The 72,089-nt window shown below is 37.8% G+C and overlaps 2 non-coding genes across 2 annotated transcripts; both read right to left on the bottom strand.

Moving 5' to 3' along the window:
• Positions 1-45,685: 45,685 nt before the first annotated feature.
• Positions 45,686-45,793, bottom strand: LOC148553011 (small nucleolar RNA R71). Its single transcript, XR_015893859.1, has one exon. It is a non-coding gene; the product is annotated as a small nucleolar RNA R71 (small nucleolar RNA).
• Positions 45,794-62,505: 16,712 nt separating this feature from the next.
• Positions 62,506-62,613, bottom strand: LOC148553010 (small nucleolar RNA R71). Its single transcript, XR_015892888.1, has one exon. It is a non-coding gene; the product is annotated as a small nucleolar RNA R71 (small nucleolar RNA).
• Positions 62,614-72,089: the final 9,476 nt, after the last annotated feature.

Below are 72,089 nucleotides of genomic sequence, written 5' to 3'. Positions count from 1 at the left end.
TTTGTGGGTTTTATAGGTTTTATCACTTGCTATAAGAAATAATTTTCTATTGGAATATGTTTTATAGAGTGTTAAGTCTTTTCATTTCACTAAAAATCTATATCAATTATATGTCTTGTTAATCATGATCTAAATTTTATTTTTATCTCTTAAAAATATCTAAATGCAAACATGGATGTCATAACCCTCTTAATTCTTTTACAGTTGCACAAATAAAAATGACCACTATTTTGACTACATACCTCAACAAGTAAGTTCAATAATCGATTTATAAGGTACTTAGTTCTGCCCCTGAATTCCTAGAAAGGATGCATTCTAAACTTGACTACATTGTCTTATGTTGCAATCTTTTTCGTTATATTGAATTTTATTTGGGGTTACAGATCACCTACTATTATATTCCCAAAAACACACATTTTTACCCTTTTTTTGGCTAGTGATTTAATCCAAGCCTGGGAACATATCAAGACAAGTGTCTAAGAAAAAGTAAAAAAGAAGCTCAGTTTTTGACTCTTTGTACAGTTTTGAAATTGTGCCATTGTTAGTAGCTTTTTTAACTTTTATGACAAACAAAATTTGAAAATTGAAATTAGTTGAGCGAAAAATCTTTACAAAAATTTTTTGAATCTATTATTTGAATCTCACTTGTTTTTATTCCTTTATTTTGTTTCTCTCATTCTCTGGGTACTTCTACTCGATGAAAGTGTTGGACACACATGCAGCGCGATGAAACTAAAATATATGTTCTAAGTATATGAGCTTGGGTCTGGTTGTTGCTACGTTGTGTTGGACAATGCATCCTCCTGGCTCTAAGAGGAAGCCAAGTCATCCTCTGAAGGCTGCTTCTACTGCTGGTCCAGTTGCTGCTGTTACTGCCGTGGCAACTCCTGTTATGTTCATTGATGTTTCTGATCTTGTCACTGCTGTGACCGCATTACGGCCGGCACCCGTGGTTGTGCCTGCCATTCATCGTAACCAGGTCAGTCATATAAGCTATGAAGTTTTTAATCTAACTTTGAGTTGATTTTGTTTTCCATTTTCGCCCCTTTTTTCTTTGTTAATCGAACAAACTGATCCGAAAATACCATTTAAGTGCCACCACTTTTTTTTTTTTTTGGATAAAGTGTGTTACTTTCATACCTCTTCTCTCCAAATTTTGTTTTTAAGGTACCATTATTAGAAAATACAGTGTGGCTTGCACATTAAAGGACAAGAGAAATCCTGAACCATTTGAAACAGAGTTGAAGATAACTGATTTCTTTTTCAAATGTGCTTTTGATTTGGAAGGCGTACAATATTTGATAACTTTTTAGATGTTATAGATAGAATTAAAGGTTAGTTATTTGCTTGCATATGTTGGATTTTTTACTTCATATATTTATGTGCATATATCATATACAAAAACTAGAAACTATTTGGCTTATTAATATGAAACAATTATTAAATTAACACTCACATTTACATTATTTCATTGTGTTACTATCTTACAGTTAGAAGATTTTTTAAACAGAAAAGGCAAAAGTAATTCAAGTACACCTCTCCTTGCTAGGACAAATACAAGACCTAGTTTTATTATGCCCACTTTGTAGACACCGGTCATCGAATCGTTCTAGCTATTGGTTCACTGGTTTATTGGTTCAACCGGTTCGACCATGGTTCAATTGAAAAAATTGTTTTATAATTAAATAATAAATAAAATATAAATAAACACACTAAAACATAATTATAGTTTAATATGAGCTTTAAAATATCATTTAAATTAAAAGTATTACATAAACTATAATGTTATAATCTCAATCAAATATAAACTCAAAAGTCAAATAACAAAAAAATTATTGACAATATGTCCCACCTGTGTTTAATATCTAATTTCTTGAGTGGATCATGTCAGTAGTGTGATTCAAATAGAAGCATTCTGAAAACAAGAATTAAATGCACCAAAATGAGCAGCATTTAAGATTCTCATTACCATTGTATACAATTATTCTTTCTTAAGTTTGAATAGTAAACACACCTACTTTTCAACAAGCTAAGATTTACATAATAACATTTCCTATATAATATATTTTCATATGGCAGTAGTAAGAAGATTACCATCAAATCCCATCTACTACTACTCTAAAATATAGAGTGTGAAAGTCTTGAAAACAATGTAGGTACTAAGTTTAATAACAAGCATAGGTTCATAAAAATTGAACAACAATCAAATGAGCAAATAAGTAGTCTTGTGTTCTCACAAAAACTGTGCTATAAACTGACCAAATAAAATACAATAGTGTAGCACTATTAGAACAATAATGAACTAAAAGGAGGTTCAGAAGTTTCCCTTTCCCACATAAGCTTGTTTCTTCCTCTTCTTTGAGCTCTCATATGTTATCATCATCTCTGCAGAGAAAAACAAAATTCAAGAAAGAAACATATATAATATATTAGTGGAGCCATGTGACCTTGCATTTTTTGTTTAATCATAAAACAAATTCAACTCAATTGAAGAGAAAATACATGTAAAGAAAAAGAATACCACAACTTAGCTATAATATAAAAATCAAACTGTTCAAGAAAAATAGTAATGTCATCAAATATAAATAAAAGCATACTTTACATAAATGGACAACTTACTAATAATCTTTGGAGCCATTTGAAAAAAATATAAAGCAAAGCAATATACTAAAAATTTTCGGAGCCATTTGACAATACTTAAGGCCCAACAATATGCATTCACCTTTCTCAAGTTCTCTGCCACAAGAATATAATTTTTCATGATTCAATTGTCTTACAAATTTGATACATTTTTACAACTTTTCTCCATAAATCAAATAAGAATTCAAAAATTAATCAATTATTCAACAGCAAGGTAAACTAACAAGTAACAACAATTGATCAATTATTCAACAATTAATCAATGCTTCAAGTCTTCAACAATTAATCAATGCTTCAACAATAAGATTAACTAACAAGTAACAACAATTAATCAATTATTCAATAATTATTATTACAAAAAAATAATACCTACAGCTAAAAACTGAATCCTAGAAGGCTGGAACAGAGCAGACCTGGCGGTGGTGTGGGAGTGGCTGGGAAGACAGTGGCCGCTGCGGTGGTGTGGAACAGAGCTGGCGCCGGTGGAAAATGGCTGCGCGACGGAGACAAGAGGCAAGACCGGTGACGGTGGTTTCAATTTTCGAAGCTCAAACGGCGGTGGCTGGACAGATGTTTCCTAGTGCCTTAGAAGCTCGAAGTTAGGACAGTGGTGATGATTGGACTTTTGACGGTTTAGAAATTCACAATTGAAATCTCGTTGTAATATAGTTTCTAAACCAACAATAGTCCTTTCATACAAAAATTTCATTTGTCACAAGTAACAAACCCCTAAATTTATAAACCGAAGTATTGAACCTCGGGTTGTTCTCCCTAGAAATTGTAATAAAGTGTCCTTGTTATTGGTTATGAAGTATCTTTGGGGGTTTTTGAGATATTAGACATGAAAGGTAAATGGCAATGAAAATAAACTAACAACTAGAAAGCTCTTGGCAAGGTTGTGAGAATTAGAAGTCCTATCCTAGTTATTCTCCTCAATTGTGACCACAATTGTCCATTGCTACCACTTAGTTAACCTCTAACCATGGAGGAAAGTCAAGTGGATGAATCAACTTGATTCCACTAGTCCTAGCCAACTCCCAAAGGCAAGACTAGCTTTAGTGGTATCCAAATCAATTAGCAACTTCTAATTATCAATCAACAAGGGATTTAGATAACTCAAGCATCACTAATTACTCTACCATAGCCAAGAGGAATAAAATCTACACTAAAATCCAACCAAGCATTTCATCAAACACTTGGAAGGTAATAAAGGAAAGCAAAGTAATTTGATAACAACAATGAAATCTAACAACTACTTATTGCAAGGAATTAATAACAACAATCAAAGAAAACAAGATCTACATGAATTACCTCAAATTGCATTAAAAGAAAAATAGAATGAACAAGAGTAGATCTACAAACAAAATAGAAGAAAGAAATAACAACAATAGAAGAATGATGAATGTAACAACATAAAATTGAAAGGTAGAAGAAGAGGAAAGCATGAATTGAAACCTAGATCTAAATTATTGAACTAAACCTAATCCTAATTCTAATCCTAGAGAGAAGTTAGAGCTTCTCTCTCTAAAAACTAAAACTAAACTAGCCTCAAGTGTCCCAGTATGAATGCCTCCCCCCTCCCCTTCAATCCTTGGTCCTTTTGAGTGTTTTCCCGCCAAAATTCCAGCTCCAAATGAGTCCAGAAACCCTTCAAAATCACCAGGCACGAGTTGCATTAAAGGAATCACGTGCGGACTGCGACGCGTATGCGCACAGCACGCGTACGCATCCCTGGCCTATTTCGCGAGGTGCGCGGACGGGCTTGGTGCACGTGCGCGTCCTTTGCTGGGATTAATTCTTTTGCTTTTTATGCTTCTCTCCACTTGCATGCTTCCTTCCTCACTTCTTGGATTCATTTCTAGCTTTTTCAACCTGAGATCACTAGCAAACACATCAAAGCATCTTATGGAATCACGGAGGAATTAATATTGTAAAATTAAAGGCTTCGAAAGCATGTTTTTACACTTAGGAACAAGTAAGGGAGAGATCACAAAACCATGCTAATTCATTGGCTAAATGTAAGAGAAGGTTAGCAAAATGCTATAAATCCAACACAAGATAAACCCTAAATATGGGGTTTATCAACCTCCCCACACTTAAACCAAGCATGTCCTCATGCTTGACCAAGAATGAAGCGAAGGGGTATGACATTTATTTAATGCAACTAAACTACCTATATGTAACTATCTAAATGAATGCAACTAACTATATGAATGCTAATTCTTGGTCAAAATAATTCAACTTCCAAGAGAATATATATATGAGCATAAGAGCTAGTGTAATAGGGATCAAGTCCAAACCACAATTGTATTGAATTATCAAAAGAATCTCAAACTTGCAAGAATATAGATAGTAGGGTGAATGCATGTATTTGAGCTATTGAACCCTCACCATATGTGTATCCGCTCTATTCACTCGGTGTTTAGGGGTTGGTCCACTGAATCCTCTCCTAATCATGCTTTTTCAAAATTTATTCTTCATCTAACCATCAACAATCATTCAACGTATGCATTCATTCATCATGAGGTCTTTCCCATAGGTTATAATGGGGTTAGGGCCAAGGTAGGATCATATATGGTTAAGTGGACTAGAGATTTGAATCTTTGATTAACCTAGACTTTTCCACCTAACCTATACAATTAAATACCACCCTAACTAACCATCCTTCACTTTTGACATACTCATGCATTTTCTTTTGATTTTTCCCAACACTTATGCATTGATCCTTATTGAGCCTTGCTTTGGGGCATTTTGTCCCCTTTTTATTCCTTTTTTTTCTTTGTTTCTTTCTTTTCCTATTTATTTTATTTTCTTTTCTTTTCTCTTCTTTTTTTTTCCAATGCATAAGGTCTATACATTTAATCAATACATGAATATGCACCCAATTTTCCAAATACAAATGCAAAACACTCTTTTATCCCAACCAATGCTCCTAATCTCCCCAAACTCGAATATAGGACATTCTCACTAGCCTAAGCCAATCAAAGATCCAAACAAGGGACTTTATTATTTTCCGCTTTAGGCTTGTAATGTGCTAAAATAGGAACAATTGGGTTAAGCGTAGGCTCAAAATCGGTTAACAATAGAGGATAGAAGGTAGGCTGTTTGGGTGAGTGAGCTAATTGAAATAATGGCCTCAATCATATAAATGCATGAATACAAGGAATAAATGGATATATAGAATTAAACAAATTAAGGATCACAATTATAGGGAGAGAACAATCATACACAAGGATGGAAAATAGGTGGTTATAAAATGTAACCACGTCAATAGGCTCAAATCTCACATGCTTGTGTTCTTGGCTCAATACATACTTCACAAAGTATGAATTCAAGCAAGTTACAAAAAAAATTTCAATCAATTGGGGTGTGCTCTATGGATGGATTCTTTTGAAAATTTCATCATTTTGACTAAGCTTATTAATGCAATGTTGTGATTGAGAGTTTATGAAAATTCCTTAGTTCACCCTTTTCTTTTCAATCAAAACAGGTTTCATATGCAAAAGGGTTAACTAGGTCTTAACAATTCCAAAACAATTTCTAATCATAACCATAAGCTAAAAGATAACTATATAAGAAAAATCCAACTAAAGCATGAAATCTAGCATCCAAAATACCTAACATCCAAAATGACAAAGTATGCAACAACTAAGGCAAAAGTATCCAAAGTAATCCAAAACAACCAATATATACAATGATGTGCAAAACAAGATAACTAGGAGAATATAAATAGGAAATATGCCAAAATGTTCACCGATCCACCAATGGTGCCAACGGCAACCTCCCGACACTTAAGATCAAGCATCGTCCCCGATGCTAATCCTTAGGCTCAGGGAGAGGTACACCGGTCGGCTCTGGCTGGGGCTGTGACGGAGGTGTCTCCTGAGTAGCCTGGGTCTGGGATGGTGCCTCCACATGAACTGGCTCCTCCTCGTGAGTATCCTCATCATATAAATTCGCATGCCCCTCCTCGTAGGCCTCCTCATCCGAACCGGAAGACTCTGGCAGAGGGGGCAGCTCAAGGCCTTGGGCTACAAACATCTGGTCAATCTGATCCAGGCGACGCATGATCTGACACTGGTCGCGCTCCATGAACCGCAAAAGATGCTAAACCATCAAGTAGGTCAGCTGAGGTGCTAGTGGTGGTGGTAAAGGAAGTGCTGCTGCAGCTGCTGATGTAGAGGATCCTGCTGGGGCTGATGATGAAGAAGGTCCAGCTCCTTCCTCTGCTGCTCTGGCCTGAGATCGGCATCGGGAAGGAGGCTTCTCATTCACCCAAGACCCCTATAGAATGGTCACTGGCTCCTTCTCAGAGAGCGGTAGGGGTGGTGATACGTCCTCTGGGAGCCACTGGACACCGGCCCGCTAAATCATCTGGGTGACAAGGACGGGAAATAGAAAGATACCTCTGATGTGGGCCCGCCACATGAACCGCCTGATCAGCCGGGGGTAATAGACCTCCCTCCCCTCTAGCACACAGCTGATCAGGATCAACATAGCCACAGGGATCTCTGAGAAGTGGGTAGTCAGCATGAGGTAGTGGGCAAAAATCTGCTGCCATATTCTGGCCTCCTTTCTCAGATAGATAAAATGCATACCCTTGGGTGCCTTGTTTTCTGCATCCATGACCCAGGGAGCCTCCAGGGTAGCCACCACTGCTCTCAAAGCATCAAAGTCAAAAGTCATGCAGTGGAGCTCCACCTCGATCTGCTCAAAGGCATCAGTATCACCTGTCTTTGGCCTACAAGTAAGGGCATCCTCAAGGGTCTGCTCAGTGATGGGCACCTGAATACCTCTAACTAATACCGAGTCAAGGGTGTGGCGAAAGAAGTTACAATAAAATTCCTACACCCAAGACCGGTTCACCCGGCTGAGTTCTCGGTCCACAAAGTCTAAACCCATCCTCTCAATGCAGTTGTTGATTGTTTGTCTCAAATAAGATAGAAGGACCAACTTCTTTTCAACATTCAAGTTCTTTGAGTTATAGCTTGGGAACCGAAGTTCACAGTAGAGATTCGGGAACTTGACTGAATCCTGGGCAGGGAGGGATTGGTTCGCCCTCTCCACCTCATCAATAGGATTTTTTGAATAATCCACATAAGGGGAGAAAGGGGAATCCGAGGCCCTTTTCCTCTTTCTGGAGGTGGCCTTGCCTTTCTCTTTAGCCGACATCCTAAAAATTAGAATAGAACAGAGTATAAGCAATTAAACAAGTAGTAGGAAGCAAGGAAGAGCAAGTGCAGGATGTAAGATGAAAGATAAGTAACATGATGTGAACCAAAATTGAAAACTTGGAATGTAAGTAAGCACAGAAAAACATAACTATTGACCAAGAATTCAAACAATTTAACAATGTACCATAAAGCTCATGCATTAGGCATATTCATCATCATACCTCAAAAGAATGGTTAAAGAGTTAGATGGACTGAAAGGTGAGGCTAGTAGGTTAGACAAGTTAGAGAGTCAGAAAAAAAATGAAAAACGAAATTGAAAGTTAGTGGTATGATGGAGAATAGCCTAAGTAGTAGAGAAATGTAGAATGGGTACAACTAGCATATTCACATACATGAGAGGAGTGTAGTCATTGATGATAAAATATGAAATTGCAAGAAAAGCAATTAATTGAAAACAAGTCATCAGTCAATTCTTTGCAAAAATTGATGTTGCTAGTTTGAATTGCATGTTGTGTAACGCGAAGCAAGATAGAAGCAAATTTGAGTGAAAGCGAGTTACACAAGATAGGATCCATCAATCATTTGCAATACAAGAACCATATGCACAAAATCACAAGTTAGATTGAATGGAGAGTGAAGCATAAGACTAAGACATTCAACTAACTTGAAAAGTGTAAGCAAGGAATGGTTCAAAATAGTCATAGAAAACGTATGAAATATGGAAACACTGACCCAAGGATACTTAAGAATTGAACTTGGTGTGGCTTGGTGAATAAGCAATTTCAAAGCCAACAAGTTCAATCATAAGTAATATGTTTGAAAGCAGAGCGATTCTAGAAAATTGGGCAGCCTTCCGGCAGTAATTCGGACGTTTTCGGACAACAACTAATCAGCAGGAGAGTCTTATGAATCAAAGAAGCAAGAAGCATAACCGAATAGCAGCAAAAAGTAATATTCATGATGCCCAATGGAATTCACAAAACCAGGCACCAGCAAAAGAATTACAGAATGATAAATACAACAGGCGCAATTATCACTCAACAAAGCAATCAATATCACTCAGCAACCAATCAGAGTAAGCTCAGATAGGTAAACAAATACGGCGCAAATATCAGGCCTAGAATCCTCTAACCACATCCTAGCTACCTAACAGCAGATATCTCTATCTAACCTAGCAATCAAAATCAAATCCTAACTAACTAACTAGAGCTAACAGCATTAATATCAGAGGCAAACTAAGAAAATAAAACAGAGTGGGAGCAGAAGCTGGTAACCTGGAATGTAGGGCAGAGATGGAAATTGGGACTGGATAGGTAGTAGGGATGAGGTGGGTTAGAAGTGGAGTGGCTGCCTCAGATGGTGGTAGCAGCAGAGACCCACGGTAGTGGAGCAGTGGTCAGGCAGAGGAGGAATTGAGGGAACGAGACAGAGACAGTAAAGAGCTGGGGTTAAGGGGTGGTATATGGGAGAGAAGAATGAAAGAGATGAAGAGAGCTAGGTTCGCCGGTGGCGGTGGCTCACGGCGAAGGCCGCGGTAGTGGAGACAGAGAGAGCGAGAGAGTGGAAGGGGGGACGAGCAAGAGAGAGAGTGAAAAAGTGGGGGTGAGTGGAAAAAGAAAGGAGAAAGGTGGGTTGGGGGGGTGGTGCGTCTGCGCGAATGCTCGTCGCGCCTTAAAGTTATCCCTCTTTTAGGACCGACGCGGGCGTGCACAGTGTGCGTTCGTGTGTATTGAAGATTTTTGGGATGGACGCAGGAGCTTCATATGCGCTCATGCGTGACTGGAAGAATTAGCACGGACGCGCACGCGTACTGTATGCATGCGTGTGCGAAGAGTTGGGTTGAGGGCTCAGTGCTGGCCCAGCACCAGCACAACTCTCTGGACGAAGTATGGGCTGGGGCCAGCCGCGTAGGGACGCGTATGCACAATGTGTGCGTCCGTGTGCTTGGCCATCTGGTCTAGGTGCGCGCAAGGATGACGTGCGCGCTCGCGTGTTGTCCTTCATCGTTGCAGGGACGCGCACGCGTACCGTGTGCGTCCGTGTGGGTCGAGTTGGGCTAAAGGCTCAACGTTTGCACAAGAGGGGCCCAACTCTCTGGAGAATCTATGGGGTTGCATCCGCTCATGGACGCGTGCACGTACAGCGTGCGCACATGTCCTCCCTCTTTTTTTTTTTTTTTAAAGGCTAGAGATTCAAAATGCCCAAAAACTCCCTAACAACATCTACAACTCCTAATCAACCAAAAAGGGACACACCATTTACAAAGATTTTTCCTTCAATTACTAACATACATGTGAGAATGCCAACAATCAATTTATTAAAACAACTAAAAATCAGATGGGAAACTACCTACAATGGTAACTCGAATCACTTATTGGTAAAACTTTCAAGAGAGTGGAAAGAGTATACCATGGTGGGGTGTCTCCCACCTAGCACTTTTGGTTTAAGTCCTTAAGTTGGACTTTTGGGAAGCTCTTGTCATGGTGGCTTATGCTTGTACTCATCCTTGATTTTCCAAGGATCCATGCGCCTCAAACGGTTGACAGAAATTCCAACCTTCTTCACCAAGTTTGGATGGAGTTCCACCCAAGATATGAGCTTCCTTAGTTGGTCTTCATGCTTCGATCCGGGATCTCATATCTTATTTTCGCACCCGTCTTCAAGTTGACTTCCATGTATTTCCCATTCGGTTGGTTGACAGGTATGACAAGTAGAATTCTCTTTAGCGCAAAAAATCTTTTTCTTAGACCCATGTAAAGTAGCATTCATCCAATCATAGTCCCTATACTTTGAAGTTTTGACGTTGATGAGCCTAATTCCAAACCTCCAACCACTACACAACTCCCTTTTACTTTTAATTCCATAAAGAGCTCTAAGTTGACCATCATTTTCAATTAACCCATATTCAAGTGAGAAAGCAAAGCTTAGGGATGAGAATTTTACCCACTTGAATGTTGTATTGGATGGTAACTTGGGGGGGAGACCTCCCCACACTTAGACAATGTGAGGTCTACTTCTTTAGGCTCTTCTTTAGTTGTTTCCACTTCTTCGCAAGCTTCCTCAATTTCAACCTTTCCCTTTTTATCACTTGGCTTGGTGTTGTCTTCAAGAACTTCATCTTGCCCAATGGGAGGTGATTCAATTTTGGATAGGAATTCATTGATGAATGAATCCACCTCTTGATCAACCTCTTCATATTCTTCAGTTTCGATATGCACCAATTCAATTTTTTTTCCTTGGTAGCTTTCTTCCGATTCACTCTCTTTCTCATTAATCACCAAGGGTATGGAAGGTTGTGCACGTTCTTCTCTAATTTCAACTTCATGTCCAATGGGAGAGGATTCCATTGTAGAGAGAAATTCATCCATGATTGAATCCATCTCTTGATAAGCCTCTTCTAAGTCTCCAACGATGACATGCCTTGGAGGTTACGCACCCTCATCAACATCAATATCAAGCTTCTTGGAAGAGTGCTCCATGATGCTACATTCCCATGGACTTTCAACATCTCCTAAATCTTCAACCATTTCTTCCTTTTCTTCAACAATCATTGGCTCCTCCAATTGTTCTAACACAAAGTGGCATCCCTCATTTCCCACCGGGGTTTCCAATCTCTCCTTCATGCTATGCTCTTCAATTGATTCTTCACATGTGGCTATGGAAGCACCTTGAGTGTTCAAGCATTGGTAGGCTAAGGTATGCACTACCTTGGTCAAGTTAGTCACAAACTCTAGGGTGTTCCTTTGCATATCCACTTGTCCTTGAAGTAGCAAGGTGAGAGAGTCATCTATTGGGGCTTTGGATAGATAGGAGGGTTCATTATTTTGGAGAGAGGGTTCATAGTAGGAAGGTGGTTCTCCTTGGTAAGGGTATGGAGATGGTGTGCATTGAGGTGGTTCTTGGTAGCAATCTTGATAGAGTTGTGGTGGTTCTAAAGGTTCTTGCTCATAATTGTCATAGGAATATGGCATGGGTGATTGGTCATATGGTGGATATGGATCATAGGAAGGTGTTTGGTAATGAGAGGCTTGTGAGAATGGTTGAGGTTCATGTTGAGGATAAGAGTCATAGGCATATGATGGTGTTGATTGATTATCCAAAAAAGATTCACCATAGCCATTGAATTGACATGCGTTAGGATGTGAATTATACCTATACGTATCCGGAGGTTGTTGCCAATAGGAGTGATCATTTCCTTGAGGCTCCTCCCATCTTTGTTGGTTCCATCCTTGATGCATGTTGTCATTAAAGTCCACATTTCCTACAACACAATTAGAACAAAACTCATAGCCAAAGTGAGAATTCATAGTGGAAGAACAAAATAAAACTAACAAAATCTAGTAAACAAGCAAAAGACAAACCTATTCACACTATTCACATATATACAATAACCAATAACACAACACCATTGCAATTCCCCGGCAACGGCGCCATTTTGATGATTGGACTTTTGACGGTTTAGAAATTTACAATTGAAATCTCGTTGTAATATAGTTTCTAAACCAACAATAGTCCTTTCATACAAAAATTTTGTTTGTCACAAGTAACAAATCCCTAAATTTATAAACCGAAGTATTGAACCTCGGGTCGTTCTCCCTAGGAATTGCAATAAAGTGTCGTTGTTATTGGTTATGAAGTATCTTTGGGGGTTTATGAGATATTAAACATGAAAGGTAAATGGCAATGAAAATAAACTAACAACTAGAAAGCTCTTGGCAAGGTTGTGAGAATTAGAAGTCCTATCCTAGTTATCCTCCTCAATTGTGACCACAATTGTCCATTGCTACCACTTAGTTAACCTCTAACCATGGAGGAAAGTCAAGTGGATGAATCAACTTGATTCCACAAGTCCTAGCCAACTCCCAAGGGAAAGACTATCTTTAGTGGTATCCAAATCAATTAGCAACTTCTAATTATCAATCAACAAGGGAATTAGATAACTCAAGCATTACTAATTACTCTACCATAGCCAAGAGGAATAAAATCTACACTAAAATCCAACCAAGCATTTCATCAAACACTTGGAAGGTAATAAAGGAAAGCAAAGTAATTTGATAACAACAATGAAATCTAACAACTACTTATTGCAAGGAATTAATAACAATAATCAAAGGAAACACGATCTACATGAATTACCTCAAATTGTATTAAAAGAAAATAGAATGAATAAGAGTAGATCTACAAACAAAATAGAAGAAAGAAATAACAACAATAGAAGAATGATGAATGTAACAACATAAAATTGAAAGGTAGAAGAAGAGGAAAGTATGAATTGAAACCTAGATCTAAATTATTGAACTAAACCTAATCCTAATTCTAATCCTAGAGAGAAGTGAGAGCTTCTCTCTCTAAAAACTAAAACTAAACTAGCCTCAAGTGTCCCAGTATGAATACCTCCCCCCTCCCCTTCAATCCTTGGTTTTTTTGAGTGTTTTCCTGCCAAAATTCCAGCTCCAAATGGGTCTAGAAACCCTCCAAAATCGCCAGGCCCGAGTTGCATTAAAGGAATCAGGTGCGGACTGCAACGCGTATGCGCACAGCACGCGTACGCGTCCCTAGCCTATATCGAGAGGTGCGCGGACGCGCCTGGTGCGCGTGCGCATCCTTGGCTGGGATTAATTCTTTGGCTTTTTATGCTTCTCTCCACTTGCATGCTTCCTTCCTCACTTCTTGTATCCATTTCTAGCCTTTTTCAACCTGAGATCACTAGCAAACACATCAAGGCATCTTATGGAATCAAGTTTTACCTTCTGTCCGAACCGTATTTGATACGATTCACAGTTCGACCTTCCAGTTTGAACCGATTTTTAGAACCTTGGTTACTACTGTTTCATTCTTTTGTCTTGGAACTATTGGGGTACTAGTGGTAGTACAGCCAGCCGTCACGTTGTAATTCCGCCTTTGGTTCCTCTCAATTCGGCTAATTGAGGTAGGGGATTTATTTGTAAAGTTTAATGATTTTAATTTTAAAATGCCCACAAAGTTAATTGGATAATTGTAAATAGTTAATAATGGTTAAGAATTGATTAATTAATGTGAACGACATGAAATGTGTTTGAGAATAGTTAGCGGTTTTGATTACTCTGAATTATTATTGAAATTGGATGCGATTGTAAATGTGATTAATTTGGTGTTACTTATTAAATTGAAATATGAGGAGTTAATTATTGAAAATCTACCGATTTGATAATTGATGAATTGAGTTTGGTTATGGCTGTGATAGTGACTGGTTGCATTGTTGTGAATGATTAACTAATAAGATTGATTTTGGTTTGAGGCTGTGATTGTTACTGATTTTCAGATGGTTTTGGAATTGCTGAAAATTCTTATTTTAGTTGATTATGTCAAGTTGGTTGCTATTGAATTGTTCTTTTGATGACACTATGGTGGTTGTTAATATTGGTTTATAATGAACTAGATTTGGGTTTGAGAACTGTTAAAGGATTTGAGGTTTGATTACTAAATCAATTTTCTTGAAACCTAAATTTTAGGACAAAATAGTAACTTTGAAAATGAATTAGTAACTCAATAGTGAACAAAACTGTACGAGGTTAAATGCTGGATAAACTAGAGTAAATTTAGTTGTTAGAGTTTAAGTTTGAATGGTTCGTATTACTTAGGGAATTAGTTATGAATTTTAAAAGTTGGATTGCGAAATCTGTTTTTCTGCATTACTTTTTAAAGAGGCCAGCAACTTTGAAAGGCTATCACTAATTTTTCAATGATCAGAATCACGTAGGACACAGTTGGGGGTGAATATTGAGATGTTTAGGATTTGGCTGAAAAGTTGCAGAGTTATTTATTAAATATATAATTTATGATGAATTTCTGAAGTTTGGTTGTCAAATCCATTTTCTGCAGAATTTCCAAGTTAGGTTGCGATTTGTGAATTTCTGATTAATTGAGAATCTTTTGTTTGATAATTATTGAGAAAAAGTTGATGAGTTGTTGAGATGAAGGGAACCCGTAAGGGTGGTTTAAGTCCATTTTTAGAGGATGTTATATTCGAATTTTTATAAAATATAAGGATTTAAATTAAAAAGAATTTTGTGAACTGCACCTTAGATATTTAATTGATGAATTTGAAACTTGATAACTAGAAATGAATTGTTGAGATTTATAAAGGATAATGAAAAAAATAATAAAATCCAAAAAAACCCACGAATTGATAATTATTGATTACTGGAATAATCCACGAACTATTGTGTGTTGATCTCGGGGATAGCTCACGAACTGAGGATCGCTGTTTTGTTGTGTGTTGATCTCGAGAAAAACCCATAAATTGAGGATTGTTGTTTTATTTATGTGTTGGTCTCAAGGACGCCCACGAATCGAGGATCGTTGTTTTCCCTTATGCGTATATTACGACATCGAGCTTTGCGCTGACTACCGGTAGTCATGAAGGAGTGGCATTCTTAACCACTAACACTTATGCACAAAAGAAACAATGGAAAACCATATCTGGGACTTGTTCCTAGGTAATGTTGGGCTGCAGGATGTAAATCGACACGTGAGCTCATGGCCTACTTAGGACAGACTGGTGCAGATTTTGAAAACCACAACTAACCGGTAAGTACACCGGGTCATACCAAGTAATACCTCAGGTGAGTAATGGTCGATCCCACGAGGATTGATGGATCAAGCAACAATGGTTGAGTGATTTACTTAGTCAGACAAGCAAAAAGGAGTGTTTTGAGTTCAAATTGCATTAAACAGTAATCAGAGAAATTAAGAATGCAAACAGTGATTGGTGTGAGAATTATATGAGAAAATAGTTAAGGCTTCGGAGATGTTCAAACTTCCGGATTAACAATTCTTATTAGCTACCTTGATTATGCAAAGATTCAATTCACATCAAATTTTAAATGATTAGACTCTAATTTCTTGGTAATTTAATCCTCCTCTAACTCAATTAACCACCAATTCCTTGGCCACTTAATCTAATTAGAGGGTTTAGGTTTAAATTCTAGTTTATAAGCCACACAAAACCCTAGAAATCCAAAGATGATATAATTATATGTCACGTATCACATTGAATCCAGATAGTTAGAGAGTTATAAGAATTCAATTCCAAGGTGTTATTAAGGTGATATAACTTTTTCAAGATTCAATAAGAATTCAATTTAGAAAAGAGTTATTTTCCAATATACTCTAATCCGTAGGATGAAAAACAAAACTAATTCTTGAATATAAACCAATGCATAGATCAGAAGTAGAAAACAATAGTTATTAATCCATCCAAATAAACAAAACTCCTAACCTTAACCATGTAGGTTTAGTTGCTCATAGTGCGAAAAAACCTTAGCAGAGAAAAAGTGTAAAGTGTGGAAGAGGAGAACAAGCTCTAGGTCAAAATATCTTCTCCTTTTATATCTAATTCTAATAAATGTAAAATATAATTTCTAAAACCTTAAAATATCTTTTCTTAATTCAAAACCAATTTTAAAAACTAAATTAAATCAAAAGATTTGGTGAAGATCAAGCGGAAGCCTATCAATATCAGCATTATAGCGCCAAACTTGAGCTAGGTGAAGTTTGGCACCACATTCATGTAAGATTGCATGCATTTCCACGTTCTTGAAGCCAAACACCGGGATGTGGCATTTGGTGCCACTATGGCTGAACTGAATTGGAGTTTTGTTGTGATCTTGGTGCCAAACTTGAGCTAGATGAAGTTTGGTGCCACCTCCTGCATGCAATTGACTCCTTTTCTTCTTTTTGAACTCTACCAAATTCGCTAGAATGTTACCTAAAATTAATTAAATTGCAAAACAACTTAAAGTAGCATTCATGGTGGCTTAAAACACCTAAATCTTGATTTAATTCAACAAATTTAAATGTAAATTCACTGATAAAAGATAAAAAAGATGCTCATGTATCACAGACATGTATCATATTCTTTACGCTTTTGCATTTGATTGTGTTTGCTTATTTTATTTCTTTGTGATTATGTTGTTTGTCTCATTGTTACTTGTTTGTGTTTTGATTTTGGTCTCTCACTTATGTTATTAGTTTGTGGATGTATTGAGGTGATTAAGAACTGATGTTATGATTGAGAATTAATTATGTGGCCGAGAGATAGTTAATATGATAAATTTTGTGATTGAAATCTGTTTTGGGTTTAGAACTTTAAAGAAAGTAATTAATTATCTAAAGTAAAACTAAAAATATTTTTCAAGGATTTGATAAAAATATTTTTATTGAGTAAAGTTAATTATTTGCATTTTATTCATTACTTTTACGGCTTTCTCATTCCCTACTGAGAATGTGTGGTTTGTTCTCACCCCAAAAGTTTTCACCCTTTCAGTGACACAAGTTTGAAGACTCAGTATGAAGCCGTAGACGAAGAGTGAAAACTGTTTATGAGTTAAGTTGCTTTCAATCAATTTCCTCACCTTTATTGTTTAAGATTTTATTTTATACAGAGGGATAGGTGTTGTGTAACACCCTTACTATCAGAATGTCATGCTTCTGCTGCGCCACTCTGATAGCGAGAATATTACGATGACTTCTATGTACTTAATAATAGAATAGGAGCCTTTAACTCAAAATCATATTGCTATTTTCATTAAAAACCGGAAAATACTTTTTCTTAATTTAACATGCATATATAACCAAATTCAAACACAATATATGTATATATATATATACCAGACTTCGTATACAAGCAACTTACAAATATTATAAACATGCATATCATTACCACTTTTATCCCTCTTACAAGGATATAATAATAAAGGCGACGAAAAAACTACAATATATAAAATAATATACAACAATCAGATACGCAAAAGGAACTCCTTAAACTCTTTGTCTGTCCTGAAAAGAAAAATATGTAGGGGGTGGAAACATTGTCCTTGCTGGTTCTCAGTAGAGGGTTTTTAAGAATTGTCATAAAAGGATATGTAAGAACCAGCTTAACTGTTTTAATAAAATAATAATTTTTAACTTCCCGGAATAGATTTGAAAATATAGAAATGATATTTTGAAAAAAAAGGTGAAATTCGAATTCAATGGATTTTTCTGAGTGAGAAAATGTATCTTTTGCGAAAGTTTTTTGTAAAAATGCGTACCGGTGCTTAAGCCGGCAGTACCAGCTCTAGTCTATCTGGTATAGTGTATTTTGAGAAAAATAAGATTTTGAAGATTGAATTTATTGTTTTGAAAGGACAAAAATAATTTAGAATAAAAAATCGGGCGTTAATATTAAAGGTTTTGGCCCAAAGTGGGTTAAACGGGCTAAAAACGTTAACGGGTTGGACCGAGCCCAAACCGGGTCCAAGGTCCAACATATATATACTCTATTAATGAGCTTTAAGCTCATTTTGATAGGAAGAGAGAGAGAGAGAGAGAGAGAGAGAGAGAGAGAGAGAGCTCGGATAGATGAGAGTGAGGGGTGAAACCCTATTGTCACTATTCATTGTCACCTTCCGGGAGCCATATCTTGAGCTACGGAGTTCTGATTGACGAGCCATTTTTGGGTTTGGTTTTTGAGTAAGTTTTGTGATTTTGTTTGTTTAGGGGTGATCTAGCATTGGAATATTGTTGGGTTTTGTCCCTAATCTCGTTGGGTAAGGTAAGGTCTCACTAAACCCTTGTGTTTAGTTATTTTTGTAAACCCTAGGTTTGATGTTGGTATGTTGTATGATGTTAGATTGAGTTTTGGTGTTTGTTAGAGTTGGTTTGAGGCTTTTGGATCGAGCTTGGTGGCTTCGTTTTGGTGTTTGGTGCAGTTTGGGAATCGGCCAAGGTATGATTTTGGTTTTTTTTTATGTAATATGTAATGTTTTTGGACACTTAGGCTAGTAGACCATATGATAGGTTTGAATTATTGATGGTGAATTATGATTATTGATGTTTATGATGATTTGATGAGTTTTGATAATTATGATGAATTATGCGGTTGTTGTTGGTAAATGATGTTAGAATATTGAGATTGAGGTTGGATGATGCTAATTATGATGATTGGTAAATTATAGAATGAATTTTGATGAGTGTGTTGGTTGAGAAATGGTTTTAGTATGAGGAATTTTATGATTGGGGTTGAGAATTATGAGGATAGTGTATTGTAAGTGGAAATTTGGTAAGAATGGTGAATTAAGACAAAAATGGTAAGTTCTGGTGTGAATTAATGGGTGTTGTGGTTCGGAGTTGTTTTGGTTCAAAGTTTTGAAAATTAGAGAACCTTGTTGGATTTTGTAAAACTTGACTTTTACCGAATTTTGGCGGATCATAACTTGAGCCTCAGTTCTTGAAATTGGTTGAAATTTGGCTTAAATTAAAGTTCATTTATAGATCTTTAAATTGATATAAAGTTTGATAAAAATGGATTTTTGTATAGGAGGAAGTTATGAACGTTTAAAGTTTGGTGTTTAAAACTTATTTCTGCAACTTTACAGAATTTTGCAATTCTGGGATGGCATGCATACGCGAACCCCCCATACGCGAGCGTGCCATTCTGTTTGGCACCTATGCATACACGAACTCTTGTATGCGTACGCGAGATGGGCAAAATTTTAGGTATGTGTACGCATACATTTGGCATGCGTACGCATACACCCTGTTTTGCTAAAAAAATGACTTTTCTTCATTTTTCAAGGGTTCTCTAGCTTTCCAAACTTCTTTATCTACTGTTTAAGATTGCTAACTAGTAATTAGGCCTTAATACTATTAGAGATAGGTTAGTGGACTAAATTGATAATGTATGCATGAGTTTAGAGCCGATGACTTAGGTTCTGGAATGTTGTGGATGAAATTAGTGTATGTTGAGTTGTAAAGTATGTCTTTGAGGAAATTTTGACAAAGGAGAATGATTATAATGAAAATGGAAAGTTGATGATGGTCATGATTAGATTGGAACTTGAAGATGAATGATTATGGTTAATGGAATTAGTATGAGCGGAAGTGTTCTATGAGTAGTGGTCTCTGAGATGGGTTACGTGATTATGATATGATTTGTTCTCCGTCGTAGGGGCTGTGGCGGTCTCCCGTCTACATTCGGATGTGAAGGTTGAAGCTAGGCTTCCCACTCACTTTTCTCGCTCATGGAGAAGGTGGTAGGGCACTTATCCCTCGGAATTATTCCTCCTGAGTATGTGTTTTCTCTCTGGTGGCAAGGTGATAGGGCACTATCCCTCGGAATCATGTGGCATCCAAAGGAAGGTGGTAGGGTACTCTCCCTCAGAACGTGTCCCTCTGAAAGGAGAAAGTAGTAGGGCACTCATCCCTCGGAATTATTTCTCTTGAGTATGCGCAACAGAGAGACTAATCCGGGAGTTGTCGACCGGATTTTGTGTCGGGCTTGGCACTATAACTGACATGTGATATCGCAGCCAATAGGACAGGCATTCATCATATGCATCTCTTATGTGCTTGTTTGCTTTGATTACTTGTAGTTTTTCTAAATGTATAATATGCCAACTTGCTTCTTGAATTACTTGTTATACATGAACATGACCTGTGTATTACTTGTTTACATATACTTGTGATTGTCTGGTGCTGAGGAGGTTAGGTAGGCAGCGGCGAATGGATCGCACGGAGGTTAGGTTGGTAAAGGCTGTGGGATACAGCTATGTGATTATTATTAGTTAGAAATTCCCTAAGTTTAGATAACCCTGTTAATGGTTTATGGTTTATGGTTTAAGTTATTTATTTTGTTAAGCTTGAATATTGGTATCGATGTGAAGTTCTAGGATTGCCTTTAGCATTCCGGAACCTTACATCTTACATATTGGGCACTGTTACCATACTGAGAACCTCCGGTTCTCATACCATATGTTGTTATTATTTTTCAGATGCAGGTCGTAACCCACTGATGATGACCAAAAGCATAGGTTTAGATTTTCACATTAAAAATAGAATTTGTCCGTTGCAAGTATAGTCCAAACCCAACAATTAATCATCAATCAAATTATCATTCTAAAGATTATCACAATGCAAAGCAAATATATAAACCGAGAGTATTTAGCTCCCGGGTCGTTCGTCCCTAGGAGTTGCAATGAAGTGTCAAATCATTGGCTATGAGAGAGAGCATGGGGAATTGGGAATGAAAGCAAGAGAGCAAGCATTGTAAATAGCAAGGAATTGAAACAAGCATGCAAGGAATTGAAAAGAAAGAAATTAAAGGACTCTTGGCAAGAAGTGGGTAATCTAGGTTTCCTATCCTAGTTGTGGACCACTAACATGGCAATTGTGTGGAAGCAATCCAAACTAGTCAATCCTCCTTGAGAATTAGTCAAAGGGTGTAATTGATCTCAATCCATAAGTCCTAGTCAACTCACTAATTACTTAGTGAAGGACTAGCGTCAATGGAAACCAAATCAATTAACCATTCTCACACAATGCGGAATGGACATCCACAACTCAATTCCACCCAAACATCCAATTTCTCAACCAAGAATGTGAAAATTAAACATGCAAGAATTTAAACATCAAAGCAATAAAAGTTAAAGCAATTAAATGCAAGGAAAAGAAATGGCAAGAAAGTAACTTAACATGCAAGAAAGTAAATGAAAGCAAGTAAAAGTCAAAGCAATAAAACTTCAAAAGCAAGAAACCTCTTGGCAAGTAATTGAGGACTAAGGCTACCTATCTTAGCCATTGACCACAAACATATGATGATTATAAAGAGTTAATCCTACTTAGTCAACCTTACATCGAAGATAAGTCAAATAGGCATAGTTGATTTCAATCCCTAAGTCCTATGTCAACACTAAGGGGTCACATAGAGTTAAGGGAGACCAAATCAACTAACTACTCTAATATATCAAATAAGAATGGACATCAATGACTCAAGGATCACCAAAGTCATTAATTTCAAGCCAAGAGTGAAGAAAAACTAAGTAAAAACTAAGCCAAGTATTTTATTAAACACTTGGTGTTCATGAAAATAAAATAATATTAAATTGCAATAAAACAAATTCTATAACTACCAAAGCAAGAAAATAGCAATAACAACTAAAGAAAGCAATAAATGAACATGAAACATAAATTTGCATTAATTAGAATTAAAATAACAAAAGTATTCATAACATAAAAATTAACATAAAAGAGAAAATAATAAAAGAGATTAAGAAGATAAAGATAATAAAGCATAGAAACATAAATGAAACTACATTAAAGCAAGAATTAAAGTGCTGAAATTAAAGAGAAATTAACTAAACCTAACCTAATTCTAGAGAGAGGGGGGAGCTTCTCTCTCTAGAAACTAAGAGAAAAGCATGTAAAAGCTAACCCTAATTGCCCCCTTCATTCAGCTTCACTTTGGCCTCATATAGCTTCAGAAATGAGTTGGACTGGGTTTTGGAGGCCCAAAAATCGCCCCCAGCTATTTGCAATTAATGACCTGACGTAATTCGGGTCACGCGTACGCGTCCCTGGGCGAAAATCCATCCACGTGTATGCATGAGTCACGCATACGCGTCGCTAGCAAATCCTTCTTGTGCGTACGCACGCATACTTGTGCGTACGCACGGGTGCTGGAACTTTCAAACTCCATTTCTTCATGCTTTCTCCCTTTATGCATGCTTTTCCATAACTTCTTCCATCCATATTAGCCTTGTAAACCTGAAATTACTCATCAAACATATCAAGGCACCAAATAGAATGGAAGTGGAATAATATCGGTTAAATTAAGCAGAAAATAGCATGTTTTCACAATTAAGCTCAATTTAGGGAGAAAACACAAAAGCATGCTATTTAGATGAATAAATGTGCATTTATGTGATGAAATCCACTCAAATCAAACCAAAGTATATCGTAAAATATGGACTCATCAATTCCCCCACACTTAAATAATAGCATGTTCTCATGCTAAACACAACCAAAGGAGATGAATGAAGGGGTGAATGATTTATTCAATGCAACTACTTATATGTATGCAACTATACTAAATGCTTTCTATCTATATATATATACACACTATGATTCCTATTGAGTTTGGAAAAAACAAACAAAAGAACCTCAATCAATCCAAAATAAAGCTTAGGGCTAAGACAAGAAAATATAGCAATATACTCAATGTCCAAAGATTTGATTTGAAATTTCCAAAATTAAGTTCAACAACTTGCAAGAAGATACAAGATAAATAATGGAAACATAGAACTGAGCAATTGAAACCCTCACCGGATGTGTTTACACTCTAATCGCTCAGTGTGTAGCGTTTAATCACTCAATCCTCCTTTAATCATGTTTCTCAAAGATTTGCAAGTCATCTAACAATCAACTAATATTTGATGAATGAATGCAAATATCATGAGGTCTTTTGAGGGTTGTAATGGGGCTTAGGTAAGGGTAGGATTAATATGGTTAAGTGGGCTAACAGATTGGATTTTTGATTAGCTCAAGTATCCCACCTAATCCTATATCATCCTATATACATAACAAAACAACCTAACTACCCGTTTTTCCCTTTTTCATGTTCACTCATGCATCTTTCTTTTTTGATTCACACACATATGCATCATTTATTTATATTCTTATTATCATTTCTTTTTCTTTTCTTTTATTTCTTTCTTCTCTTTTTTTTATCACAAAGTAGATGCATATGTTTTAAATGATGAATGCATGAGTGATTACCCATTTTTTTCCAAATTTTTAATATGAGAACCCAAAATACTTACTACCAAAGTTTTCCTACAAATTCCCCCTTCACTTGATTAACACACACACTCAAACCCAAGCTAATTAAAGATACAATCAATGGACACAATGGTTTTTCACTTAGGGCAAATGATGTGTTTAAAATTAGAACAAAGGGGAATTACCAAGGCTCAAAAGTGGTTGCAAAGGTAGATGTAAGGGTTGGCCATTTGGGTTAGTGAGTTTAATCAAAGATGGTCTCAATCATACTAAATGCATTCAAAACAACAAATATAGGACATAAATATTAAAGCAAATCAAAGATCACAATCATAAAAGGAGTTTATAACACACAAGAACAAAATTTTGTAGTTGAAAATGTGCAACCACACAATTAAGGCTCAAAACTCAGTTGGTATTTGTTCAAGCTTTTTCTATGTTCCATAAAAACATACTTCAAGTAAGTTCAAAAACATGTTTTCAAATCTAATCAATAGAATGCCCAAAAAGAGATTTCTTGAAAATTTTTTTTGTTGTTTTACCAAACTTATTCAATTTAACATGCAACATACAAGTATTTACTATCATATAACTATAAACATTAAAGAGATATATACAAACAAACCAAACAAAATGCAAACAAGAACAAAAATTGCAAAAATTGAAGAAAAAGGACAAAAAGAGTATTGCAAAGTGTCTAAGAAAAGAAATTTTACCCCCCTTGAAGTTAGCGATTGACGAACGGATCTTTGCTAGTAAACAATTCACAAAAGTAATCACGTTGTAAGTATAGTTTCTAAACCAACAAAGAATCCTTTCGTACAAAAACTTGCTTGTCACTAAGGCAAACCCAATAAAATTAAACTGATGTATTTAAACCTCGGGTCGTCTCTCAAGAAATTGCAGGGAGGTGTATTTATTATTGGTTATGGAAAAGTATCTTTTTGGGTTTTTAAAATGAGGAACAAGGAAAGTAAATTGCAAAAAAGTAAATTAATAATTAAGAAAACTCTTGGCAAGGTATGAGAATTAGACGTCCTATCCTAGTTACCCTTATCAATTGTGATGAGAATTGTTCGTTGCTCCCACTTAGTTAACCCTTACTAAATAAAGGAAAGTCAAGTGGACAAAACAATTTGATTCCACAAGTCCTAGTCAACTCCTAAGGAAAGACTAGCTCTAGAGGGATCCAAATCAACCAGCAACCTTCAATTAACAATCAACAAAGGAGTTTGATAACTCAAGAGTCTCCAATTACTCAACCAAAGCCAAGAATATAAAAACCTAACTTAAAACTCTCCCAAGCATTTTATCAAACACTTGGAAGGCATAACATAAAAACATAGAGAACTAATAAGAGATAATAAAATCTAAATAACCAATTGAAAGCATCAATAACATAATTTGAAGAGAGCAATCATAAATATGGAATACCTCAAATTGCATTAATAAGAAAATCAAATCTAACATTAGAATTCATAAACTAAATTGGGAGAATAAATAAACCAACAAGAGACATAGATAAACTAAAGTGCTAGAACAATTAAAAGTAGAGGAGAAACTAAATTAAAGGAACATTGAACCTGGAATTGAGAAGAAATAAACCTAAAACTAAGAGAAATCCTAAAACCTAGAGAGAGGAGATAGCCTCTCTCTCTAGAAACTACATCTAAAACCTAAATTGTGAATAATGAGAAGTGTCTGAATTACTGAATGATTGATTTATTCCTTTACTCTGCAGCTTTTAATCTGTATTTTTTGGGCTGAAAACTGGGTCAAAAATAGCCCAGAAATCGCTTGGCGCGAATTCTGATACGATGAATTTTCACAGATGCACGCGTGCCCGTGATGCACGCATGCGCGTCCCTAAACGCCAGAGAAACTATGGCAAAATTTCGAAGCCCCGGATGTTATCTTTCCAACGCAACTGGAACCGCTTCATTTGGACCTCTGTAGCTCAAGTTATGATTGATTTAGTACGAAGAGGTCAGGCTTGACAACTCAGCAATTCCTTCAATTTCTTGTATTCCTTCCACTTTTGCATGCTTCCTTTCCATCCTCTAAGCCATTCCTGTCCTATAAACCCTGAAAACATTTAACACCCATATCAAGGCATCGAATGGTAATATGAGGGGATTAAACATAGCAAATTTAAGGCCAAAGAAGCATGTTTTCAATCATAGCGCAAAATTAGGAAGGAAAATGTAAAACATGCGAATTATATGAATAAGTGTGAGTTTAGTGGATAAAATCCACTCAATTAAGCATAAAATGTACCACGAAATAGTGGTGCATCAAATCTCTCCACACTTAAATATTAGCATGTCTTCATGCTAAGCTCAAGAGAAGCTATAAATGAGTGAAGAGGAATGGTAAAACTTATGAAATGCAACCTATCTATATGAATGCAACTAAATGCAAAATGCTCTTTCCTTCTTGGTTTAAAAGTAAATAAATTCTCCAAGAACAAATATAAAATGGATTCCACTAATTCAAATCACACAATAAGAGACAAGTAAACTTGTAAGAAGATAGCTCATGAAAGTAGGGAACATGCATTGAACCCTCACTGGTAGTGTATATGCACTCTAATTGCTCAAGTGTCTAGGGTTAATTCACTCTACTTTTCTCTAGTCATGCTTTCTAAACTTTGTTCTTCATCTAACCAATCAACAAATATTTAGTATACCAATGCAAACATCATGAGGTCTTTTCAAGGTTGTAATGTGGCTAAAGTCAGGGTGAGGATATATGTATGGCCAAGTGAGCTATAATATGAATCTTTAACCAACCTAAGCTCTCACCTGACACACACACACACACACACACACACACACACACACACACACACACTTTATGTAACTCTAAAATCATGCCTAGCTACCCATAATTCCTACTTTTTCATCACATACTCATGTAACAAATTTTCTTTAATTTCACCACATATGCATTGATCTTTTATTAAACTTAGCATTGGGGTAATTTTGTCCCCTTAATTATCTATTCACTTATATTGTAATTTATTAATTTTATTTTTATTATTTTTAAAATTTTTTTCTTTTTTTTTATCTTTTCTTTAATCATAAAAGCAAACATAACATATCAATGCACATGAGTTTTTTAATTTTTCTGGTCTCACATGAGTATGCACCCAAATTCCCAATACTTTTGTCAATAAAACACAACACACTTTCATCACCCCAAGTTCCCACAGTTCCCCACACTTAATTAATACACACTCTCTAACTTAAGCTAATCAAAGATTCAGTTGAGGTAATTAATTATTTTTCCGCTTAAGGCTAGTGACGTGGTAAAATATAGAACAAATGGGGATTAAAAGGCTCAAGGTGGCTAACAAAGGTGATGGAAATGGTAGGCTATTTGGGATAAGTGAGCTAATAACAAATGATGGCCTCAATCAAATTCAAGCATGTAAATACACTAAACAATGGACATATAGAATGGAACAAAGTATATATTGCAGTCATAGAGAAGAAAACACACAAGAATGAAATATTATGGTTAAATAATATAACCATGTAATTAAGCTCAAATCTCACAGGTTGTGTGTTCTTAGCTATAATTCATGTTCCAATTTATAATCTTCAAACAAGTTTAACACAAATTTTTAATTTAAATTAGTGAAATACTATAAAAAGGGTCTTGAAAGGAAACTCATTATTTCAACCAAGTAGTGGTAGAAGAACATGCACAAAATTAAACAATCATGCAATCAAACATGCAAATGTAACAACTAATTTAACAAGGAAAATTAAACATTGGTGTTGAAATAGGAGATAACTAACCCACGAAAGTCAGTATCAACCTCCCCACACTTAAAGATTGCACGGTCCTCGGTGCATGCAAAGAAGTGCAAGTGGACGGGCTGCTACAACTGATGCTTTTCTCCAAAGATTGTGTAGATGGACTTGTCTGTCGCCTCATTGTGAAGCTTTTCCCTTCCCTTCTCGGTGGCCATCCTGAAAGAAGAGGAAAAAGAAGAAAAGTAACCCAGAAATAAAGATAAAAAAACAAATAAAGTATGGGTAGGTTAATGCCAAATAATGAGGGTCTCAATTACATGGTAGCTACAACATGTACATGAGAAAACAGTATAAGCACATAGCATATCAATAGTGCAAAAATTGTAACAAAGGGGAAGAGTGTGGGTGCTGAAAGACAGTATAAGATCATGTCAATGCAAAAAGGGGCATAGGGATCATGAAAGATTGGCATTGACAGATAAATAATATCACCCAATAGTGTAAACAAGTCACTAAGCACCAAAATAATACCAAAAAAGATACAATAGTTGAATAAGAACATTTAACACCAATGGTAAAATAATAAACTTAGAAAAGAAAATAAAACATGCACGAGATTAGAATGCAATGAATACAAATAAATTAAGTAAAATAGAATAAAAGAGAATAAGGATGAGAAGTTAAAGAAATGAAGAAGAAGAAAGTGAAAAAAGAGGAGAAAAGAAGGAAAAAGGAGAGAAGAAAGAAGTAAGAATTTAAAAATAGGGCGCAACGCGTACGCGTGCATCACGTGTACGTGTGAAAACTGAGTTGGCCATTCGACGCGTAAGCGTCGCCCATGCGTACGCATGGATGGTCTGAAGGCAAAAAGACGCGCACGCGTCAGGGATGCATACGTGTGGTTTGATTTTTGTGCCTCTAGCACAGTTCCAGCGCGAGGGCAGCACAACTCTCAGGTCAAACACCCATTAACGCCGATTGCCATATCCACGCGTGCACGTGCTTGACGCGTACGTGTGGATTTCCCAAGTTACAAGTGACGCACACACGTCATAGAGGCGTACGCATGGGTCGAAGTGTGTGTAGAGCACACCAGCCACACGATTCCATCACAACTTTCTGTTTGTTGGATGGGATAGAAAAATTGGGAATCAATGCCCACGCGTGGGTTGCCCCCCTTTTTTTGTAGAATGAAAAATGCAGAATGCAGATGATTATGCAGAAATTATGAATGAACACTAATAAAAATAAAATAAAACTAAGAATAAAAATGAAAGATTATACCATGGTGGGTTGTCTCCTACCTAGCACTTTTAGTTAAAGTCCTTAAGTTGGACATTTTGTGAGTCCCTTGTCATGGTGGCTTATGCTTGAACTTATCCAGGAATCCCCACCAGTGTTTGTAATTCCAATAGCCTCCGGGATCCCACACTAGTTGCATAAAGCCTTCAAGCAAGTTAAAGTAAGTGACAAGGCCCCAAGAGTGTTGATTGCTAGAATGAATTTCGGGGTCCCAAACTTTGCTTTTGCACCCGTCTTCTTGTTGATCATCATTTTTTCCATTTGGGTGGTGAGCGATCAAAATTCTCACTAAGACATCCAAACAACTTCTTAGACCCATTCAATCGAGCTCTACACCAATCCTTGTACTTCAATTTGGAGCATGCAACCATATTGAACCTTGCATGACAACTCCTACCACTAACCATCTCCCTCTTACTCTTAAAGCCACAAATATTCCTAAGTTGACCATCTGTCTCAAGCAAACCATATTCAAGTGGCATGAGAAAGCTAAGGGATATGATTTTTACCCACTTGAATATTGTGAAGGATGATGGTGACTTAGGGGGAGAGGCCTCCAGCAACTTTGGCTAGGTGATTTCAAGATCTACTCCCTTGTGCTCTTCTTTGATAACTTTCACCTCTTTGCAAGCTTCTCCAATTTCAACCTCTTCCTCTTGGTAGCTTTCTTCCAATTCAATCTCTTCTTTATTACTTACCAAGGGCATGGGAGGTTGTGCTTCTTCTTCTTTAATCTCCATGTCTAGTCCAATGGGAGAGGATTCAATTGTAGATAAGGATTCATCAATGATTGAAACCATCTCTTGATCAACCTCTTCAAAGTTTTCAACCATGATATGCCTTGGAGGTTGTACACCCTCCTCAACATCAATTTCAAGCTTCTTGGAGGGAGGTTCTATGACTGGAGGTTCCCATGGAGGTTTCGCATCTCCTAAGTCTTCAACCATTTCCTCTTCTTCAATAATTTCTGCTTTCTCCGCTTGCTCTAGTACAAAATCCAACTCCTCCGTGATGACTTCCACCTCTTGACAACTTTCTTCAAGGGTCTCTCCTAATTCTTTAACTGCTCTTTCATCTTCAAGGGCCTCTCCTACCTCCATCTTTTGGGCCTTCTTTTGCTTTTTTTGAAGTATGAATTCATGAAATCGATCCAGTATGTCCCTAAGATGATCCATTCTCTCTTGTTCCGGGTCAGTAGCATAATTGGGATCATGTTGCTCTTGGATTGATGGATATGGGTATTCTTGCACGGAGGGTAGTGATGGGATGGAGAGATTATTATGTGGTTGAGAAGGAAGTACACCAGAGCTTGAGGGTTGAATATTGGGAATAAAGGATGATTCCACACGTGATATAAGAGCTTGAAGAGTAGAGGTGAAACCGGTGAGAGCAGAGGTAAGTGTGGTTTGAAGCTCCTGTTCCCCTTAGTGAATAACACTAAAGGTATCATCTATGGGAGCTTGGGGTGGATAGGAGGGTTCATTTGTTGGGAGAAAGGGCTCATAATGGAAAGGTGGTTCTTCTTGGTAAGGATATGGAGATGGTGAATATTGAGGTGGTGGTTCTGGGTATGGTTCATATGGTGGTTGGTATGGTGGGTATGGGTTAAGGTCATATGGTGGTGTTTGGTAGTAAGGGGCTTGTGAGTATGGTGGTTCAAAGCTATGTTGAGGAGGTGGTTCATAATCATATGGTGGGGCTTGTTGGTGACTAGAAGGGGGTCCACCATATCCATCGTCTTGGTATGTACCTTGGAATGGCTCTTGACCATAGTAATTTGGTGGAGGTTGGTTGTCACAAAAAGGTCCACCATAACCATTGTCTTGGGATGCATCGTAGAATGGCATTGCCCATGGCACATTAGAGGAGGTTATTGCCAAGAGGGTTGATCAAATCCTTGTGGCTCCTCCCATCTTTGATTGTTCCGACCTCGATGCATGTTCTCATTATAGCTTCCATTCCCTATAACATAGTTGGAACCAAACTCGTAGCGAAAGGGGTGAGAATTCATAGTAGCAAGCAAAAACAAAAACTAATAAGAATTAATGAAAATAAACTCCTAAAACTAGAAACACTAACAAAGAAACGAAAAAGCAAAATTATTCACAATGTTCACAATAACCAATAATAAGGCACACGTTTGCAACTCCCCGGCAACGGCGCCATTTTGACGAACGGATCTTTGCTAGTAAAGAATTCACAAAAGTAATCACGTTGTAAGTAAAGTTTCTAAACCAACAAAGAATCCTTTCGTACAAAAACTTATTTGTCACAAAGGCAAACCCAATAAAATTAAACCGAAGTATTTAAACCTCGGGTTGTCTCTCAAGGAATTGCAGGGAGGTGTATTTATTATTGGTTATGGAAAAGTATCTTTTTGGATTTTTGAAATGAGGAACAAGGAAAGTAAATTGCAAGAAAGTAAATTAATAATTAAGAAAACTCTTGGCAAGGTATGAGAATTAGACGTCCTATCCTAGTTACCCTTATCAATTGTGATGAGAATTGTTCATTGCTCCCACTTAGTTAACCCTTACTAAATAAAGGAAAGTCAAGTGGACAAATCAATTTGATTCCACAAGTCCTAGTCAACTCCTAAGGAAAGACTAGCTTTAGTGGGATCCAAATCAACCAGCAACCTTCAATTAACAATCAACAAAGGAGTTTGATAACTCAAGAGTCTCTAATTACTCAACCAAAGCCAAGAATATAAAAACCTAACTTAAAACCCTCCCAAGCATTTTATCAAACACTTGGAAGGCATAACATAAAAATATAGAGAACTAATAAGAGATAATAAAATCTAAATAACCAATTGAAAGCATCAATAACATAATTTGAAGAGAGCAATCATAAATATGGAATACCTCAAATTGCATTAATAAGAAAATCAAATCTAACATTAGAATTCATAAACTAAATTGGGAGAATAAATAAACTAACAAGAGACATAGATAAACTAAAGTGCTAGAACAATTAAAAGTAGAAGAGAAACTAAATTAAAGGAATATTGAACCTGGAATTGAGAAGAAATAAACCTAAAACTAAGAGAAATCCTAAAACCTAGAGAGAGGAGAGGCTCTCTCCTCTCTCTCTAGAAACTACATCTAAAACCTAAATTGTGAATAATGAGAAGTGTCTAAATTATTGAATGATTGATTTATTCCTCCACTCTGCAGCTTTTAATCTGTGTTTTCTGGGCCGAAAACTGGGTCAAAAACTGCCCAAAAATCGCTGGGGGCGAATTCTGATACGCTGAATTTTCGCAGATGCATGTGTGCGCGTAATGCACGCGTGTGGGTCCCTAAACGCCAAGGCAACTATGGCAAATTATATATCATTTCGAAGCCCCAGATGTTAGCTTTCCAGCGCAACTAGAACTGCCTCATTTGGACTTCTGTAGCTCAAGTTATGATTGATTTAGTACAAAGAGGTCATGCCTGACAGCTCAGCAATTCCTTCAATCATAGACCCTGAAAACACTTAACTCCCATATCAAGGCATCGAATGGTAATAAGAGGGGATTAACCATAGCAAATTTAAGGCCAAAGAAGCATGTTTTCAATCATAGCGCAAAATTAGGAAGGAAAATGTAAAACATGCGAATTATATGAATAAGTGTGAGTTTAGTGGATAAAATCCACTCAATTAAGCATAAAATGTACCACGAAATAGTGGTGCATCAGCGATCCTCCCCCACACTTAAATAATGCACGGTCCTCCGTGCATGCACATGATGCGGGGGTGAAGGGCTTTGAGGCTCCACCTTCAGCGGGTGGGCTCCGGGGGCTTCGGTTGCTTTGTAGACAAGGAGACAACAATCGAGGAAAGGTAAGATGTGTCTGGTATGATAAAAGGCAATGTGTGTATTCTAAATGCGCGCACAATTTAGAACACAACGCATTGATCGGGTAAAACAATAACCACAAAAGCAAAAGAAATAGCATGTTCCTCAATTAAAAAGCCTTGGGTGCAAGTAAAGAATAAGCAAACTTGAGGCACAAGTAGCCCTAGGTAACCACAAAAGTGAATTGAGTAATTGAGATATTGGGTATTGAAATTGTGCAAGTGAAAGTGCGAGAATAATAAAAATTAGCACAACATACAATAACTAATTTAATGATGAAAAGAGACTACTTATTCATTCTTAGGAATCACATGTATAAGGTGCTTGTTACAAAAAGTGACAAGTCTTGATATAAATCAAGTCAAGTCAACTCAAAAAATGCAAAGCATTAACAAGGAACAAATACCTTGTTATATGATTATATTCACTTAAGAACCATGATGACTAAGTAGCTCAACTCAATTCACTAAGGTAAAAGTGCACAATTCAAGATGCCAAACAAGGATAAAGTTTAATGCATATGGTCATGACAACATATGAATCAAACTCACAATTCAATTAGGCAATCAAACAAAGACTTGATGCTCAGTGCATATATTCATCAAACTTGAAACCAAATTCAAGCAAGAAGCAACCCAATAAATGTCAAATAAACACTTGCAACTTATTTGATTGACAAACAACTAAACTAAAATTAATCTAATTACCAAAATAAAAATTGAATACAAACAAAACAAAGTGAAACAAGTAGAGAAGAGGGCTAAAGCAAGAGAAGAGAGGGGTGGAGGGGAATAGAAGAGAAGGAGTAAAGAGAAGAGAAGAAAAGAAGTAAATTGGGTGAAAACAGGGGCGTGCGTACGCATATAAGGACGTGCGCATGCACAAGGGGTCACGCGTACGCGTAGGGAACAAACTAATAGATAATCAAAGATAATCAAACATAATCTTAATCATAACCATAACCAAAAATCAAATTAATAATACAGAATTGAACCGAAGAGAATCCTCAACCTTCTATCTAACTCCCTGGTGCGACAAGAGAGAGGATCCTCAATCTTGAGCTTACCCACCACAACAAGAGAGGGAATCCTCAACCTCAACTTGTCTATCGCCGCAAGAGAGAGAATCCTTAATCTCAACTCGCCTTTATGTGAGCGGGACAACACCACCATCTTCATCTCCAACCAAGAATCTCAAATACCAACTGGGAGTAAGCGGGACAAAACCACAATCCTCGCGTCCACCCCAGAAGCTCAAATATCAAAATCTCTTTTTAAAAATAACCCAAATTCATTTCTCTTTCATAAAACTCCTTTTCACCAAATCAAAAGTCTCAAATCAACTTCGAAAATCTATTCCTCAATTCCATTTGAAATCCCCAAAAGCATTTCTCAAATTTGAAATAATTGCTTAAAGCTCCCTTTCGACTTCATTCTCAAGCTCAATAATTTTTCAAAGACTCAAAATCATCTTTCTCCACCAATCAAATTCAAATACTATAAATTCACCAAAACTTCTAAAAATGGTATTCTTTAATCAAACTCAAGACATAGTTCTTTTCATATGAAATCGAGTTTAGAACATAATCTTTTTCTTAATGAATCAAACTCAAAACAAAATCCTTTTCTTAATAAATTGAACTTAAAACATAATACTTTTCTTAATAAATAAAACTCAAAACATAATCATTTTCTTAATAAATTGAACTCAAAACATTATACTTTTCTCAATAAAACTCAAAGCATAATACTTTTCTTAATGAATAAAACTCCAAAACAAAATTCATTTCTTTTCTTAATAAATCAAAATCGAATAATATATTCCTTTAATACAAACTTTTTGAAATGACACTTCAAACCAAATTTTCAATTTTTATAAAAATTTCGGCAGCATCTCCTCTAAAATTCGAACTTTGCCACTCTTCAAAGGTCCCAACCAATCTAAACCAAATATCTTTCAATCATTCAAATCACTTCCAATAAACCATTACCACCACAATAGCACTCAACTCAAGAAAATTAACAAAATCCAGATTTCAATCAACCAATCTCATCAATTCCAATTTAAACCAACTTCAACAACATCAATAATTCAGAATTCTCAGCGTTCTCAAACAATTTCAAACCAAACAATTCCTCAATATAAATATACCAATCGGATTTCCAAATCAAACTTTCATTAACTATCACAATGCCAACTCAATCAATCAAGAATTCAGTCAAGTAAACTAATCACATTCTTTCAAAGTAACTCAGTTAATCCATAAGACTCACATAATCACTAAAAATATATTTTTGCATCAATATCGACTTATAACAATTTTTGAAAATAAATGAATTTAAGGAAAGTGGCCCTACCTCGATCGCGACTCAACTACGTGACAAAACTCTTTTTCTCTCGGCCCGCAATGGCGGCAGCCACAACCTCAGCTCCAAACAACTTTTGCAGTAACCAAAGCAACTCTAATCGCAAAATGTAATAATCGAAACTCAACCTACACAAAGAAAGGAACCAAAAACAAGCGATAGCAACGTTGACGATAATTCCAGCGACCAGAACGGCGGTGAGGAACTCCGACGGCAATGTTGCATCAACCACAACGACGTTACATTCCCTTCTTCCCCTCAATCTCTCCTCTTCGTTGGTCTTCCTCTTCTCCTCTGCTTAGATTGGCGTCGACATCAGTGAGGGGAGTTTCGGCGGCGTCGCGTGTGACAGCTGCAGCAGTAGCTTAATGACGACGATGGTGGCTGGGCGCAACGACGACAACTCTTCTGACGAGCTTATGGTAGGCGTGACGCTCTTTCTCTCCTTGGCTCTTTCTTAATGGCCCTTTGGGTGTGACACGATGACACGGCGACAATGATGCCCGTTGGCGACTGATGAACGGATATTTCATACGCTTTTTGGCATTATTTTCATAGAGTTTTTAGTTATATTTTGTTAAGTTTTATTAAGTTTTAGTAGATTTTAGTGCAAAAACCACCTTTTGGATGCTACTTTGAATTTTGTATTTTTTCTATGTTTCTAGGTGATTCTTGGGTGATTCTGGCAAGTATTGGGAAAGTTTGATTCAGAGACAGAGAAAAGGGTTGCAAATGTTGTCAGATTTTGACCTCTGTCCATTCAAACTAGAATTTCTGGAGCTACAAAGGTTCAATTGATGCAGTCTTAATGGCGTTGGAAAGCTAACTTCCAGAGCTTTCCAGAAATATGTAATAGTCTATACTTATCTTTGGAAATAATGGCCCAAAACGGGTGTTGAACGCCCATCTCATCCCCTGCTTGGCGTTTCAACGCCCCAAAGGGAGCAAGCTGGCGTTTGGATGCCTAAAAGAGAGCAAGCCTGGCGTCCAACGCCCCAAGAGGAGTCCCATGACGTGGAGTCACCCCAAGCTCAGCGCAGACACAACATAAGTGGGCCCAAGAAGTGGATTTTTGCACTAAGAGTCCAGTCTATCTTATTTCTGTAATCTCTAGTTATTAGATTAGTATTTAAAGGAGAAGATCACCCATGTTTAGGATCTTCTTCCTCATCTTCTTCCAACCTATTTTTGAATTACACACTATTTTATGTAAGCTAGGAGCAACTAAACCTCCTAAGTTAGGGTTAGGAGCTCTGCTGATTCTCATGGATTAATAATATTACTGTTTCTATTTCAATATGTCTGATTCTATTCTCTTATGCATTCTCGTTCTTCAATCTTAATGAATCGAGGGTGAACCGTGACATTCATCCTTATTCTACATGGCTTCTGTGTGAGTCCTGACCCGGATAGCATTGAACTAAAGCTAGAGAATGCATTGTGGATTCCGAGAGAGTACTTGGGCAACTTTGGACACGTGACATGAAATCCCTTGACTGTGGGTTATTGAGGTATCTGTGGCGCTAAGGCTAGAGTAAGAAAAGCAGCATTCTCTGATTCAGAAGATCCGACCTTGTCTGTGACGTTTTGAGTAGGATCGTGAAGGGGAGTGGATTGCTTAGAGCTTCATCTTCGGCTACAGTGAGAAGCCATGAGTCAATTTGATGAGAGGACATGAGTTACTCGGATATGGTGGACTGCTGTGGTTTAGAAGAGATTAACTTGATGAGAGGACATGAGTTAGTTAGTTACGGCTGCAATTGAATGAATCATTCGTTATTGAAGTAGACAGTAAGTAAAGTTAATCCGGAAAGAAATAGCATCTACGAAGCCTTAACTGAATCCTTATCACTGTTTTCGCATCAATCTAGTATTTCGTTCTTTACTATTTTGTTTATGCTTTCAAACAAACAACCATCTTTTCTGATCGCCTGATTGAGATTTACAAGATAGCCATTGCTTGCTCAATCCGACAATCTCCATGGGATTCGACCCTTACTCACCTGAGGTATTACTTGGACGACCCGGTGCACTTGCCGGTTCAGTTGTGCGGAGTTCAATTTTGCGCACCAAGTTTTTGGTGCCATTGCCGGGGATTGTTCGAGATTGACAAACTACTGGACTATCTTGTTGATTAGATTAGGTATTCTTTATGGTTTATTTTCTCTTTTGTTTGTGTCTTTTGTTTTCTTTTTCAAAAATTTTTCAAAACTTTTTCTTTTTTTTAGTAATCTTTATTTTTTGTTTGAGTCTTGTCTCAGTTTTTAAGTTTGGTGTCCCGTCCGTTTTCATCTTTTTCTTTAAATTTTTAAAAGTGTTCTTATTTTCCCTTCTTGATATTTGAATTGTTCTTGGTAATTTTTCTTGTTTGATTTTAAAAATTTTGACTTTGGTGTCTTTTAGTTATTTTTCCTTTAAGTTTCGAAAATTAGTGTCATTTGATCTTAAATTTTTAAGTTTGGTGTCTCTTAGTTGTTTTTCTTTTCCTTTAAAATTCGAAAATTCAATATATATATATATATATTTCTTTTACCTTTGTTTAAATTTTTGAAATCTTTATCTTTTGAATTTCAAATCTTATCTTTTCAAATCTTTTTCAAATCTTTATCTTATCTTTTTTTTTATCTTTCTTTAAATTTCAAAAATCCTATCTTATCTTATTTTAAATTCAAATTTTAAAATTTAATTTCAAAATTCAAAATTTAAAATTCAAATTTCAAATTTTAAAATCAAATCTTTTTCAAAATTCAAATTTCAAAATTTAAATTCAAAATCTTTTTCAAATCTTTATCATATCTTTTTAAATCCTTCCTATCTTATCTTCTTTTAAAATTTTAAATTTTAATTTCTTATCTTTTTAAATCTTTACTCTCTTTTAAAGTTTGATTTCCAAAATTTTTAATTTTTAAATCGTATCTTTCTTTTTCTTTTTAAATCTTTATCTTATCTTTTTTTTAAATTTTAAAAATTACTTATCTTATCTTCTTTTCAAATTTAAAACTTTAAAATTTCAAATCTTTACTTTCTTTTAAATTTGAATTTCAAAATCTTTGTTTGACTTTTTCTTTCTTTTATTTTCGAAAACCACTTTTAGAATCACATTTAATTTTCAAATCTTTTTAGTTAATTAGTTGTCTTAGCTTTTAATTTCCTTATTATTTTCGAAAATCAATAAATAAATAAATAAAATAAAAACAAAAAATATTTTAATTATAATTTCCCTTTTTATTCCCTTTTTATTCTTAAAATTCGAAATTCTCCTACCCCCTCTATTTCGAATTCTATCTCACTTCTTTACCTTAATTCTTTTTCTTCTTTAGATATCTCACAGGGAGTTCTCTCTACTCTGACATATAAACTCCCATTTTCTTTCTTTCTTGATTTTCTTTTTCTTGTTTATGAGCAAGAACAGAGATAAAGAACCTCTCTTTGATCTTGACCGTGAACCTGAGAGGATTCTAAGGAGGTGGCTACAACAAGCTAGAGCACAACACTCTGGAGGAAACCTCACAAAGCTTTTCAAACAAGAAGCTGGGAATACAGACATGGCAGCCAATCCCAATGACAGAGGAGACGCAAGGAAGGTCCTAGGTGACTTTACTGCACCCACTTCTGACCTATGGACGGAACATCTCTATACCTGCCATTGGTGCAAATAACTTTGAGCTGAAGCCTCAACTGGTCACTCTAGTTTAACAAAACTGCTAATTTCATGAACTTCCACAAGAAGATCCCAACAGATTTATCTCTGATTTCTTGCAGATCTGTGATACTGTCAAGACTAATGGAGTGGATCCAGAGATTTACAACCTGATGCTTTTCCCCTTTGCTGTAAGGGACGTAGCTAGGTTATAGCGATATTATCAGCCCAAGGAAAGACTAGACTCTTGAGAGAAGGTGGTTAATGTATTCTTGACCAAGTTCTTTCCACCTCAGAAGTTGAGCAAGCTTAGCATGGAAGTTCAAGCAACTGATCAGAAAGTGCCCTCCTAACATGATTTCAGACTGGTCCATGCTAGATATATTCTATGATGGTCTTTCTGAGATATCCAAGATGGCTTTGGACCACTTTGCTGGTGGATCATTCCACTTAAAGAAAATGCCTGGAGAGGCACAGGAACTCATTGACATGGTTGCAAATAACCAATTCATGTACACTTCTGAGAGGAACCCTGCGAATAATGGGGTGGCTCAAAAGAGAGGAGTCCTGGAGGTTGACACTCTGAATGCCATATTAGCTCAGAACAAGATCCTGATCCAACAGGTCAACATGATCTCTCAGCATCTAACTGGATTGCAAGCTGCAGCTGCCAGCACTCAAGAGGCATCCTATGAAGGAGAAGCCTATGATCCAGATCAACCCATGATGGAAGAGGTTAACTATATGGGAGATACCTCAGGAAATCCCAACAATGAGCCTTATGGGAACACCTATAATTCATCATGGAGGAATCATCCCAACTTTTCATGGAGGGATCAACAGAAACCTCGGCAGGGCTTCAATAACAATCAAGGTGGAAGAAACTAGAATAGGTTCAATAACAGACCATTCCCACCTTCTCAGCAACAGATGGAGACTTCTATGCAGAGCCTCTCTGACTTAGCCACTATAGTCTCCGGTCTCTCTAAGACCATTCACAGTTTCATGACAGAGACTAGGTCTTCCATCAGGAATCTGGAGGTATAGATTGGTTAGCTGAGTAAGAAGAACCCTAAGATCCCCTCTAACACTCTTCCAAGTAACATTGAAATAAACCCAAGAGAAAAGTACAAGGCCCTCACTGTGAAAGCTGAGGCTGAATCTAAAGAGGAGCTTCTGGTGTTGAACGCCAGCAAGGGAGTAGCTGGGCATTCACCGCCCAATGAGGAGCAAGTTGTGGCTTTGAATGCCACAATGGGAGAGGATGGGCGTTCAATGCCCACTAAGGACCCTCCTGTTGAAGAACTGAAGGAAATCAGAGCTCATGAGAAGACCATAGAGGTCCCCTTAAATATCCTATTGTAGATTATGGAGTCTGTAGAATACTCCTTCCATGATGAGGAAGAGGAAACTAGAGAAAAGCAAGTTCCTCAGTACTTGGGGAACCTCATGAAGCTGAATGCAAAATTCTATGGAACAGAGGCATTGGAGGAGGAACCTCCTGTACTTACCCAAGAGTGTAGTGCCCTGGTTCAGAGGTAGCTGCCTTAGAAGAGGCCAGACCCTGGAAGCTTCCTGATTTCCTATACCATAAGTACAATCACCTTCGAGAAGGCCTTGTGTGACCTTGGGTCAAGCTTCAACCTCATGCATCTCTCTGTAATGAAGAGGCTGGGAATTCTAGAGGTGCAAGCTGCCAATATTTCATTAGAGATGGCAGACAGGTCACTGAAAAAGGCATGTGGCATGGTGAAGGATGTCCTAGTGAAGGTTGAAGACCTTTATCTCCTAGTTGATTTTGTAATTCTTGACACTGAGGAGGACAGAGATGAGTCCATCATCCTTGAAAGGCCATTCCTTGCCACTGGAAGAGCCATGATTGATGTAGAAAGAGGGGAACTAGTCCTGCAACTGAATAAGGATGGTCTTGTGTTCTAGGTTCATAAATCTCACTTTACATTTGGAGAATGCACAATTGACAAGCACTTAGTGCTTCCACCAATTCTCTCAGTATAGAGCCTAATAGAACCCCCAGATACCAACTCTAAGTTTGGTCTGGGGGAACCATCATCAAGCTCTGAGAAGGACGGCAGTAAGAAGAAAGTTTTCCTAAAAGCTGGAAGGGAAAGAAGATCCCCACCGAGGACCTCTCGCCTGGAATGAGAGTGGTTTTCACTAACAGTCCAATTATTCCACACACTGTGTATAGGATCCTGTCTTTAGAACATGTAGAGCTCATCCATGAGAGCACAAGGAGGAAGTTTACTGTACGGGGCGAAGTTCTGAGCCCCTATCCATCTCTGTAAAGGAGCTGTTCATCAAGCTAGTGATAGTAAAGAAGCGCTTGTTGGGAGGCAACCCAACCAAGATTAGAGTATTTCTTTTTTTCCTTAAGTTTATTTCTATTTGAGTTATATTAAGTTGTTTTCATAGTTGTTTCCTTTGCTTTCTAATGTTTGTGATCATGTACAGTACTTAGAACAAAAATAAGCACAGCGAAAGAGGATGAGCAGAACACCCTGGGAAGACCCCTAGCTGGTGTTGAGCGCCACCAGGGGGCATCATGGGCATCCAACACCCTACAGGGGGCAGAAGCTGGCATTGAACGCCACCCTGGAGGTAGCAAGGGCGTTCAACGCCTTACAGGGAGCAGAGACCTGGCGTTGAACGCCTGGAAGGGAGTCCTTCGGCGTTCAAACACCCCATGGGGAGTAGAATCTGGCGTTGAACGCCAACCAGGGAGCAAGGCTTATGTTATTTTTATGTAATTTTTTCTTCTCCATTGTATTTCATTGTCTGTTCCCTGTTTCTATTGCATGATCATCTTTTTTGTATTGTCTTAAGATATAAAATATTCCATATATCTCTCACTGCTTAAAAGAAAAATCTGTTCGAAAAAAGAGAAAAGTGAGATGCATGAATTTTAAGTTTATCATAAATCATTCTAATTATTTTGATGTGGTGGCCTTGCTTTTACTTTCCGAATGCATGAATTAACGGTGCATATTTGATATTGGAGTAAAGTATGTTGGCCCTTGAAAGAATCATGAAAATGGAGAAGTATTATTGGTAATCTGAAAAATCCAAAAAAAATTGATTCTTGAAGCAAGAAAAAGCAGCAAAAAAAAAAAAAAAGAGAAAAGAAAACGAGAAAAAAAGAGAGAAAATAAAAGGAAAAGCCAAAAGCTCTTAAAATCAAAAGGCAAGAGCAATGATCCAAGACTTTGAGCATCAATGGTTAGGAGGGTCAAAAATAAGGCCTAAAAAGTTCAAATGAGCTGCTTCCCCTAACTAAATGCTTGTGGTGTGAAAGTGTCAAGTGAAAAGCTTGAGACTGAGCAGTTAAAGTCGTGATCCCAAAAGCAAAAGAATGTGCCTAAGAACTCTGGACACCACTGTCTAGGACTTTAAGCAAAGCTAAAGTCGAATCCAAGGGTTCCCCCAGTTAAGTGTCTATGGCGTTTATGTATCCGGTGGTAATACTTGAAGACAAAGCGATTAGGGTCACGACCAGGCTAAAAAAGAAGCTGTGTTCAAGAATCAAGAAAAGATAAACTTAGAAAATCAATAATATCATCCGGATTCTGAGTTCCTAAAGATGTCAATACTTCTGAGCTTCAAAGGAAAGTGAGATGCCAAAACTATTCAGAAGAAACATAGCTACTAGCCCCTCTCATCAATTGGAGCTGAGCTTCATTGAAAACTCTAAGATTTATTATCTCCTTCTCTTTCTTTTAATCCTACTCTATTTTTGGTTGCTTTGGGACAAGCAGCAGTTTAAGTTTGGTGTTCTGATGAGCGGATATTTTATACGCTTTATGGGATTATTTTTCATAGAGTTTTTAGTTATGTTTTGTTAAGTTTTATTAATTTTTAGTAGGTTTTAGTGCAAAAATCACTTTTTGGATGCTACTTTGAGTTTTTTTTTTGTTTTTCCTATGTTTCTAGGTGATTTTTGGGTGATTCTGGCAAGTATTGGAAAAGTCTGATTCAGAGATAGAGAAAGGGCTGTAGATGCTGTCAGATTCTGACCTTCCTCCATTCGAACTAGCATTTCTGGAGCTACAGATGTTCAATTGACGCGGTATTTCTGGAGCCTGTCTGGCGTTTCAACGCCTCAAAGGGAGCAAACTGGCGTTTGGATGCCCAAAAGGGAGAAAGCCTAGCGTCCAATGCCCCAAGAGGAGTCCCAGCACGTGGAGTCACCCCAAGCTCAGCCCAGACACTCCCTAAGTGGGCCCAAGAAGTGGATTTTTGCACTAAGAGTCCAGTCTATCTTATTTCTCTAATCTCTAGTTATTAGATTAGTATTTAAAGGAGAAGATCACCCATGTTTAGGATCTTCTTCCTCATCTTCTTCCAACCTATTTTTGAATTACACACTATTTTATGTAAGCTATGAGCAACTAAACCTCCTAAGCTAGGGTTAGGAGCTCTGTTGATTCTCATGGATTAATAATATTATTGTTTCTATTTCAATATGTTTGATTCTATTCTCTTATGAATTCTCGTTCTTCAATCTTAATGAATTAGGGGTGAACTGTGACATTCATCCTTGTTCTACATGGGTTTCGTGTGAGTCCTGACCCAGATAGCATTGAACTAAAGCTAGAGAATGCATTGCGGATTCCAACAGAGTACTTGGGCATCTTTGGATACGTGACATGAAATCCCATTGACTGTGGGTTACTGAGGTCTCTGTGGTGCTAAGGCTAGAGTAAAAAAAGTAGCATTCTCTAATCCAGAAGATCCGACCTTGTCTGTGGTATTTTGAGTAGGATCGTGAAGGGGAGTGGATTGTTTAGAGCTTTATCTTCGGCTACAGTGAGAAGCCATGAGTCAACTTGATGAGAGAACATGAGTTACTCGGATATGGTGGACTGCTGTGGTTTAGAAGATATTAACTTGATGAGAGGACATGAGTTAGTCACTTACGGCTGCCATTGAATGAATCATTCGTTATTGAAGTAGACAGTAAGAAAAGTTAATCCAAAAAGAAATAGCATCTCCGAAGCCTTAACTGAATCCTTATCACTATTTTCTCATCAATTTGGTATTTCGTTCTTTAATATTTCGTTTATGCTTTCAAACAAACAACCATCTTTTCTAATCGCTTGACTGAGATTTACAAGATAGCCATTGCTTGCTCAATCCAACAATCTCCGTGGGATTCGACCGTCACTCACCTGAGGTATTACTTGGATAACCCGGTGCACTTGCTGGTTCAGTTGTGCAGAGTTCAATTTTGCACACCAACGCCGTTGATAAACCATTATTTTATGGTTTACATTGTATTTAATTGTGTGGTTTTATCAAATCTTTACCCACTTATTCATTAAATAAGCATGCATTTATAATTCCTTCCTAAAAATACTTTATGGCTGAAAACTTGCTTCCTAGAGACTTTTAATTTTGTATTTTAATTCTCCTTTATTCCATTCGATGCCGTGATCTGTGTGTTAAGTGTTTCAGGCTTTATAGGGCATAAATGACCTGGAGATTAGGAAGGAAGATTGCAAAAATGGAAGGAACACAAGAAATGAAGGAGATGACCAGCGAAAAGTGACGCAGGCGCATAGCTCACGCGACCGCACGGATTGAAAACTGCACCAGTGACGCGAAGGCGTAGACGACGCGCACGCGTGGCAAGGCAAAACGCTGAATGACGCGAACGCCTGGATGACGCGATCGCGTGACATGCGCTATCTGCAGAATCTGTAGAATTCGTTGGGGGCGATTTTGGGCCCTGTTTTGACCCAATTTTCGGCCCGAAAAAGCAGATTACAGCCAAGGAACATGCAGAGACCGGAGGACAACATTCATTCTAGATAATCTTAGTTTTTAGATCTGATTTTACCTCTCCTCTAGGTTTTCTCTCTATACATTGATAGTTCTTAGAATTTCGTTTTTATTGCTTTTTGAATTGGGACATTGAGAAGAGTTATTACCTCCGTCAAGAATTCGTCATTCTAGTTTGTTTCCTTACTTGTATCTTACTCTTCCATGTCTTCAATTTATTCAGAATTATTATTGGATTATTTTTAGAATTTATTAATACAAGAACTACTTTTATTTTTAATTGATCCTTTTGATTATTATTTATTATGTCTTTTAGTATTTCTCTTCCTTATTTTGTGAAATTTACATTCATAATGAGCGAGTAGTTTCATAACTTGATTGGGAGAAGATTGAAAGGAAACCTTGAGTTGGATTACTCAAAAGAAAAATTGTAATTGAGTTTATTGTTGGATCGCCCTCTAGTCATTGACACTAGTCCTTCCCAAGGGAGAGGATTAGAACTTGTGAATAGAAATAGCTTTCCAACTTGCTTGACTTTCCTCTACCTAGTAAGGGATAACTAAGCAAAACAACCTTCAATTATCAATTAATCTTGAGAGTACTCCAACAAGAATAGGGCTTCCAACTAATCTACTCCCAGTCAAGGTTTTTATTTAAATTACATAAATTCTCTAATTTAATTTCCTATTTATCAACTCAACTCATTTCAGAAAACATTTGATTAATAAAATAGCACACCTTTTCTGCAACTCATTGGGAGATGACCTGGGATTCATACTCCCAGTATTTTAATTTTAATTTTGTGACAACCCTTCTAAATTGATAAACGGATTTTCGGTTGGTTAAGGACTGTACTTGCAACGTATCTCTTATAACAATTTCTTAACTCGCCAATTTTCACCACGCCAATTTTTGGCGCCGTTGCCGGGGAGTTGCAATAGAGTGCTAAGTTGTTGATTGGAATTTATTTATTTGCATTTCATTTTATTTTGCTACTATGAGCTACATGTTTCTTTTGTTAAATGACGCGTTCACTTCCTGATCCAAGCTTGCCAGTATTTGATCCTGAGATTGAAAGAACTATCTCACGAATAAGGCAAGCTCGGCGTTGGTTAGTCCTCTCTGAGGGCGAATCTGAAACGTCACTTGAGGAAGAAACAAGCTCCCTTTCTGCTGATTCGGTTTATTTACGTGTAGGTGACATGGCAGCACCTAGGAGAATTACTATCCAGGAGGCTGGAGCCCCTGATTTCACAATGCAACCATTTCAAGTGCATCATCCAGCAGTGGCTACAGACTTTGAAATAAAGACTGCACTGCTCAATTTGATGCCTAAGTTTCATGGCTTACCTGCTCAAGAGCCTATCAAGCACCTGAGAGATTTCCAAGCAGCCTGTTCTACTGTCAGGCGTGATGGTACAGATGAAACTTCAATTTTATTAAAAGCCTTCCCATTCTCTCTTGAGGGAAAGGCGAGAGAGTGGTACTACACTCAACCCGCAGCAACTGTTTCTGACTGGGATACGCTCAGAAGAGAATTTTTGGAAAAATTCTTCCCAGCTGAAGTTACTGACAAACTAAGGAAAGACATTTCCATGATTGTTCAGGACGAATCCGAGACTCTCTATGAATATTGGGAGCGCTTCAACAATCTTCTAGAAGTATGTCCCCACCATATGATTGACAAGATAGTGTTGCTCGGCTACGTCACACAGGGCATGAGACCCCAAGATAAGACCACATTGGAAAGTGCTAGCAATGGGTCTATGAAAAAGTACAAGACCACTGATGAGGCATGGCAATTGATCAGCAACTTAGCTGAATCTACTCAGAATCACAAGTAGAAACAAGGCCGTTCAAAAGCTATTGCAGAAGTATCCTCTAACAGAGAGACTGCTGCTCTAACTCAGAGTATCTGTGAAATGACCAACTTACTGAAGCAGATGCAATTGAATCAACAACAAGCTCAGCAAGCTCAACCTTCTCCACCATAGCAAAGCCAACAGTTAGTCCCACAGAGAGTGTGTGGAATCTGTGCTGATTATAGCCATTATACTGATGAATATCCGCAACTCCAGCAGGAAGACAACACTGTGGCAGCCACTCATAACTTCTATGACCATCCCAATCAAGGATACAATCAAGGTGGCAACTACAACCACGGATGGCAGGAAAATTCAAACCAAGGTTGGAGAGATAATTCTAACCAGAGCTGGAGGACAACAATAATAGAGAAGGCAGAGACAATCAGGGAAATCAGAGGTGGAATAATAACAACAACAGGCAGCAGAACCAGAACCAGCCTTACAGAGCACCTCACCTGAGGTAATTCCAAGGATCACAGCACAACCAACAGCAGACCTCTCAGATCACTTGTCCTTCTTCATCTTCTAATGATGAGTTACTACAATCTATTGATCGGAGACAATAGGCCATGGAAAACAACCTTACTTCTACTCTAAATGGTCTGAACTCTACCTTGCAAGCTCTTGTCTCACAGATTGGATCAATGAATAACTCCAATAACCAGCCTTTGAGCTCCAGTGGAATCCCCTCTCAACCATTACCCAATCCAAAAGGTGGCATTAATGCCATCACCCTAAGGTCTGGAACCACATTGCAAGAGAGGAATCAGGAGGAGCCAAGCCCACCAGAACACGCCTCAACTGAAGAGGTAGTGGAAATAGAAGATGTTGAGGAGGAAGAGGACATACAGGACATGGCTGAAGAAGAAGAAGCTCAATCACAGGAAGAAGCACCAAAGGGCGCAGACACTGTAGAAAATGCTATTCCTATTCTATTTCCACAACTTGCAAGGAAGCCCAGGAAGCAGTTGGAACCTAATCCCAAAATGGTAAAAATATTCAAAAAGGTTGAGGTAATGTTCCCCTTTTTGATGTTATTCAATAGGTACCTAAATATGCAAAGTTTCTAAAAGATTTATATATACATAAAGACAAAATTAATGAATTAGAAACTATTCCTTTTGGTAGTTCTATATCTGCTTTAATGGGAGGTATACCTGAAAAGTGTAGTGATCCAGGTCCATGTATGGTTAATTGTACTATTGGTGGTGTAGCATTTTCTGACTGCATGTGTGATTTAGGAGCATGTGTGAGTATAATGCCTTTGTCTATATATGATATTTTGAAGCTCCCTCCCTTAAAAAGGTCGGCAGCTCGTTTTGTGTTAGCAGATAAAAGCATTATTACAGTGGCTGGAGTTGCCGAAGATGTCTTAGTGGGCATTAAGGAGCTCACATTTCTCATTGATTTTTATATCCTGGAGATGCCCCAAAATGACTCAGAGAAGCCACCATCAATCCTACTCGGAAGACCATTCCTGAAGACCTCGAAGTTTAAATTGGATGCTTTTTCAGGAACATACTCTTTTGAAATAGACGGCCGAGTAGTAAGCTTCAATTTGAATGGAGTGATGAAACACCCTCCAGAAGATCATTCTATCCTCCAGTGTGACATCATAGATGAAACCGTAGCTGAAATTCACCAGGAGGAGTTAGAAGAGAAGTACATAGGACAATGTCCGAGTGTGGGGACACTTTCTGAGGACAATGAAAGTACTTTACCATTGTCACCAACTCCGGACAATCCAGAGCCTAGCCATGAGCCGAAGTTTGAATTAAAACCCCTCCCTCCACACCTCAAATATGCTTTCCTTGAGAACAAGCAGAAGTTTCCAATTATCATTGCACGGGAACTCACTTCTTAACAAGAAGAGCAGTTACTTAGTGTGCTGAGGAGGCATAAGAAGGCAATCGGATGGAGTTTGGTAGACATAGTAGGTATCAACCCTCAAGTTTGTGAACACAGAATATTTTTAGAAGAGGGAGCTAGGCCTGTTCGTCAACCCCAGAGAAGACTGAATTCCACTATCTTAGAGGTTGTCAAAAAGGAAGTGACCAGACTACTAGAAGCTGATATCATCTACCCCATCTCAGACAGTGAATGGGTAAGCCCAGTACAAGTGATGCCCAAGAAGCCTGGAGTCACTACAGTGAAGAATGAGCATGGAGAGCTCATAGCAACCAGAGTACAGAACGCCTGGAGAGTCTGCATTGATTACAGGCGTCTCAACCAAGCCACTCGTAAGGATCACTATCCTCTTCCATTCATTGATCAAATGCTGGATCGCCTGTCAGGTAAATCACATTATTACTTTTTAGATGGTTACACAGGCTATTTCCATATTCATATAGCTCCTGAAGATCAGGAAAAGACTACTTTTACATGTCCTTTTGGGACTTATGCTTATAAGAGAATGCCCTTTGACTTGTGCAATGTACCAGCTACTTTTCACAGGTGCATGATGAGTCTTTTCTCTGATCTTATTGAGGACCGTATGAAGGTTTTTATGGATGATTTTAGTATTTATGGTGATTCCTTTAGCCTTTGCTTAGATGGTTTATCTATTGTATTAGATAGATGTGTCAGTACAAACCTTGTATTAAATTTTGAAAAATGTCACTTTATGGTTAAATAAGGGATTGTACTAGGAGTCTAGGACATGTTGTATCTAATACTGGCATTTCTATAGATCCAGCAAAGGTGAATGTTATTTCTAGTTTACCTTACCCCTCTTCTGTGAGGGAAGTCCGTTCGTTACTTGGCCATGCAGGTTTTTACCGGAGATTCATTAAGGACTTCAGTAGGGTAGCACTTCCCTTATCCAGATTACTGCAGAAAGATATTGAGTTCGAGTTCAGTGAGGATTACAAACAAGTGTTTGATAAGCTGAAGACTGCCCTGACTCAAGCTCCAATTGTGAGAGGACCTGACTGGAGCCAACCATTTGAGATCATGTGCGATGCTTCCAACCATGCAGTAGGAGTAGCGCTGGCTCAGCGTGAAGGTAAGGACCCCTTTGTAATTGCTTATGCGTCTAAGACCTTAGACGTCGCTCAGTCTAATTACACTACTACTGAGAAAGAGCTTCTTGCTATTGTTTTTGCTCTGGATAAATTTCGAGCCTATTTACTTGGTACTAAAGTAGTAGTGTATTCAGACCATGCAGCTCTAAAGTATTTATTAGCTAAAAAGGAATCCAAACCAAGGCTTATACGTTGGATACTACTACTACAAGAATTTGATTTAGACATAAAGGATAGGAGTGGAAACCAGAACTTAGTGGCAAACCACTTGAGTCGCCTTGAGCACATCAAGGATGACTCCACTCCTATAGCTGATAATTTTCCTTTTGATAACCTCCAAGCAGTATCTGAGGTAGTCCCTTGGTATGCACCTGTTGCTAATTATCTAGTTAGCCGCACTTTCCCTCCAAACTTTACTAAGCATCAAAGAGACAAGCTGAAAAGCGAGTCTAAATATTATATATGGGATGACCCATATTTATGGAGATGTGGCGCTGACCAGGTAATTAGAAGGTGTGTACCTCAATTAGAATTCCAGTCTATCTTAGAGGCCTGTCACTCATCTGAGAGTGGAGGACATTTTGGCTCTCAAAGAACAGCTAGAAAAATCTTAGACTGTGGATTCTGGTGGCCTACTCTTTTTAGAGACACTGCTGAATTTTGTAAATCTTGTTTCCCATGCCAAAAATTTGGTAATATATCCAAGAGGGATGAGATGCCTCAACAAATTATGCTTTTCTGTGAAATTTTTGATGTTTGGGGCATTGACTTCATGGGTCCATTTCTAAATTCTAATGGTTATTTTTATATATTGTTAGCTGTAGATTATGTTTCCAAATGGGTGGAAGCAATTCCTACCCGTACTGATGATGCTAACACTATTGTTTCCTTTGTGAGAAACCACATTATTTGTCGCTTTGGATCACCACGAGCAATCGTGAGCAATCAAGGCACCTATTTTTGTAACAGGAGACTAATAGGATTACTGAAGAAGCATGGGATAATTCATAAAATAGCAACAGCCTACCATCCTCAGACTAATGGGCAAGCCGAGGTGTCAAACAGAGAGATAAAGCGCATATTGCAGAAGATAGTCAAACCTCATAGAAGAGACTGGAGCACCAGGCTACAAGATGCACTTTGAGCATACAGAACAGCATACAAGACACCCATTGGGATGAGTCCCTTCCGCTTAGTTTATGAAAAAGCCTGTCATCTCCCAGTTGAAGTAGAGCACAAAGCCTTTTGGGTAGTAAAGGAGTGCAACATGGGATTTGAGAAAGCCGGAGCTGAAAGGAAGTTGCAACTGCAGGAATTGGAAAGCCTTCGCCTGGAAGCTTATGAGAACTCAAGGTTGTCCAAGGAAAAGATGAAGGCTGTACAGGATCAGCACATCAAGAGGAAAGAGTTCCAACCTGGGGACTTAGTCCTCTTTTACAAATCTAGACTGAGGCTCATGCCAGGCAAGTTGAGATCAAGATGGGAAGGTCCATATAGAGTAGAGAAGGCTGAGCCGTACGGAGTTTTTCACCTAAGTCACCCTTCAAGCTCTGAACTCATCAAAGTTAATGGACATCGATTGAAGCTATATCATGGTGAGAAGGTGACGAAAAACAAGGAGTTAGATATCTTCCTCTTGGAGGATCCACTCACAGCAGAAGACTGAGCTAGTGGAGCATCCAACTTACGGACGTTAAAGCAAAGTGCTAGGTGGGAGACAACCCACCATGGTATGATCGTTCCTTTCTTTATTCTTAGTTTTCTTATTCAATAACTCTTCTCTTCATTAGTACATTTAGTTTGCATCTACATTTGCATAATTTTTATTTAAAAAAAAAAGAGGGAGAGCCGCGACGCGACAGCGTCGCCGACGCGTCCGCGTCGCAGGTGGCTCAGAGAGAATAATAAATCGAACAGAGAGTCATGCGAGAGCGTGGCTGGAGGCATGCCTTTGGCACAAATCACCCCACGCGACTGCGTCGCTGACGTGTCTGCGTCACATGGGAAACATGCCTCCCGCGCGTCCGTGTCACTCACGCGGCCGCGTGACCTGAAATTCGACGTAAAAAAGGGTGCACAACCGAAAGTTGTGCAAGAGTGATGCTGGACTGGTGCTGAATGCACAAACCCTACCACGCGAACGCATGGCTCACGCGTTCACTTCATACCCCCATAATGGCCACTCACGCGATCACGTCAACCACGCGACCGCGTCCCCCTGGAATTTGGGAATACTAAGTTTTGAATAGAGAGTTGTGCGAGCGCGAGGCTGCCCTCGCGCCAGTAGCACAAAACGCGTCATGCGTCCGCGTGACCGACGCGACCGCGTCGATTAATTTAAGCGCAAGTCGCGCGAACGCGTCCCCCACGCGTCCGCGTCGCTTGCGCCGCACAGCTTATCCTAATTTTCCAAATATCTTATCTTTCTCTTCCCCAAATCCTACTTTTTCTTTTCCCCCCTCATTATTTTCTTCCCCTTTCTTCCTCCTTCCTTCTTTCTCACTTTCTATTCTCTCTCTCACCACCATTAACAAGGTTTTTCTTTTCTTCTTCCCTCTTTACTTTTCTATTCTTCTTCTCAATTTATGTTTTCTTCTCCTTTTCTTTTTCTTTTTATTTTCTTTATTCATGTTTTCTTTTTCTTTCTTTTTCTTTTAATTGGTGTTAGATATTTAGTAGGGTCGTTATTATTCCTTATGTTTGCTTGTGGTTTGTTGCAACATTGTTTGGCAATTATATATCAATTTTTAAAGGGTTGCTTGCATGTTCAATTTATTATTTTCATAAGCTTATTCCCATGCATGCTATGTGTTTGTGAAAAAGCTCATATGGCATTATGCACTATTTTTGAATCCTTTTATTTTCCTAATCTAAATGCTTGCTTTTCATAAAACCCCATTTTCATATCATATTAATTTAATATAATTGTCATTACAAACAGATTGTTAGTATGAAAAACTTGGTAATCTAAATTGGACATTGAATGCTTGATCTATGCTACTCATGCCTTTGCCTGCATGCCAATAAATACCTTGCATTTAACTATCCCCATATGCACTCGTTATATTTTTATTGTTAATTTTTCACATGTTATCATGACCATGTGTTAACATCATTCATTTTTTAATGTGCATTGATTACCACCTTTCCCGTTCTCTTCCTTGCTCTATCCCATGACATTTTGACATACTTTCTTTTTTCATCCCTTTTAGGATGGCCACTAAGAAAGAAAAAGAGAAAGCTACTCCCAAATCAACAGCAAGGAGAGGAACAAAACGAGAATTAGTGGCAGAGCCCTCTTCAACTCCAGTAAAGCCCTCAATAAAAAGAATTAAGAGGATTATAAAGGTTGATGATAAAGAGAAAGCCTTCCCAGCTAAAGACACTGCGGGATTTACCAATCGCTACTGTGAGCAGATGTTCCCCATCCTGGCAGAAAGGAGTTACAACAACGAATACCTTCTTATCCTCCCAAACCGTATTGTTGAATTTGTTGAGCCACAAATTGCACGGAGACAATGGGGCTTCCTATACAGACAGCCACGGCAGGTTAATCTTTCCTGGGTAGTCGAGTTCTACTCCAACTTCCACCTGCCAACCCTGCAGTCTGTCTATGTCCGTCAGAAGCAAGTCCCCATTACAGAAGAGGCCATTCAACGAACTTTAGATCTTCCCCCTACTCCAGAAGGACTAGACGCATTTCAAGAAGCAGCACTCAAGTGCCAGATGTATCAATTTGACTGGGACACTGTTCTCAGAATTATCGCACTACCTGGCAGCAGATGGATCTACAGATACCATCGTTCCCGTCCTAAGGGAATATCGGCTTCCGCACTTACCTTGGAGGCTCGAGTATGGGCACAGATTATGTCCCATTACATTTTTCCGAGTACCCACGAGTCCTCCTTCACTGCAGACATGGCCGTTCTACTATGGTGCATCCTTACAGACCAGCCTCTGAACCTACCAAGACACATCCGGAGTGCTATGGGACACGTACAAATTGCGGGCAACTTACTTTTTCCCGCCTTGGTTTCAGATCTCGTCTCAGCAGCCGGAGTCTCCTACAGAGCTGGGGACACCAAAGCCATGTTTCCATGGGAAGATCAGTATGTCCCTAATGGGAAATATATCAGACCTCCAGCAGCCACTACAAGTCAGCCTACTGAACCGGGTGAAGAGATTCCTTCTTCAACACCACAAGCACCTACAACAACTCAACTGCTCCATCAGATACTTGAAAAGTTGGATCGGCAGGAACACAAAGCAAAGCTTAGAGAGCGCCGTAACAAGCGCCGATTCACATACCTCAAGGAGCTAATTAAGGGAAAATACAGAGACTCAGATACCCCGGACTCCACTTCCTTTACCAGCACAGGGAGCCATGACGGTCCCGACTGTGGAGATACTGCTACCAGCCCACCTTTGTTCCTGAAAAATGGCACCGAGGACGGTGTAAAGCCTTGAGTGTGGGGAGGTCGGTCAGTACCTGACTTCCGAAGGTAATTTCTCTTCCTTAACACCAATAAAATAGGTTATTTAGTTGGTTTTTCTTTTGTAGAATAGGATAAATTGCATAGTAATAGATTAGCTGCATGCATGTTCTACTTGATTGAAAAGACAATAAGTTTCTTCTAAGACCCTATTTTTAGAACAAAATTTTACTAATTTTAATTTAAACTTTTGTGTTAAATTTGCTTGAAGTTATATTTGGAACATGGTTTTTGAGCTAAAGAACACACAACCTGTGAGATTTGAGCCTTTATACATGGTTACATTATTTAACCATAATTATTTAGTTCTTGTGTGTTTACTTCTCTATGATTGTAATTTATATTTTGTTTTATCCTATATGTCCAAAGTTTAATATATCTATATGCTTGCATATGATTGAGGCCATTATTTGTTTAGCTCACTTATCCAAATTAAGCCTACCCTTGTAATTACCATTGTTAGCCACTTTGAGCTTTTAAATCCCAATTGTTCTTTATTTTACCACATTACTAGTCTTAAGCGGAAAAACAATTTTATATCCCAATTGAATCTTTGGTTAGCTTAAGATAGAATTGTGTGTTAATTAAGTATGGGAAAATTGTGGGTACAAAAGATAATAAGGGAATGTGTCATGATGATATAATGGGAATTTGGGTACCTACTCATGTGAAACTATAAGAATCAAAAATCTATGTGCATTGATAAGCTATGTTTATTTTTATATTTATGTTAAAAAAATAGTAAAATCCAAAAATATTCTATAATTAAATAAGGAGACAAAATTACCCCAATGTTAAGTTAAGAGTTCAAAGATCAATGCATGTATGATAAAATTAAAATGAAAGTTGATACATGAGTAATGAATGTGAAAGAGAAATTTTGGGTAGCTAGGTATGAAATCTAAGCCATAAAGAATATATATATGTGTTAAGTGAAAGCTTGGGCTAATTAAAGATTCAATTTATAAGCTTACTTAGCCATATATGTACCCTTACCCATACCTTGGCCCCATTACAACCTTGAAAAGACCTCATGATGTCTGCATTGGTATATTAAATGTTGTTGATTGGTTAGGTGAAAAAAAATTAGAAAGCATGATTAGAGAAGGATAGAGTGATTAACCTATACACTAGAGAGATTAGAGCATACATACATCATCAGTGAGGGTTCAATGCTTAAATTCTATGTTCCCTGCTTTCATGAGCTACCTTCTTGCATTTTTATCTGTTCTTACTGTATAAGAATTGAATTAGTGGAATTTGATTTGTGATTGTCTTGAAGAACTTATTTACTTTTAACCAGGTAGACAAGAATCATATAGTTGCATTCATATATATATATATATATATAGGTTGCATTGCATTGCATGAGTTTTACATGTTCCTACTCATTTATTATATCTCCTTCAACTAAGCATGAGGACATGCTAATATCTAAGTGTGGGGAGGTTGATAAACCATTATTTTATGGTTTATATTGTGTTTAATTGTGTGGTTTTATCAAATCTTTACCCACTTATTCATTAAATAAGCATGCATTTATAATTCCTTCCTAAAAATACTTTATGGTTGAAAACTTGCTTCCTAGAGACTTTTAATTTTGTATTTTAATTCTCCTTTATTCCATTCGATGCCGTGATCTGTGTGTTAAGTGTTTCAGGCTTTATAGGGCATGAATGACCTGGAGATTAGGAAGGAAGATTGCAAAAATGGAAGGAACACAAGATATGAAGGAGATGACCAGCGAGAAGTGACGCGGGCGCATGGCTCACGCGACCGCGCGATATAGAGGAAATTGCAGTGATGCGGGCGCATGGCTCACGCGACCGCGCAAATTGGAAACTGCACCAGTGACGCAAAGGCGTGAACGACGCGCACGCGTGCAAGGCAAAACGCTGGATGACGCGAATGCCTGGATGACGCGATCGCATGACATGCGCGATCTGCAGAATCTGTAGAATTCACTGGGGGCAATTTTGGGCCCTGTTTTCACCCAATTTTTGGCCCAGAAAAGCAGATTAGAGTCAGGGAACATGCAGAGACCGGAGGACAACATTCATTCTAGATAATCTTAGTTTTTAGATCTGATTTTACCTCTCCTCTAGGTTTTCTCTCTATACATTGATAGTTCTTAGGATTTCCTTTTTATTGCTTTTTGGATTAGGACATTGAGAAGAGTTATTACCTCCGTCAAGACTTCGTCATTCTAGTTTGTTTCCTTACTTGTCTCTTACTCTTCCATGTCTTCAATTTATTCAGAATTATTATTGGATTATATTTAGAATTTATTAATACAAGAACTACTTTTATTTTTAATTGATCCTTTTGATTATTATTTATTATGTCTTTCAGTATTTCTCTTTCTTATTTTGTGAAATTTACATTCATAATGAGCGAGTAGTTTCATAACTTGATTGGGAGAAGATTGAAAGGAAACCTTGAGTTGGATTACTCAAAAGAAAAATTGTAATTGGGTTTATTGTTGGATCGCCCTCTAGTCATTGACACTAGTCCTTCCTAAGGGAGAGGATTAGAACTTGTGAATAGAAATAGTTTTCCAACTTGCTTGACTTTCCTCTAACTAGTAAGGGATAACTAAGTAGAACAACCTTTAATTATCAATTAATCTTGAGAATACTCCAACAAGAATAGGGCTTCCAACTAATCTACTCCCAGTCAAGGTTTTTATTTAAATTACATAAATTCTCTAATTTAATTTCCTGTTTATCAACTCAACTCATTTTAGAAAATATCTGATTAATAAAATAGCACACCTTTCTGCAACTCGTTGGGAGACGACTTGGGATTCATACTCCCAGTATTTTAATTTTAATTTTGTGACAACCCTTCTAAATTGATAAACGGATTTTCGGTTGGTTAAGGACTGTACTTGCAACGTATCTCTTATAACAATTTCTTAACTCGCCAATTTCCGCCACGCCAGCCGTCCTCCTCTCTTTTCCCCTCTCCTTCTCTTCTTCTTTTTTCCTCTGCTTCTCTCCCCTTCCCTTATTCACAGCTCCCTTTCTCATTTTCCATTTTCTTTTCTTTTTAGTTCCCAACCGTATGTGTGTGTTAGAAAGGGGTAGGGTGGCAGCAGTAGTGAGCTAGGGTTTGTGCATGTTAGCGTTGAATTAGGGTTTTGGATAGTTTAGTAATTTTAATAAAATTATGCGTACTAGAGTAATTGAAAACCAATTTAATCCAACATTAATATTTATAAAAATAATATTTATTATCAACTTACAAATTATTTTCAATTAAATACTCTAATTCAATAATTAGAAATAATCAAATTAATTTTCTTTAAATTATAAAAAAAATTTAAAATCTAATTATTCATATTAACATATATAAAATCTTCATTATTTTTCAATCACTAAAGCTTTAAATAAAAAATATAAAGTACTCAATTAATATAAAAATTCCTAAAAATATATTCTCGAATAAATAAAATAAATCATAAATAATTTATCATTTAATTTCCAAAAATCTGGGGTCTTAGGACAAAGTTGGGGTGAATATTGAGATGTTTAGGATTAGGTTGAAAAGTTGAAGAGTTATTTGTTAAATATATAATTTATGGTGAATTTCGGAAGTTTGGTCATCAAATCCGTTTTCTGCAGAATTTTCAAGCTAGGTTGCGATTTGTGAATTTCTGATTAATTGAGAATATTTTGCTTGATAATTGTTGAGAAAAGATTGCTAAGTTGTTGAGATTGAGGGAGCCCGTATGGGTGGTTTAAGTCCATTTTTAGAGGAGGTTATGTCTGAATTTTTATAAAATATAAGGATTTAATGAAAAAGAATTTTATGACCTGCACCTTAGATATTTAATTGATGAATTTGAAACTTGATAACTAGAAATGAATGGATGAGAATTAGAAAGGATAATGAAAAAAAGATAAAACACGGAATAACCCACGAATTGATAATCATTGATTACGGGAATAACCCACAAACTGTTGTGTATTGATCTCGGAGATAGCCCACGAACTGATGATCACTGTTTTGTTATGTGTTGGTGTCGGGGAAAATCCACGAACTAAGGATCGCTGTTTTGTTTGTGTTGATCTCAGGGACGCCCACAAACTGACGATTGTTGTTTCCCCTTATGCGTATATTCTAGCGTCGAGCTTTGCGCCGACTGTCGGTAGTCACGAAGGAGTGGTATTCTTAACCACCAACACGTATGCACAAAAGACATAATGAAAAACCATATCTGGGACTTGTTCCTAGGTAATATCGAGCTGTAGGGTGTAAACCGACACGTGAGTTCATGGCCTGCTTAGGACAGACATGCATCATATTGTTTGCGCATTTGCATTTGATTGTGTTTGTGTTTGCTTATTTTATTTCTTTGTGATTATGATGCTTGTCTCATTGCAATTTGTTTGTGTTTTGATTTAGGTCTCTTACTTGTTTTATTAGTCTGTAGATGTATTGATGTGATTAAGAACTGATGTTATGATTGAGAATTAATTATGTGGCTGAGAGATTGTTAATATGAAAAATTTTGTGATTGAGATCTATTTTGGGTTTAGAAATTTAAAGAAAGTAATTAATTCACTACAATATTTTGGGTCTATGGCCACAGTTGTTTTGGTCACGGTTCTATGGTCACAGTTCTTGGAAAAAGGGTGACCATAGAGTACCTATGGTCACGATTTTTTAAAAAAGGGTGGCCTAAAAGGGTCTATGATCACAGTTTTAGGGGGTGACCTTAAGGGGTCTGATGAGCGGATAATTTATACGCTTTTTGACATTGTTTTTAGTATGTTTTTAGTAGAATCTAGTTACTTTTAGGGATGTTTTCATTATTTTTTATGTTAAATTCACATTTCTGGACTTTACTATGAGATTGTGTGTTTTTCTGTGATTTCAGGTATTTTCTGGCTGAAATTGAGGGACTTGAGCAGAAATCAGATTCAGAGGTTGAAAAAGGACTGCTGATGCTGTTGGATTCTGACCTCCCTGTACTCAAAGTGGATTTTCTGGAGCTACAGAACTCGAAATGGCGCGCTTCTAATTGAGTTGGAAAGTAGACATCCAGGGCTTTCCAGCAATATATAATAGTCCATACTTTGGCCAAGAATTGACGACGTAAACTGGCGTTCAACGCCAGCCTTCTGCCCAAATCTGGCGTCCAGCGCCAGAAAAGGATCCAAAACCAGAGTTGAACGCCCAAACTGGCACAGAACTTGGCGTTCAACTCCACAAATGGCCTCTGCACGTGCTACACTCAAGCTCAGCCCAAACACACACCAAGTGGGCCCCAGAAGTGGATTTATGCATCAATTACTTACTCATGTAAACCCTAGTGACTAGTTTATTATAAATAGGACCTCTTACTATTGTATTAGGCATCCTGGATTGTATTTTGATCCTGTGATCACGTTTTAGGGGGCTGGCCATCTCGGCCATGCCTGGACCTTCACTTATGTATTTTCATACGGTAGAGTTTCTACACTCCATAGATTAAGGTGTGGAACTCTGCTGTTCCTCAAAGATTAATGCAAAGTACTACTGTTTTCTATTCAATCCTTCTTATTTCGCTTCTAAGATATCCATTCGCACCCAAGAACGTGATGAAGGCGATGATTATGTGTGACGCTCATCATCCTTCTCCCTTATGAACGCGTGTCTGACAAACACTTCTGTTCTACATGAAATAAGCTAGAATGAGTATCTCTTAGATCTCCTAACCAGAATCTTCATGGCGTAAGCTAGAATGATGGCGGCATTCAAGAGAATCTGGAAGGTCTAAACCTTGTCTGTGGTATTCCGAGTAGGATTCAATGATTGAATGACTGTGACGAGCTCCTAACTCGCGATTGCAGGGCGTTAGTGACAGACGCAAAAGGATAGTAAATCCTATTCCAGCATGATCGAGAACCGACAGATGAATAGCCGTGCCGTGACAGGGTGCGTGAGCATATTATTCACTGAGAGGATAAGATGAAGCCATTGACAAGGGTGATGCCTCCAGACGATTAGCCGTGCCGTGACAGGGCATTGGATCATTTTCCCGTGAGATGACCGAAAGTAGCCGTTGACAGTGGTGATGTATCACATAAAGCCAGCCATGGAAAGGAGTAAGACTGATTGGATGAAGATAGCAGGAAAGCAGAGGTTCAGAGGAACGAAAAGCATCTCCATTCGCTTATCTGAAATTCCTACCAATGATTTACTTAAGTATCTCTATCCCTATTTTATTATATAATATTCGAAAACACCATTATCACTTTATATCTGCCTGACTGAGATTTACAAGGTGACCATAGCTTGCTTCATACCAACAATTTCCGTGGGATTCGACCCTTACTCACGTAAGGTATTACTTGGACGACCCAGTGCACTTGCTGGTTAGTTGTATCGAAGTTGTGACAATTATGTATTGAGATCAGCGCACCAAGTTGCTCACATTGCCAGGGATTGTTTGAGCCTGGACATCACAATTTCGTGCACCAAGTTTTTGGCGCCGTTGCCGGGGACTTAATTGTTCCTGTTTGGCGCCAAGAATCGTCTGAGATCCCAATCCCGGCAACAACACCAAGTTTTTGGCGCCGTTGCAGGGGATTGTTCGTGTTTGGACAACTGACGGCTCATCTTGTTGCTCAGATTAGATAATTTTCTTTTCGTTTTGTTTTCAAAAAGTTTTCAAAAATCTTTCAAAAACTCTTCTTTTGTTTTCAAAAAAAAATGTTTTTCAAAAATTTTCTTCAGAATTTTTAAGAATGAATTCTAGTGTTTCATGAAGCATGTGAAGCCTGGCTGGCTGTAAAGCCATGTCTAAATTCTTTTGGACTGAGGCTTCCAAACCATCAGAGGTAAGTTACATACTTGATAAATGATGAGCAGCAATTCGTTATCAAGAGCAATATACTCTGGTGTTAAAGCTTGGCTGGCCATTGGCCATGTCTAGTGTTTTGGACCGGAGCTTTCATTGAAAGCTTGGCTGGCTAGTGAGTCATGTCTAATTCCTGGACTGGAGCTTTAGACTAACAATGCAAGATTCATGGAATTCATATTAAAAATTTTGGAATCTTTATTTTTTCTTTTTCATAATATTTTCGAAAAAAAATCCAAAAAAATTAGAAAATCATAAAAATCAAAAATATTTCCTGTTTCTTGTTTGAATCTTGAGTCTTGTTATAAGTTTGGTGTCACTTGCATATGCATCTAGCATTTTTCGAAAATATCATGCATTCATAGTGTTCTTCATGATCTTCAAGTTGTTCTTGGTAAGTCTTCTTGTATGATCTTGATGATTTTTTGTTTTGTGTCTTTTCATGTTTATCATATGCATTCTTGAATTCTTAGTGCCTAAGCATTAAAGAATTCTAAGTTTGGTGTCTTGCATGTTTTCTTTGCATTAAAAATTGTTCAAAAATATGTTCTTGATGTTCATCATGACATTCAAAGTGTTCTTGGTGTTCATCTTGACATTCATAGCATTCTTGCATGCATTCATTGTTTTGATCTAAAAATTTCATGCATTGCATCATTTTTCTTGTTTTTCTCTTGCATCATAAAAATTCAAAAATAAAAAAAAATATCTTTCCCTTTTTCTCTCATCAAATTCGAAAATTTGAGTTGACTTTTTCAAAAATTTTTAAAATCAAGTTGTTTCTTATGAGTCAAATCAAATTTTCAATTTGAAAATCTTATCTTTTTCAAAATCTTGTTCAAAAATCAAATCTTTTTCAAAATTCTTAGTTATTTTCGAAAATTCCAAAAATATTTTTCAAAAATCTTTTTCTTATTTTTATATCAAATTTTCGAAAATAACATAAACAATTAATGTTTTGATTCAAAAATTTCAAGTTTGTTACTTACTTGTTAAGAAAGATTCAAACTTTATGTTCTAGAATCATATCTTGTGATTTCTTGTGAATCAAGTCATTAATTGAGATTTTAAAAATCAAATCCTTTTTTCAAAACTAATTTCTATCATATCTTTTCAAAAATATATTCTCATCTTATCTTTTTCAAAAATATCTTTTCAAAATATCTTCTCTAACTTCCTAACTTCCTATCTTTTCAAAATTTGTTTCAACTAACTAACTAACTTTTTGTTTGTTTCTTAACTTTTTCAAAACCACCTAACTAACTCTCTCTCTCTCTCATTTTCGAAAATATCTTCCCCCTTTTTCAAAATTTCTTTTTTAATTTATTAATTATTTTATTTTTTAAATCTTAATTTTTGAAAATCACTAACATTTTTCAAAAACTGTTTTCAAAAAAAAATTCACTAACTCCTTTTCAAAATTAATTTTCGAAAATTCCCTCCTTCTCTCTCATCCTATTCTATTTATTCATTCATTAACTAACATCTCTTCCTCACATCATCACCAAATTCGAACCCCCTCTTCTATTTATGTTTGAATTTCTTCTTCTTTTCTTCTACTAACAATAAGGATCCTTTTTACTGTGACATAGAGGATTCCTCTTCTTTTCTTTTTCTCTCCTCTTTCTTATGAGCAGGGACAGAGAAAAAGGCATTCTTGTTGAAGCTGATCCAGAACCTGAAAGGACTCTGAAGAGAAAATTAAGAGAAGCTAAATTACAACAATCCAGAGACAACTTGATTGAAAATTTCAAACAAGTAAAGGAGATGACAGCCGAACCCAACAACAATGCAAGGAGAATGCTTGGTGACTTCACTGCACCTAATTCCAATTTACATGGAAGGAGCATCTCCATTCCTGCCATTGGAGCAAACAACTTTGAGCTGAAACCTCAGTTAGTTTCTCTGATGCAGCAGAACTGCAAGTTTCATGGACTTCCATCTGAAGATCCTTTTCAGTTCTTAACTGAATTCTTGCAGATATGTGATACTGTTAAGACTAATGGAGTAGATCCTGAAGTCTACAGGCTCATGCTTTTCCCTTTTGCTGTAAGAGACAGAGCTAGATTATGGTTGGATTCTCAACCCAAAGACAGCCTGAACTCTTGGGATAAGCTGGTCACGGCTTTCTTAGCCAAGTACTTTCCTCCTCAAAAGCTGAGCAAGCTTAGAACTGATGTTCAAACCTTCAGACAGAAAGAAGGTGAATCCCTCTATGAAGCTTGGGAAAGATACAAACAGTTGACCAAAAAGTGTCCTTCTGACATGCTTTCAGAATGGACCATCCTGGATATATTCTATGATGGTTTATCTGAGCTATCAAAGATGTCACTGGACACTTCTGCAGGTGGATCCATTCACCTAAAGAAAACGCCTGCAGAAGCTCAAGAACTCATTGACATGGTTGCTAATAACCAGTTCATGTACACTTCTGAAAGGAATCCTGTGAGTAATGGGACACCTATGAAGAAGGGAGTTCTTGAGGTTGATACTCTGAATGCCATATTGGCTCAGAACAAAATATTGACTCAGCAAGTCAATATGATCTCTCAGAGTCTGCATGGAATGCAAGCTGCATCCAACAGTACTCAAGAGGCATCTTCTGAAGAAGAAGCCTATGATCCTGAGAACCCTGCAATAGAAGAGGTAAATTATTTAGGTGAACCTTATGGAAACACCTATAACTCAACATGGAGAAATCATCCAAATTTCTCATGGAAGGATCAAAAGCCCCAACAAGGCTTTAATAATGGTGGAAGAAACAGGTTTAGCAACAGCAAGCCTTTTCCATCATCAACTCAGCAACAGACAGAGAACTCTGAACAAAATGCTTCTAATTTAGCAAATATAGTCTCTGATCTATCTAAGGCCACTATAAGTTTCATGAATGAAACAAGGTCTTCCATTAGAAATCTGGAAGCACAAGTGGGCCAGCTGAGTAAAAGGATCACTGAAATCCCTCCTAGTACTCTCCCAAGCAATACAGAAGAGAATCCAAAAGGAGAGTGCAAGGCCATTGACATAAGCGCCATGGCCGAACCTGTGAGGAGAGGAGAGGACATGAATCCCAAGGAAGAACACCTCCTGGGACGTCCAGTGATCAATAAGGAGCTTCCCTCTGAGGAACCAAAGGACTCTGAGGCTCATCTAGAGACCATAGAGATTCCATTGAACCTCCTTATGCCCTTCATGAGCTCTGATGAGTATTCCTCTTCTGAAGAGAATGAGGATGTTACTGAAGAGCAAACTGCCAAGTTTCTTGGTGCAATCATGAAGCTGAATGCCAAATTATTTGGCATTAATACTTGGGAAGTTGAACCTCCCTTGTTCATCAATGAACTGAGTGATCTGGATCAAGTGACATTACCTCAGAAGAGACAGGATGCTGGAAAGTTCATAATACCATGTACCATAGGCACTATGATCTTTAAAGCTCTTTGTGACCTTGGTTCAGGAATAAACCTCATGCCCCTCTCTGTAATAGAGAAACTGGGAATCTATGGGGTGCAAGCTGCTAAAATCTCACTAGAGATGGCAGACAGCTCAAGAAAATAGGCTTTTGGACAAGTAGAAGATGTATTAGTAAAGGTTGAGGGCCTTTACATACCTACTGATTTCATAGTCCTGGATACTGGAAAGGAAAAGGATGAATCCATCATCCTAGGAAGACCTTTCCTAGCCACAGCAAGAGCTGTGATTGATGTTGACAGAGGTGAAATAGTCCTTCAATGGAATGAGGACTCCCTTGTGTTTAAAACTCAAGGATCTCCCTCTACAACTATGGAGAGGAAGCAGAAAAAGCTTCTCTCCAAGCAGAGTCAATCAGAGCCCCCACAGTCAAACTCTAAGTTTGGTGTTGGGAGGCCACAACCAAACTCTAAGTTTGGTGTTGAACTCCCATATCCAAACTCTAAGTTTGGTGTTGGAGAGTTTAAACAAAGCTCTGCACATCTGTGAGGCTCCATGAGAGCCCACTGTCAAGCTATTGACATTAAAGAAGCGCTTGTTGGGAGGCAACCCAATGTTTATCTAATTCTTATTTTTATTGTTTTTCATGTTTTCTTAGGCTCATGATCATGTGGAGTCACAAAATAAATAGAAAAATTGAAAATGGAATCAAAAACAGCAGAAGAAAAATCACACCCTGGAGGAGCATCTGTCTGGCATTCAGCGCCAGAACAAAGCATGGTTCTGGCGCTGAACGCCCAAAATGGGCAGCTTCTGGGCGCTGAACGCCAGAACAGGCATGGTTCTGGCGTTCAACGCCAGAAATGGCACACAAATGGGCGTTGAACGCCCAAAATGGCCACCAACCTGGCGCTGAACGCCCAGAGTTGGGTACAAAGGCATTTTTATATGCCTAATGGGTGCAGGGATGTAACTCCTTGAACACCTCAGGATCTGTGGACCCCACAGGATCCACTCAGGATCTGTGGACCCCATAGGATCCCCACCTACCTCCACTCACTTCTTCTCACCACTCTCTTTCACACAACCCCATAAACACTCTTCCCTAAAAACCCCTCACCAATCACCTCAATCTCTCTTCCCCACTAAACCTTCACCACTCACATCCACCCACTCTTCCCAATAAACCTACCTCATAAACTCCACCTACCTTCAAAATTCAAAACTAATTTCCCACCCAAACCCACCCATATGGCCGAACCTTAACCTCCCCTCCATTCCCTATATAAAGACCTCCATTCTTCACCAAATTCACACAACACAACCCCTCTATACCCTTCTTGGCCGAACCACATCACCCTCTCCCTCTCCTCCATTTCTTCTTCTTCTTCATCTATTCTTTTGTTTATTGCTCGAGGGCGAGCAATATTCTAAGTTTGGTGTGGTAAAAGCATAGCTTTTTTTTGTTTTTCCATTACCATTGATGGCATCAAAGACCGGAGAATCCTCTAGAAGAGGGAAAGGGAAGACAAAAGCTTCCACATCCGAGTCATGGGAGATGGAAAGGTTCATCTCCAAAGCCCATCAAGACCACTTCTATGATGTTGTGGCCAAGAAGAAGGTGATCCCTGAGGTCCCTTTTAAACTCAAAAGAAATGAGTATCCGGAGATCCGACATGAAATTCAAAGAAGAGGTTGGGAAGTTCTAACAAATCCCATCCAACAAGTCGGCATCCTAATGGTTCAAGAGTTCTATGCCAATGCACGGATCACCAAGAACCATGATCAAAGTAAGAACCCGGATCCAAAGAACTATGTTACAATGGTTCGGGGGAAATACTTAGATTTTAGTCCGGAGAATGTGAGGTTGGCGTTCAACTTGCCATACATGGAAGAAAACGCACGCCCCTACACAAGGAGAGTCAACTTTGATCAAAGGTTGGACCAAGTCCTTATGGACATATGTGTAGAAGGAGCTCAATGGAAGATTGACTCCAAAGGCAAGCCAGTTCAACTAAGAAGATTGGACCTCAAGCCTATAGCTAGAGGATGGTTGGAGTTTATTCAATGCTCAATCATTCCCACTAGCAACCGGTCTAAAGTTACTATAGACCGGGCCATCATGATCCATAGCATCATGATTGGAGAAGAGGTGGAAGTTCATGAGATTATACCTCAAAAACTTTACAAGGTGGTTGACAAGTCCTCCACTATGGCAAGGTTAGCCTTTCCTCACCTCATTTGCCACCTATGCAATTCGACTGGGATTGACATAGAGGGAGATATCCTCATCAAAGAGGACAAGCCCATCACTAAGAAAAAGATGGAGCAAGCAAGAGAGCCCAGTCATGGAGCTCAAGAGGCGTATGAAGCTCATCACCATGAGATCCCGGAGATGCCTCAAATGCACTTTCCTCCACAAAACTATTGGGAGCAAATCAACACCTCCCTAGAAGAAATGAGTTCCAATATGGGACAACTAAGGGTGGAACATCAAGAGCACTCCATCATGCTTCATGAAATAAGAGAAGATCAAAAAGCAATGAGGGAGGAGCAACAAAGACAAGGAAGAGACATAGAAGAGCTCAAGGACATCATTGGTTCCTCAAGAAGGAAACGCCACCATCACTAAGGTGGATTCATTCCTTGTCCTTCTTTCTTCTGTTTTCTGTTTTCCATGTTATGTGCTTATCTATGTTTGTGTCTTCATTACATGATCATTAGTAGTTAGTAACTTTGTCTTAAAGATATGAATGTCCTATGAATCCATCACCTCTCTTAAATGAAAAATGTTTTAATTCAAAAGAACAAGAAGTACATGAGTTTCGAATTTATCCTTGAACTTAGTTTAATTATATTGATGTGGTGACAATTGATGGGATATTTTGGTGAGAAACGAATTTCTCACTAAACATCACAATCCAACCGGCAAGTGTACCGGGTCGTATCAAGTAATAAAAACTCACGGGAGTGAGGTCGATCCCACAGGGATTGAAGGATTGAGCAATTTTAGTTTAGTGGTTGATTTAGTCAAGCGAATCAAGTGTTGGTTGAGTGATTTGTGACTTGCAGAATGTAAATTGCATGAAATTAAAGAAAGCAGGGAATTAAATTGCTGAATCTTAAAGAACAAGAAATTAAATGGCAGAAACTTAAAGTGCATAAAATGTAAATTGCGGAATCTTAAAGTGCAAGGAATATAAATTGCTTGAAATGTAAAGGGAATTGGGGGATGGATTTGCAGAATTTAAACAAGGAAAAACTAAATTGCATCAAACAGAAGAGGGAAAGGGAATTGGGATTGAACCGGATCATGAAGCAGTAAAGTAAATGAACAGAAAAAGCAATAAGCAGGGAATTGAAATGAGAAATTCAGATCTCAGGACCCAGAGACTAGAAAACCAAGTCTAGATCTCAATGCCTTCCTAGATCCAACAAGAACAATAGCAAGGAAATTGTAAATTGCAAAGAAAAGAGATGAAGAACAATGAACCGGAAATGGAATTCAATTAACAGTAAAGAAAGCAGAGAGATCCAAGATTGAGATTGAAACAGAATTTCTTCAATTCTCCAATCCAAGATCCAAGACAAATGTAAAATGAAATTGAAAGTAATGAAAGCAAGAAATTAAAGTTCACTCAGTAACAAAAGCTCTCCGAAAACTATTATGAAAATTCTAAAAGGAAAGCTCCCCGAATAACTTGAATTCTATCCTATTTATACACTTTCCAAAATGATCTTCAAGCCTTGAGTTGGGCCTTTGTTCTTGGTGGAATTGGGTTGAAAGAGGCCTTGGTTGATTGCTCTTGAAGTTTGAAGAAGAACCGAAGTGAACCAATTGAACCGGTTTTGAAGTTAGCCATAGTTGGTCCCAACGTTAGGGCCAAAGTTAGGGGTCTAACTTTGACCCCAACTTATCATAGCAGCAAGCATGATTTTCTGGTTTGGACGTTGGTGCCAACGTTAGGGGTCTAACTTTGACCCTAACGTTGGCCTTGCTTAGTGCTAGTGGTGCCAACGTTAGCCTCCAAGTTAGGGGGCTAACGTTGGCGCAAACATTGGTGCCCCTCCCTTTGTGATTCATGTGCCAACGTTAGCCTCCAAGTTAGGGGGCTAACGTTGGCGCAAACGTTGGCTTGCCCAGGGATGAATTTCAAGTTCCAACGTTAGCCTCCAAGTTAGGGGGCTAACGTTGGAGCTAACGTTGGCCTCTTCCTTGCAATGTCATGTGCCAACGTTAGCCTCCAAGTTAGGGGGCTAACGTTGGCTCAAACGTGGGGAGCCCAGGGAGTACTTCATGCCCAACGTTAGCCTCCAAGTTAGGGGGCTAACGTTGGGGCTAACTTCATGCCTCCAAGTTCAATTTCACTTATTCCATTCTTCACTTCTAGCCATTCCTCTTTGCTTCAACCTTTCTCCAAACTTTCTTCACCTATCATTAATCAACCAAACTCATCAAAGCTATGCTCAAAATCATGAGATCTTCATTCTTTCATAATATGCAACAAATATAGCATAAAACCTCATGAAATGGCATAAATTCATATATGGTTGGTTCAATCAAGGGAAACATGAAAATCTACTCAATTAGCTTGCTTGTAGCTCAAGAAAGTGCATAATTCTAATGAAAACTAAAGAAAAAGACTAGCTAAAATAGGCTACGATGACTTGTCATCAACAATGCTTCTTGTTTTCTGAATGTATGCTTGAACAGTGCATATGTCTTTTGAAGTTGTTGTTTAAGAATGTTAAATATGTTGGCTCTTGAAAGAATGATGACTAGGAGACATGTTATTTGATAATCTGAAAAATCATAAAAATGATTCTTGAAGCAAGAAAAAGCAGCAAAGAACAAAGCTTGCAAAAAAAAAAAAAAAAAAAAAAAAGAAGAAAAAAGAAAAAAATAGGCAAAAAAAAAAAAAAAGAAAAAGCAAGCAGAAAAAGCCAATAACCCTTAAAACCAAAAGGCAAGGGCAAATAAAAAGGATCCCAAGGCTTTGAGCATCAGTGGATAGGAGGGCTTAAAGGAATAAAATCCTGGTCTAAGCGGCTAAACCAAGCTGTCCCTAACCATGTGCTTGTGGCGTGTAGGTGTCAAGTGAAAACTTGAGACTGAGCGGTTAAAGTCAAGGTCCAAAGCAAAAAAAAAAAAAAAGAGTGTGCTTAAGAACCCTGGACACCTCTAATTGGGGACTTTAGCAAAGCTGAGTCACAATCTGAAAAGGTTCACCCAATTATGTGTCTGTGGCATTTATGTATCCGGTGGTAATACTGGAAAACAAAGTGCTTAGGGCCACGGCCAAGACTCATAAAGAAGCTGTGTTCAAGAATCATCATACTGAACTAGGAGAGTCAATAACACTATTCGAAATCTGAAGTTCCTATAGATGCCAATCATTCTGAACCTCAATGGATAAAGTGAGATGCCAAAACTATTCAAGAGGCAAAAAGCTATAAGTCCCGCTCATATGATTGGAGCTATGTTTCATTGATAGTTTGGAATTTATAGTATATTCTCTTCTTTTTATCCTATTTGATTTTCAGTTGCTTGGGGACAAGCAACAATTTAAGTTTGGTGTTGTGATGAGCGGATAATTTATACGCTTTTTGACATTGTTTTTAGTATGTTTTTAGTAGAATCTAGTTACTTTTAGGGATGTTTTCATTAGTTTTTATGTTAAATTCACATTTCTGGACTTTACTATGAGATTGTGTGTTTTTCTGTGATTTCAGGTATTTTCTGGCTGAAATTGAGGGACTTGAGCAGAAATCAGATTCAGAGGTTGAAAAAGGACTGTTGATGCTGTTGGATTCTGACCTCCCTGTACTCAAAGTGGATTTTCTGGAGCTACAGAACTCGAAATGGCGCGCTTCCAATTGCGTTGGAAAGTAGACATCCAGGGCTTTCCAGAAATATATAATAGTCCATACTTTGGCCAAGAATTGACGACGTAAACTGGCGTTCAACGCCAGCCTTCTGCCCAAATCTGGCGTCCAGCGCCAGAAAAGGATCCAAAACCAGAGTTGAACGCCCAAACTGGCACAGAACTTGGCGTTCAACTCCACAAATGGCCTCTGCACGTGCTACACTCAAGCTCAGCCCAAACACACACCAAGTGGGCCCCGAAAGTGGATTTATGCATCAATTACTTACTCATGTAAACCCTAGTGACTAGTTTATTATAAATAGGACCTCTTACTATTGTATTAGGCATCCTGGATTGTATTTTGATCCTGTGATCACGTTTTAGGGGGCTGGCCATCTCGGCCATGCCTGGACCTTCACTTATGTATTTTCATACGGTAGAGTTTCTACACTCCATAGATTAAGGTGTGGAGCTCTGCTGTTCCTCAAAGATTAATGCAAAGTACTACTGTTTTCTATTCAATCCTTCTTATTTCGCTTCTAAGATATCCATTCGCACCCAAGAACGTGATGAAGGCGATGATTATGTGTGACGCTCATCATCCTTCTCCCTTATGAACGCGTGTCTGACAAACACTTCTGTTCTACATGAAATAAGCTAGAATGAGTATCTCTTAGATCTCCTAACCAGAATCTTCGTGGCGTAAGCTAGAATGATGGCGGCATTCAAGAGAATCCGGAAGGTCTAAACCTTGTCTGTGGTATTCCGAGTAGGATTCAATGATTGAATGACTGTGACGAGCTCCTAACTCGCGATTGCAGGGTGTTAGTGACAGACGCAAAAGGATAGTAAATCCTATTCCAGCATGATCGAGAACCGACAGATGAATAGCCGTGCCGTGACAGGGTGCGTGAGCATATTAATCACTGAGAGGATAAGATGAAGCCATTGACAAGGGTGATGCCTCCAGACGATTAGCCGTGCCGTGACAGGGCATTGGATCATTTTCCCGTGAGATGACCGAAAGTAGCCGTTGACAGTGGTGATGTATCACATAAAGCCAGCCATGGAAAGGAGTAAGACTGATTGGATGAAGATAGCAGGAAAGCAGAGGTTCAGAGGAACGAAAAGCATCTCCATTCGCTTATCTGAAATTCCTACCAATGATTTACATAAGTATCTCTATCCCTATTTTATTATATAATATTCGAAAACACCATTATCACTTTATATCTGCCTGACTGAGATTTACAAGGTGACCATAGCTTGCTTCATACCAACAATCTCCGTGGGATTCGACCCTTACTCACGTAAGGTATTACTTGGACGACCCAGTGCACTTGCTGGTTAGTTGTATCGAAGTTGTGACAATTATGTATTGAGATCAGCGCACCAAGTTGCTCACGTTGCCAGGGATTGTTTGAGCCTGGACATCACAATTTCGTGCACCAGGGTCTATGGTCACGGTTTTTTACAGTGACAAAAAAGGGTCTATGGTCACGGTTTTTCAAAAAAGGGTGACATAAAAGGGTCTATGGTCACGGTTTTGGGGGTGACCTAAAGGGGTCTATGGTCACGGTTTTAGGGGGTGACCTAAAAAGGTCTATGGTCACAGTTTTAGGGGTGATCTAAAGGAGTCTATGATCACGTTTTTTTACAGTGACAAAAAAGGTCAATGGTCACGGTTTTTTAAGAAAGGGTGACTTAAAAAGGTCAATGGTCACGGTTTTGGGGGGTGACCTAAAGGGTCTATGGTCATGGTTTTGGGGGGTGACCTAAAGAGGTCTACGGTCACGGTTTTTTGAAAGGGTGACCTAAAAGGGTTTATGATCACGGTTTTGGTGGTGACCTAAAATGGTCTATGGTCACGGTTTTGGAGAGTGACCTAAAAGGGTCTATGGTCACGATTTTAGGGGGTGGCCTAAAGGGGTCTATTGATAATTAAAAATTTAAAATTTTAAAATTTTATTAATTAAAATCTAATAATAATTTATATGATTTATTTTAAATATTAAAATTTAAATTTAATTTTATAAATAAAAAATTAAGTAAAATATTATTAACTTTAAATTAAAGAATTATTTAAAACTTAAAACTATTTAATAAGTTAATAATTAAAAATTAATGAAAATTTTCTATAATTTAATTTAAAAATATTTAAATTTTAAATTAAAATACTTAATTAAAAATCAACGAATAAATTGATAATTCAATAATATTTTTAAAAAATTAAATTAAATCTTAAATTATTCTATATCCTAATTTAATTAAAATTATCAAACCTTAACCTTAAAATTCAAATCACACACTAACCTTCACAACCCTATCCATTCACCCTTACCCCTCACCCCCACCCACGGTTAGAAAGAAAGAGAAAAAGAAAGGAAAGAAGAAAGGAAGAAAAGAGAAAGAGAGGGAGCAGGGAGAAGAAGAGAGGGAGGTGACGGTGCCGATGTGGCTGGGTACCGCCGT

This window comes from Arachis ipaensis, chromosome B7 (assembly GCF_059453495.1).
Source record: "Arachis ipaensis isolate K30076 ecotype BB chromosome B7, ASM5945349v1, whole genome shotgun sequence".
NCBI lineage: Eukaryota > Viridiplantae > Streptophyta > Magnoliopsida > Fabales > Fabaceae > Arachis > Arachis ipaensis.
Note: the sequence above shows the minus strand (reverse complement) of the source record. Positions and strands in the feature narration are given on the sequence as shown.